The sequence below is a fragment of the Saimiri boliviensis genome, chromosome 18 (genome assembly GCF_048565385.1).
Source record: "Saimiri boliviensis isolate mSaiBol1 chromosome 18, mSaiBol1.pri, whole genome shotgun sequence".
NCBI lineage: Eukaryota > Metazoa > Chordata > Mammalia > Primates > Cebidae > Saimiri > Saimiri boliviensis.
Window position 1 is genome coordinate 1,611,522 of NC_133466.1, and position 71,166 is coordinate 1,682,687.

Genomic DNA, 71,166 nt, shown 5'->3' on the forward strand with positions numbered 1-71,166 from the left:
TTTTAGAAAGTTGATACAGAAAACCACTGAGTTTTCCAATAAAATTAAATCTTTCTGAGCTTTTTGGTTTCAAATTAAGCTTAATAATTTTGCTTAACTTTTTTATAGGCTGGTAAATGTGTAACTTCATCTATTACTCTCCAAAGTTACCTCCTACCTAGTTAAATTATATTATTTGGTCACAGAGCTAATCATAGCATTCAAGGGAATAAAACCCAGTTCTTAAGTAAAACAGCAAAGAAGTTTTGATAATAAATAACGAGTAGGCTTTGCATGTACCCATGTGTAAGAATATCCACTGTAGCAACATTTGTTATATGTGAAAGCATACACAACTGCGTACATACTTTGACTCCTGCTGGGACAATACATAATTGGGTGCAGCCTTGCAGGGAACCAAGTGGCCTGGGATGTAGTGGAATGAGGCTTTCCTTTCTGTAGGTACTGTGTGCATGCTTATTTTTTAAAATCTATCAGTAAAAATGTATTGTTTTATGTCAGAAGCATTTCTGAACTCTACCTATCTTGCTCAGTACTGTATCTCCTAGGGCCTAAAACAGAGAAGGCCTACCACATAACAGGCCATAGACGAGCACTTGTCAAATGAATCGAGTTTGTTTTATGCATTCACTGGACAAAGAGAAGTTAAAAAAATTATTACTCCAAAAATCTGAAAGAATTCAAATGCTTTACAATACATAAATTTACGAAGAAGTGAAATTAGCCTCTGCGCCAATATGTTTTTTGTGGATGATGTTATCACTTCATAGCTGATCCTTCCCCCATGGCCTCCCAGTAATGACTGCATGAGTGCATCACACCAAAGACACATGTATCATCAGTTTCTCAGAGCTGTACCAATTCTCTCTAAGCCACTGCCCTGGCAGGAGGGCCTCCTTTTTACCTTCCCAACTATAGCTTCCAATTTGATGTAGATGTAGCGGGATATACCCAGTCTTAGGAACGCTCAGACTATCTAACAGGGCATCACCTACAGACAATGCATTCCTTTCAAATCCTGTGTGAGTTCACTCCTCTCCACCACAGGCAAGATCAAGCACCCAGCTCAGCCTGTCTCATCAAATATTTATCCAGCCCCTGTTGCGGTTGCCCATGCATAGGGCTCTGCTCTCTGGAGGCACCACGCAATCAGAGACAGTTATTTCTCTTACCCAAGAAGGAACTGTCTTGTGTCAGCCAACCTTCTAACCTTTTTTCCATCTCCATTTCCCTCTGGGAAACCCTCAGCAAGCAAAAAAGATACAGTAGGCTCAACCACAAGTAAAAGATGGTCATCAAAGGACAATTAGCTTTTCTACCTTCTAGGAACAACTGCTCTTAAAACAACCTAGTGTTTTGGAAAATGCAACTCTGAGTGGCACCTTTCGAAGCAATAAAACACACAGCTACATTTAAGAGCGAACAAAGAGGATTAAATACATATTTGTGTTCTCAATTTAAAAACTACGGTTCTATCATCTTAATTACGCCACGAAACGTAAAGGCACAAGTTTGCTATCATGCCACTTTTCGTTATACTTTGAGAATGGAATGCACTAATCGTTGGTCTAAGAAAGAAATAAAATGCCTGTATCAGAAGTAACGGCCCAAACCTGCTGACTAAAAATACCGACTGCGAACTCAAGCCCACAGTGCAGATGTCCGACAGGGAAATCCGGACGGGAGCACATTTCAGGTCAGGTTCTCCAGCGTGGCAGTCGGGACTCCAACACGTCTCAGCGTCCGCAGCCCAGTGTGACAGCTTCCCTCGCGCCCGTCCACCGCGCAGTAATTTTCCTTCTCCCCGCGTGAACACATCGAAAGTCACCTCGGGCCCCCCACTGCCCCAGATCGCTCCCGACCGCTGCAGACGCCCCGCACCCGCAGGAACTTCCCCGCCGGGCCGCCCGCGGCGCAGAGCATCCCGCGCGGACGCGGCGCCCTCGGCCGGAGACGCAGGACCGTCCAGGGCGCAGCCTCGTCCCGGCGCGGTCTCCGCTCCCGGAGCAGAGCGCGCCCTCCCCGCAGGGCAGCAGCCTCCCCGGCCCGGCCCCGGCCTCGTCTCGGGCGCAGCCTGCTGTCCCCCAGCGCGGCGTCCGCCCAGGGACAGAGCCCCCCGGCCCCGGGCGCAGCCTCGTTCCCCGGGCGCAGCCTCCGGTCCCCGGGCGCAGCCTCGGATCTCCGGGGCACCGCATCCTCCCCGGGTCGCGGGGCGCAGCCTTGCCCCGGCGCACCTGCCCGCCCCGCCGCGCGCTGCATCCCACGCGGACTCGGCGCCGCGGGAGGGGACGCGGGGCCGCCCGGGACGCAGCCTCCTCCCGGGGCCGAGCGCCCGAGCAGATGGGCGCCCCGGGAGGGGGGATGCCAGGCGGCGCCGGGGCAGCCTCGCCTCCCCGCGGGCGCCCTCCGCTCCCGGGACGGCCCGCGGCCCGGGCCCCGCCGCCAGCCCCTGCCCGGCGCTTACATAAACGCCGCCGCCGCGGGGTCCGGAGCCTCCGCGCCCGCCCGAGCCGCCGCGGCCCCGAGCCGCCCTCACCTCAGCCGCAGCCGCGCCGCGCCCGGTCCTCTGCACGCGCGCCCCAGGCTCCGGCCGCAGTCCTGGGCTGGGCGGCGCTCCGCCTCGGAGGCTGTGAGCTGCGGCGCGGCGTGGCTCTGGCCTCGCGCGGCCCGGAGCCCCGGCCGCCGACCCGGCCGCTCGGCAGCCGCCGCCGCTGCCGCCGCCGCCGCCGCCAGGGCCGCCTCAGCGCCTCAGCCCGGCCGCCGGCGGCTCCGCCCCCTCCCCGCCCCCGCCCGCCGGGCGCGCGCGCGCAGAGGGGCGGGGCCGACGCCGCGACGCCGGACGTGCGTGCGCGCGCTCCTGCTCGTGGCGGCCAGTCGGGGCTGTGGCGTCTCGCTCACGAGCGGCTGCGGCGGTCGAGCGTGGGGCCGGGACCCTGCCCGCCTGCGCGTCCTCCTCCGGGTGCGCGGCTGCCGCGTTTCGGGGACGGGGTCTCACTGCCGCCCGGGCTGGAGCGCGCCGGCCGGATCTCGGCTCCCTGCAGCCTCGACCTCCCGAGCTCACGCGATCCGGCCGCCTCAGCCTCTCCGGTAGCTGGGGCCGCAGGCGCCGCGCGCGGGCTCCTGGCGTTTGCGGTCTGCGGGGGCGGCGTCTCGGTGCGGCCCGGGCTCCCGGCTCCGCGGCCCACGCGCTCCTCCCCGCGGCCGGCGCCGCCCCGGCCTCCCCAGCTCCCGGAGCTGTCTGGGGCGCGCGGGGCGCGCGGGGCCCGCCCCGCCCTGGGTCAGAGCCGGGGCCGGCGGGGGTCGCGGCCGCCCCTGTCCCCGCCCTGGTCCTCGCCGTAGACTCGGGGAGAACCGGGTCGCTGGCCGGGACCCCGAGACGGTCCCCACCGGCTCCCACTTACCGGCGTCTGGCTGTTGGTGGTTTTGTTTGGTTGATTTTTTTTTTTAGGTTGATAGTAAAAGCATTTTAAAGTTTTGTGTTTTTTTTTTTTAAACAGCATATGCAGTAGACTCGCTGCTTGATTTATCTATATTTACCGACTTGCACAGTTATACCAAGAAATGTTTACGCAGATGATGATAAGCATATGTAGAAATGCAGCGTTTTCACAGACGGGGAATAACCAGCTCCAGGCTGCAGTTCTCTGCACGAAGATGAAGTCTGATGGGGAAACTCCGCAGCGACCTGAGCCTGGAGGAGCAGCTGGGGACGGTGGGCAGAGCCAGGTGTGGGGTCCTGCACCTGGGCTGGGGGAGCGGCAGGCTCCGGGGTCGAGTTGAGGCTGTGCTAGTCCTGGCCTCCAGGCCTCGGGTGGCCCACTCTGCCCTCTGCCTGTTTCCTCCCTTGTAAAGTGGGGAGTAAGGGACCATCACAAGCCAGGGGTTGGTGGCACATGCTGTGGTCTCAGCCGCTCAGGAAGCTGGGCCCGGAGGGTCACTTGTGTCCCAGAGCTGAAGCTGTGTGTGGTGTGTGAGCCCGGTGCCTGTGAATAGCCACTGCGCTCCAGCCTGGGCAACGCTGAGACCCTGGCTCAGAAAACCCACAAAACTTAAAAGATGAACACAGATAAACGATGGGAGCCTGGTATGTGGTCAGCACTCTGCAGATGGCAGCCTGGAACCCAGGACAGGTCTCAAAAGGCTGCCAGCTTCAGTCACTGCCTGGTGGAAAACAAGCCTGTCTTTGGGGCCAGCCAGCTAAGTGAGCCTTTCACCCCATCTGAAGGCAAAGTACCCAAATGGGCAACCGTGGACGGCTAAGTAAAAATGAAGACTCCTGGGACGCCTTCTCAGGACACATTCTTAATAAACAGATACGTGCATGAGGACATCGCATGCATTTCTATGCAACAGGCCACCCCAAACCTCAGTGAGCAAAAACCTCTCTTCACTGCTCATGACCCTGTGGGCCTGCAGCGTGAGCTGGTTCAGCTGAGACTGCTTCCCTCAGCCCCACGAGGTGACCACTGGGCCTACTTATCAGCAGGGGCCCCCAGCAGATAGGGGCCACGTGTCTCCAGTCCCCGCAGGCAGGCTGGCGGGGCCTCCCTCCCAGTGGATCTCCATCGGCAGCGAGAGAAAGCAAATCCTTGTGGTGCTTCCATCCCTCTCCCCAGGAGAAGCAGGTGAGATGGCCTGGGCCTGAGTGGACGTGAGGGACTGCACGGGGGACAGGCGGAGGGAAGCATGGCTCATTGGGGCAGTCACTGTGGCAGTCTTCCACAGGCCTTCACTTAGGTACAACTTGGTATGAGGAACACAAGGTAATCCCCGGAAGGGAGGCTGCTTATGCAAGTTTCAACTTGTCCTCTTTCTCCCTCCAGAGCAGCAGAAAGCGGATGGTGGCCAAGGCCGGGACCCTCTGCTGTTCCCACAGGCCTCTCCAGAGGCTCTGCAGGACCAGCCGGCAGCCTCTAATGGTCCCATCCTGTTCTACGCCCTCAGATGCCATCCTCTCCACAGAGATGGTTCCTGCCTTGGCGCTCTCCCTAACTTGGAAGAATGGCACTCTTGATGCTGATGTCAGGGAGGAAAGCAGTTTCCAGTCGCCCAGGCCCAGGACAGGGCATGCCCAGCTGTCGTGAAGCATGGAGCTCCAGGATGCCCACTTGGGTGCCTGTGAGATTAGGTGCTTTGAGAATGAATCTGCAGTCTCCTGAGGAGGTCCAAAGAAATTTCAAGGATATCTCAGCCATCCGTTCCTTGTGCACTGTGGAAGTCGAACACTCGGGCTCCTGGAGGGGCCCTGGGTCTCCACAGAAGCGCTGGCAGCCACCATCTACTTCCTGGACTTCCGTGCCTGCCCCACCTCTGTTCTGTTGTTTACTGTCTCCTTTGTGGGAATTACGGAATAAACAATCACTTTGGTGTCCCGGAAAATAAACCTGATGCTCGAGGGCTTGAGTTCAGGAATCTAGCGAGGCTCCCTCTTTATGCCCAGGATACAGAGTTAGGCTTTGCAGAAGCATGTGAGACGTCAGCCATGGTCTACACAGCACCAAAAACCCATTTGGCCGTGTTTTCCCGGCAGTAGAGTTAAATGGCATGACCCTGTGACTATCCCCCAGAAGGAGATTTACAAATTATGCTGGCACTGCCAGCCTACAGGATACAATGGCACAAAGTGATTTCCGCCAGCTTAGGATATAGACCCAGGCAGACTCGAGAGATTAAGTGGATTTCAAACTGTGGTCTCGAGCCTTCGGGAACTGCCTGAAAGGGAGGGAGGGTGCCAGCCTGGGAGTGGCCCAGCTGCCCAGCCTATTTGTACACTGGGCTTTCACTTGAAAAGTGTTCAAAGCTTACAGGTGTAAATGCCACTGATCTGTGAACTCCCTTCCTGTCATGCCCAGAGGCTGGCAGAGTGTGGCTAGAAGGGTGGGACTAGACTTCTGGGTCACGTGACCTGCGCACGGGGTTGGGGTGGGGGCCAGCACTGCCGCTCTTTCCCTTTCCAGCCTCACAGGTCAATTGCATGCTTGGATTTCTGTCTCCCGAATTACAGAGTGTGTTGCCAACCTGCTGTGCTGAGACAGTGGCCCTGTCTTGGTCCGGGTGTCCTAGGACTGATTGAAGAAGTCTATTCGACTATAGTCCCTGTGTACAACCAGAGATGTAGCTTTAAACAATCTTGGCTTGTTTTATTTAATTCTGCCCAATCTATTTGAGGAAGGACACTCACAGGTACTTTTTAGATTATAGCCTAAAGTGGATTATTGATTTCCTTGTTTCTAAACCATCAGGAGGAGCATAAAACTGCTAATAAGAGGTGACCAATATTCCAATGATATCGTGATTTGAGACATGACATTTTTTGCACTATATTTTAAAAATAAAAAGACATGAGACTGGAGTAGCAAAAACCAGATGGTGCCAAACCATTCAATCAACAGCTGCCATGGTGGTGGATACCTTGTGTGAGGCCCACCCAGCTCACAGTGTGACACCGTCCCCGGGACAACTCCCAACTCCCACAGTGATGGAGCAGGAGCAGTCTGTCTGTGCTCTGTGACAGGCGGGATTCTGACTCCCAGGATGGCCCTGGGTGCTTAGAGCTGGCATTGAGACAATTGTAAGTCTCTCTTCATGCCTAGGCCTAAAAGATTTAAGTCCAGCGCAAGTAGGATGGTCTCTATCACTTGCGAGACAAAAATGGGGTAGACATACAGGGGCAGGCGAGAGAGGACATTCCAATGACCTTTCAGTGCTGTGGGCAGTGTGCTGTGTGTGGGTGAACATGTGGCCAGGAAGATGTCTTTGCTTCAGGGCGTTCATGTTCTAGTGGGGAGATGGCATTAGGGAGCAGTGCAGTGTGATAACTGGGACACCATCCAGGGCAGGAGCAGAGGCGTGAGGGTCAGTGCGGACCAGGCTGTGCCATGCAGCCCAGCTGAGTTGTTTGGCCTCTGAGCCTGTTCTGCATCTGTAAGGAGTCAAATAATGAAAAGGCTCAGGTGGTGACGTAGAAACGCAGTTTCCTAATGGAGAGCATGTGAACAGTTGCAGGAGCCAAGGGCACTGCAGCTGCCCCACTCAGGAGCATCAGAGCAAGCTACAGGAAGCTGCGCTGAGCCTTGGAGGATGAGAAGACATTGATGGCAGGAGCACCCACAGCAGAGGAAAGAGCACTTCTGTGGCACGTAAAGTCAGAGAAGAAAGGAGGCTTATGCCACCATTGGTCAGAAGAGTCCTCCTGATCGGGCCACTTAGACTAGCAATCTCTAGAGACCAGGGAAAGGGAACGTGATGTGTGATTAAATCAGAGGTGGGCAAGCTGAGCCTTGGCCTGACGCAGTGCAGTCCGAAGCAAAGAATGAACATTAAACATGTAAAGTGTTGGGTTGGGTGGGGGTTCTGAAGAAGATACACAGTGGGCTTATGTGGCCAGCAGAGCTATAAATCTTTGCCATCTGGCCCTTCACAGAGAAAGGCAATCCCTGGTTTAGCCAAGTAGGGTCTACTTCTGGAGCTGGGAGTTAGAGCAGCTGCCATCGAAGCACACAGACCAAGGGTGGCAGGGCAGAAACACCCAAATCAGCACCATGGGCGAGGGGACGGGATCTCTGAGGCACCCAGTGGTGTCTGCCTGGAGCTCAGGCATGCGTGCAGCTTCCATGCAGAACACTTGTATCAGGTGTCGAGAGTGAAAGTAGAAAGAGGTAAGAGGCTTTTGGAATTAGACTCAACAGGACTTAGTGAAAGATTCACGGGAGGGGCATGGGAAGGGAAGCATCAGGGCTCACCCAGGATCCTGGCTTGCACTATTGGTGGATGATGGCTCTCTGGGATGACGTGGGGGATGGGGGAAGAAACCCGGCATTCCTTTCGGGTGCATTAAGTTTGCGATGCCTATGGGATGCCTGAGTGGCTGTGTTAGGACAATAGCTATGTGCAAAACACTGATGTCCGGAGAGGAGAGCCGTGCTGGGGACAGACACCTGAAACCCTTGAAAATGGAACTCGTCACCCATCACCTAAAGAGAAGGTGGAGAAAGGAAAGAAGGGAACCCGGGAACCTGGCACCAGATCCAAAGAACCTCAGCCTGATCCCAGAGGTGAGCACAGAAGAAGTGCTGGGTGTGGGAGGTGGCAAGACCCAGCCAGGCGCGAGAGAAAGGATGGAAGTGTTTCTCTGGAGGTGGAAGCAGGGGACTGCTTGAGACCAGGAGTTGGAGGCTGCAGTGAGCTATACCTCACACAGCATGTACTCCCTCGTGTCTTGATTCTTTCACTCGATCCTGTATAAAGAGTAGAAGGAAGAAATAAATATGGTTACATAGGCATATAATTTTAAATCTACTACCAAAGTCTTAGATCTAATTAAAATTCAGCAAGATGACTGAATGTAAAAGTGACACACATGCGCACACCCCCAAAATGATTTCTATGTGTCTCAACAAGCAACATGTAATTTGGAAGATGACACTGCTTACAACAGTAACAAAAGCATGAACTAAAAATAAATCAAAAAAGAAATACATGATCCTTAAACAAGAGCTTATTTTTAAAAATTATTAAAAGAGCAAGTGAATATAGAGACACACCGTACACCTCAAATTCTTTGTAGGATGACTATAAATATATAAATAAAACAAAATTAGCAGCTTCACCAGCTTCTTTTGAATGACACTAGATTTTAAAAATAAATCAGATGCAAAACCAGGATGATTCCTGATAACTTACGGCTCTAAAATAATGGACTAAAGCCAGGAAAAGGAGACTTTTTTTTCTATTTTGCTGAGTTATGTCTTAATTATTATGTTAACAGTCTTTCCTGAGAAGCTAAAAGGTAATTAGCAACTGAAGCCAGGAGAGGAGGGGAGGCGGGAGGGCGTGGGCAGCCTGGGCTCTCTGCTGGATCTCCAGGAGCTGTTCTGGAGGGGCTGGAGGCTGGAGGCTGAGTCTAATCACAGTTGGGTTAGTGACAAATTAGATGGCTCATGTGGTTATTTAAAGCCTTCTCTCTAGGGAACTTTCAATTACCATATATTCAAGATCTTGCAGTTTATAGTTTTAAACTGGATTCTCAGGGACTCGGACTAACTGTTACCTATACGAGTCACTCCAGGGATACAGCAGTTGTGAACGGTGGTGTAAAAAGTGGCCATCATCGGCTGGGCTTGGTGGCTTATGCCTGTAATCCCAGCACTTTGGGTGGCCGAGGTGGGTGGACACAAGTTAAGGAGTTTGAGACCAGCCTGGCCAACATGATGAAACCCCATCTCTACTAAAAATACAAAAATTAACTAGGCGTGGTGGTGGGCACCTGTAGTCCCAGCTATTCGGGAGGCTGAGGCAGGAGAATCGCTTGAATCCAGGAGGCAGAAGTTGTAGTGAGCCAAGATCATCGTGCCATTGTACTCCAGCCTGGGCACAGAGCAAGACTCTACCTCAAAAAAAAAAAAAAAAAAAAAAAAAAAAAGGTGGCCATTATCGTGTATTTTCAAACATTTTTGTTGAGGTATAGTACATACACCAACAGTATCCATCTCACATATGTACATCTCAGCATGTTAGCCCCAAGTGAACACAGCTGTGAAAACTCCACCCAGGCGAGCAGTGGAATGTGACCAACTTGGAAGGTCCTGCGTGCCCCTCTCCAGCCACAGCTGCCTCTGGGCCTTAAAGGTAACCTCTGCCCCCACTCCTACCTCTGCGGATCGGTTATACCTGTTTTTGCTTCACATAAGGACATCAGACAGCGTGCATTCTTTTGCGTCTTGATTCTCACTTGATGCTGCGTTCATGAGCTCCATCACCCTGTGTGGAAGCAGCAGTAATTCACCATTTTCATTGTCATGTCCAGGGTAAGACCATTCCGCAGCGTATTTATTCATTCTACTATCAACAGAGATTTCTGTTGCTTCCTAATCTTTGTGATTATGAGTAATGCCTCTATGAACGTCCTTATATGTCTCTCTTAGTACACGTGTGTATGTTTCTGTTGAGTGTGTACCAGGTTGCAGGAGACACATAGGTCCCACTCTAGAGAGCACACTGATTTTCCAAAGTGTTGAGCCACTTTATACTCCTACCAGCAGGTGAGGAGCTTTCTGGCTGCTTCTTGTCCACCTGGACAGCTGGTGTTGATACTTTAGCCACTCCAGAGGGTGGTGGTGGTTCCTCACGGGGGCTTTAATCTGTAGTTCACTAATGATCAGTGAGACTGAGCATCTTTACATATTCTTATATTCCACATGCACATCCTTTCTGGTGAAGAAGCCACAAGTTTTCTTTATTACTTACTTGTAGAAGTTATTTGCATATTCCAGACACAAACTCTTGGCAGCTATATGTATTGCAAATACCTTCTCTCACCCTGTGTGTTGCATTTCCATTATCATAGTGGAGTCTTTTGTAATACAAGAGTTCTTAATTTCAATGTGTTCCAATCTAGCTACCCTTTTTCTATGGTTAGGGTTTTTTTGTGTGTCCTGTTTAGAAAACCTCAACTACTCCATGGTCATGATAGTGTGCTTCTGTTATCTTCTGGAAGGTTTGTTGTTTCAACTTTCAGATTTAGAGAATAATTCACCAGGAATTGTTTTTCTGTACAGTTTGAGGTAGGGGTTCAGAGTCAGTCCATCAGTGTTGTGTGTGTTTGGTGTCCAGTTGACCTAGAACCATTTACTGACATGATTTCCTTTCTCCCTGCTGCTCTGCTGCAGTAGCTTTGTCATGAATTAAGCATCTACATATGCGTGGGTTGTGGTTTTATTCTGAACCATTTTGTTCATGAAAAACATCAGAAAAACGATTTTGTTCAGAACTTCTACTTCCTGTCCTAATTACTGAAGCTTTCTCATGAGTCTTCTTTAGACACCATAGATCCATCTTCCACTTTTTTATACTTCAAAATTTTCTTGGTTATATTTGGTATTTTGCATTTCCTTTAAATCTTTGAATTTGCTTATCAATTTCCCTAAAACATTCTGCCAGAATTTTTATTCGAATTGCATTGAAGCTATAGATCGATTTGGTGAGAACTGATATTCTCACAATATTGAGTGCTCCAGTTCAAGTTTATTCCTACATTAATTTAAATATTCTTCAGTTGCTCTCATTGTTTTCTAGTCTTCTGTGTAGATATTACACACATAGTCCGTTAGATTTAGTCCCAGACATTCAGTGCATTAGATGATGATTTAAATTATTTCCTGGCCGGGCGCGGTGGCTCAAGCCTGTAATCCCAGCACTTTGGGAGGCCGAGGCGGGTGGATCACGAGGTCAAGAGATCGAGACCATCCTGGTCAATATGGTGAAACCCCGTCTCTACTAAAAATACAAAAAATTAGCTGGGCATGGTGGCACATGCCTGTAATCCGAGCTACTCAGGAGGCTGAGGCAGGAGAATTGCCTGAACCCAGGAGGCGGAGGTTGCGGTGAGCCGAGATCGCGCCATTGCACTCCAGCCTGGGTAAGAAGAGCGAAACTGCGTCTCAGAAAAAAAAAAAAAAAAAAAAAATTATTTCCTATTTTTATTTTGTAACCACAGGTTTCTGGTGTATGTAGAAGGCAATTGATCTTTGTGTATTGACCTTGTACCAGCAATCTTTCCAGATTCATTAATAATTTCAATAGTTACCTGCAGATTCTTTTGAGTTTCCTACATATGTAGAATTTTGTTCGTGAATAATGACTTTTTAATTTCTTCCTATCCAATCATTTCATCCTTTGTGGCTTTCTTCTAGGCCAGGCGTCCCCAAACTACAGCCCACGGGCTGCATGCGGCCCCCTGAGGCCATTTATCCAGCCCCCCGCCGCACTTCAGGAAGGGGCACCTCTTTCATTGGTGGTCAGTGAGAGGAGCACAGTATGTGGCGGCCCTTCAACGGTCTGAGGGACAGTGAACTGGCCCCCTGTGTAAAAAGTTTGGGGACACCTGTTCTAGGCTTACCTCACTGGCTGCTGCTGAAAAGAAGTGTTAGTGGTGAGCCTCCTCATTCTATTCCTGACCTCAGGGGGGACACTTTCAGTATTTCACCAGTAAGTGTGAGATCTGTGGTAGGATTTTTAATTATAGATTCCCCCCAGTGAGATCAAGGACACTCCCTTCTAGCTCCACTTAGCTAAGAGTTTCTTTCCTAAATGCATGCTCAATTGTATCATTCTTTCTTCTGCACTTATTGAGATGATAGTATGATTTTCTGCTTCCTTACATTAACATGGTGAATTAAGTTGATTAAGGTTTAAATGTTACACCAACCTTGCATTTCTGGAAGAAGCCCAACTTGGAACAAGCCCGGGAGATATCACAGGATCCTTCTAGTAAATCCCACTCTCTGCTTGCCTGCCCACCCCTCTTACTTCAAGAACAAGCTGTGGAAGAAACAAGGAATATGGTGAAGAAGCCCAGGCCTCAGGGCTCCAACTGGCCCTGCTGTGGCCTAAGGTGTTGGTGGCGGGGGGGACTTTTGTGGCCTGGCTTGGTGGTGGTGGGGGCTGCTGTTGCCTGGCTGGTGGGAAGTCTGTGGCCTGGGTGTGGGGGATTGCTGATGGCTGTGGCCTGGGCACCCCTACTATGTCCTGGCCGTGGGGGGCTGCTGTGGCCTGGCCCTGCCTGGCAGATGAGAGGTTCTGGGCCTCGTTTTCTATTGAGTGCATGGAGATAGCTCTGGCTGATGTGAGACCAGGTCAGTTACTGGACATGGGTCCCTTCCTTGGGCTTCAGTCACCTCATCAGCGAGCCTATCTGTAAAGTCATGAGTCAACAAAGTATGCCTCAAGCAAACTGTGTAAAAAGAAAATATAAACTAAACATCAAATACTCCATCAGCCACACAAATGTGAGCCACTGTTCCAGCCTGCACTGAGGTTTGAGGCTCGCCCCTCTCCAGCATCCCCCAACGGTGGGGTGCAGCACTCGGTGTTTGCCCGAAACCTCTGGATTCAAGGGGAAAAGTCTCTCTGCCTGTCCTATGCTGGCCACCATGGGGACCTGTGATGGAGTACTCATCAGTTGTTTGGCCAGGCTCTTTTCAGGGGGAAGGGTCTCATGTTGGTCACCAACGCCTCAGGGGATGGAGAGGAGGGAGGGGACATCTAGGGGGCTGCCAACCCACATGGCCCTTCAAGACCCAGAAGGGGCCCGGGTGGCCGAAGGAGGGCAGGCCGAGGAACAGGTCCCAAGGCCCCTCTTGTCCTGGCTCCTTCCCAGACCTCCTGGGAACACAGCACGCATTCCAGAGAGATGAGAGCAGTCATAGTCTACCCGGCTTTGCTTGAATGGCATACAAGTATAAGCCCACCTATTTTTGCTTTCTAGAATTCCACTTCTATTTTTGGTGGAATACGAAAGCTTTGACTATTTCCCAAAGTGGAAAAACACAGATTTTTCCTTGACTGTCTGGTAATATCTTCGCTGCTCATTAAATAAGTGCATTCTATCTGCATGGGCACTCGGTAAACTCCCTTCCCTACCTCCTGAGCATGAGCTGGCTGTGTGCACCACACACACAGCCTTTGCAAGCCCTCCTGTGTTTTGTTTATTAAAGCTTCAGCACTTCACACGTATCCCAGTGGGCAGATCTGAATAAGGGCATCAGATGTGCCCACCACTCTGCAGCTAAGGACTCCAGGGAAGCTTCTCCATGAGGATTCCAGGGCTCAGGTCCCAGGCCCCACCCCTCATGTATCTGTAAAACAGAAGAGGAGGAGGGGGAAGGAAAGGAAGAAGAGGGGCAGGAGGGTAGGATGAAGGGGAGCGGTACTTACACTCTCCTCCCACTGCCTGAAGGATGTCTGCGGTGGCTACTGGGGTTACTACGGAAGAAACATGCCCACCCGAGCTCACTCCCACTAGCAAATTAGCCTCCATTACAACAACTAATTCTTTTGGTATTTTGTGACAGGGTGTCACTCCGTTGCCTAGGCTGGAGTGCAGTGGCAGAACCATGGCTCACTGGAGCCTCCACCTTCTGGCTCAAGCAATCCTCCCACCGCAGCCTCTGTCGTAGCTGGGACCATAGGTGCACACCACCACACCCAGCTAATTTTTTTATGTTTAGTTTTTGTAGAAACAGGGTCTCCCTATGTTCCCCAGGCTGGTATCAAACTCCTGGGCTTAAGTGATCCTCCCACCTTGGCCTCCCAAGGCGTTGGGATTACAGATGTGAGCCACTGCATCCAGACTTAGTGGGTCTATTTCTTGACTCTTTATTCTGTTCCACTGATCTGTTTGTTCAGCTTTCCACAGACACCACATTGTCTTGAACCCTGTAGCTTAAGGAAAAGCCGGTGTGGTTCCTGCAGCCTCTGTGCGGGTCGCTTGCCCGTTCTCAGTTCTCTGCATTCCCATTCAACTTTTAGGATCAGCTGGTCAATTTTATGACAAAGCCTGCTGGCGTTTTTATTAGACTAATATTGATCAGTCATTCTGCTGCCCAGGCTGGAGTGCAATGGCAGAACCATGGCTCACTGGAGCCTCCACCCCTTCCGTTGCCTTAAGCATGTCTTCCTGTTTTCAGGAAGGAGGGACAGTTTTTAATACTGAGTCTTCCAATACGTGATCATGTCTCAGTCCGTTCAGGCACCTAGAGCAAAGTATGATTGACCGGATGGCTTATCAACAACAGGCGTACATTTCTTGCAGTTCTGGAGGTTGGAAAGTCCAAGATCAAGGTATCTGGTGAAGGTCCAGGCTCCCTAGCCTCTGGCTCCAGGACTTGTACCCTTCGCCTGGTGTTCTCAGGCCTTTGGCCTTGGACTGAGTGTTTTACCACCGGCTTCCCTGGTTCTGGAGCTTTTGGTCTTGGACTGAGCTACACTGCCAGCATCCCCGGCTCTCCAGCTTGCGAACGGCTTGTAGTGGGACTTCTCAGGCTCCACAGCTGATGGTGCCTTCTTGCTATGGCCTCACATAACGGAAGAGGCTGGATAGCTGTCTGCAATGTGTCTTATAAGGAAACTAATCCCATGATGAGGACTCCACCCTTGTGACCAAATCACCTGTAAAACCATCACCTTGGGGGGTCAGAATTTCAACACGTGAGTTTTAGAGGGACAGAAGTACTTAGACCATAACACTCTCAATTTGTTCAGGTTGTCTTTAATTTCTCCTGGCTGTATTTTGCAGTTTTCAGGGTAAAGGTCCTGCACATCTGTGTTAGTCGGGTTTCTCTAGAGAAACAAAACCAATAGATGGGTGGATAGATGGAGAGAGAAAGAGGGAGAGAGAGAGAGAGAGAGAGAGAGAGAGAGAGCGAGAGAGAGGCAGACAGGTAGATAGATAGATGAGAGGGGATTTATTAGGGGAACTGATTCACATGATTGTGAAGCCTGAGAAGTCCCACTGCCGGCCATCTGCAAGCTAGAGACCCTAGGGTGCTGGCAGTGTGGCTTGGTCCAAGTCCAAATCCCCAGAACCAGGGAAGCCAATGGTAGAAGTCTCAGTTCAAGGTGAAAGGCCTAGGAACCCAGAAACAGGGTGAAACGCAGGCTGTATGGAGCACTGTATGAACCATGTCTCTTTTGTCTGACTACCGAGAGGGCTCAGTGACTAACAGCGGGTAGTGTAGACAGCATGAAGATGTTGAACAACAGACAATTCATATATTGTGCCGGACAGAGCAGGGCGGTGCCAGATTTCATTGTGCTCCTCAGAGAGTGTGCAAATTAAAGCATATGGAATTTTTCTGGAATTTTCCAGTTTATAATTTTAAAATGCAATTGACTGTGGGTAACTGAAATCACAGTCAGTGAAACTGAGGATGGTGGAGGCTGCTGTACAAGGTTGTGGGGTCCTGCCGACTTCTCTAGTTTCATTAAAGAGCAAACTCTGGCAGGATATATCATATTTGTATAACACTCGAGAGCTGCTCTGGCTCTATAATTTGCAGGGTGCACTGAAAATGAAAATGAGGCTGCTTATTCATGAAACATGAAAAAGTTCCTTTTTTCCAACGTGTCTGTGTGTGCCCCTCCCTCCGTCGCCCTCCCCTGCCCTCTCAGTCTGTCACAGTGATTTTTACTTGCCACTACTGCTGTGGTCCCTCGAGCAACGGACCACCTGTGAGGCAAGGAGGGACCTTCACAGGCAGAGCGTCAGGGTCAGAGCGGTGGAGTGGCCCTAAGTGAGTCGAGGCTTCAAACCCCATAGGGCTTCTCTTTCAAAGCACACATTCAATAATAACATTGTAAAAATATCAAGGTAACAACTGCAGAGCACTCGAAATGCAAACACCGTCCTCCTGAGCATAGAACCCACCTGACAACAAGGTCCTGAGCACTGAGCCCTCCTGAGCCCCAGGCCCTCCTGAACACAGGATCCTCCTGAGCACCAAGCCCTGCTGAGCACAGAGCCCCCCCGAGCACCGAGCCCTCCTGAATACAGGGTCCTCCTGAGCACCAAGTCCTATTGAGCAACAAGCCCTCCTAAGCACTGAGCCCCCTGAGCACCGAGATCTCCTCAGCACCAAGCCCTCTGAGCACCAAGTTCCCCTGAGCACCGAGTCCCCCTGAGTGAGCACTGAGTCCCCCTGAGTACTCAGCCCACCTGAGTACAGAGCCCACCTGAGCACAGAGCCCTCCTGAGCACTGAACCCTCCTGAGCACCGAACCCTCCTGAGCTCCAAGCCCCCTGAGCAATGAGCCCTCCTGAGCACCGAGTCCTCCTCAGCACCAAGCCCTCTTGAGCATGGAGCCCTCCTGAGCACCGAGTCCCCCTGGGGGTCTCCTAAGTGGCTCACAGTCATGCACCTGCCTCACACACACCAATGTCAGGAGCCTGTGTGTCCGGTGCTCTGAGGTGTCTGGGGCCCGCCTGCTATCTCGCACTCACAGCCTCACATTCACTTACAAGGGGCCAGGCGATTAGCAGGTGAGACTGTGGCTTTGAGAGCTCTGGGAGCTTCTTTCACAGCAGCAACTGCTCCACAAGGCGTGGATTCCGCCGTCTGTAAGATGGCAGCGGGGACTGTAAATTCTCTAACAATGGTGGGGCAGTGAGCAGCCTCTGCTTTACTAATAGACACATGTATTCTGTATCCACTTTCATGGCCAGATGTTTTCTTAAGCTGATTTAGAATGGTAAGGTATGGGTCACACCCTAGGGAGAGATGGTGGGCCTGGTAGCTGGGACAGCAGCTGGGACAAGCCTTTCAGTCATCCAGGCTGGCAGATTCATCAAAGATGTGTGAGGTGCTGTGGTCAGGCAGGGCTTCTGCTTGGTCAGGTCAGGAAGGACGTCCTGAAGGAGGCGACGTTCTTACAGGACAGGTAGTCATTCCCCAGGTCCAGAAGAGGCCTGGGGGAGAGCCTATACCCACGGGGGAGGAAAGTGACATGTACCCCAACCAGGAGAGCCAGGGAGCCAGCACCTCTCACTCAGGGGCCCTGCAGGGCTTCCTGGATGGGAGGGCCTGGCATGGCAGGGGCCAGGGCCCAGTGAGGGCAGGGGAGGGACTGGAGAGGAGAGCAGAGGAAGACAGGTGTGGCTGGATGGGAGGGTCCTGAATGCCACTTCTGATCCCACCACCCTCCCATCACTTGCCAACCTGCAAAATCCTCTGTGTTCTTGTCTTTATTTTTTTTTGAGACAGGATCTCTCTCCGTTGCCCAGGCTGGTATACAGTGGCGCCATTGCGGCTCACTGCAGCCTCCGCCTCCCAGGTTCAGGTGACTCTCCCACCTCAGCTTCCAAGTAGCTGGGACTGCAGGTTCACACCACCACGCCCAGCTCATTTTTGGATTTTGTTGTTGTTGTTGTTAGACACAGGGTTTCACCGTGTTGGCCAGGCTGGTCTCAAACTCCTGATCTCAAGTGATCCGCCCACTTTGGCTTCCCAAAGTGCTGAGATTACAAATGTGAGCCATGGCACCCCGCCAATCTTCTGTGTTCTAATCAACCCTGATTAAAAGCCCACACCCCTGCCGCCATCCCTGCCAGCCGCCACTGCCCAGCACCTCCTCCCCTCCCTGCCCTCTACTTCCCCCACGCCTCTCCCTTCCTGCTCTTCGGCCCCACACCATCCCTCCCACTCCCTCCCCCCACTCCCACTCCTCTACACCCCTTCCCTCTCCCTGCCCCCCTCCACACTCCTCCTCCTCCCTGCTCCCCACTCTCCCCCACTACTCTCCTCCCCATCCCTGCCCCTCATGGCCATCTTCCCGAAGGGTAGCACCCTCTAGACTCTGGAACTTTCTTTGTCCACCTGTCTGTGTGTCCAGAAACTTCTCAGACCAGTGGACACCCCCAGCTCATCCAGCTCCCTCCTGTAGGTGGACACTCAGACTGTCGCCAGTGTTCTGCAATTACAAACATCGCTGCCAAGGAAGGACATCAGGCACAAGTGCCTTTGATTTGGACTGGAGACGTCTTCCCGGGGTCAAAGGTAAGTGTGCGAGTTGTTTCCTAGGGTGTGGCCAACGCCACTCTGGGAGGGCTGTAGCCCGGGGTGTCCCCACCAGGGACTGGGACCTGCTTGCCTTGTGGATGAGAGGCAGCCCCTGGCGTTCTCTAAGGATGAGTGAGCGAGCAGGTTTCCTGTGTTTCAGGCTCATTTTCATCTTTCTGGGGAACTGTTTCTTTGCGTCCTTTTCCTGATGTCCATCTGATTTCTGGTCCTTTGTCCTCAGTTTGTAAGAGCTCTTCATTTATTAGGGATGTTGGGGCTGGGGACGGTGGCTCACGCCTGGAATCCCAGCTCTCTGGGGAGGCCAAGGTGGGTGGATTGCTTGAGGTCAGGAGTTTGAGACCAGCCTGACCAACATGGTGAAACTCCGTCTCTACTAAAAGTACAAAAATTAGCTGCCAGGAGTGGTGGCGCACACCTGTAATTCCAGCTACTTGGGAGGCTGAGGCAGGAGAATGGCTTGAACCCAGAAGGTGGAGGTTGCGGTGAGCTACGATTGCACCATTGCATTCCAGCCTTTGTGATGGAGCAAGACACCGTCTCAAAAAATAAAAAATAAAAAAGGACATTAGTCCCTCATCTGTGGCTTCTGTTGCAAATATTTTCTCCTCGTTTTTCAGTTGTCTTCATTTATGGTGTGTTTTTTTTGGCTATGCAAAAATATTTTTCCTTTTTTATATTCATATTTACCGATCTTTTCTTTACTTTGAGTCACAGTTAGAGGGTCTATCTCTGCACCCAGGTGAGAGAAGAAGACACCCATGTCCTCTTCCAGGACTTGTCTGAGCTCACGTTTCTCGTGTGGGTTTCCGAGCGGCTGGAAGGATATTTTTGTGCGTAGTGTAGGGGGGACCACTCATCTCTTCTCCAAGCTGATCTGGTGCGCCCCTTGCATCTTCCCCCCTTATTTGGTGTCCACTTGTGCTCCAGAGGTTTGAGGCTCCCCCTTCACCTCATGCTGTCCTCCCGGGTGCACAGGCCTAGTTCTGGGCTTCTCGTCCACCCTCTGTCTGTCTGTCCGGCACCACCCGCCAGAGGACACTGAGCTGTCAGCAGGGCTGGGTTGTCTGGGGAAGGGGTGCAGGCAGGGGGACTGGGCTCTCTTTTTCAGGGGTTCCTGCCTGTCTTTGAGGGATAAGCATTTCCTGGGATAGGATTCATTTATGTGAAGTTTAGCAGTCCTTCAGTTTCACTCCTTTTTTCCATTTCTTTTCCTTCTGTTAAATTCAAGGATAATCTTTAACTTCCCTGTCGACTCAACCATGAGCTGTGTGTTCTGTCCATGGCTTGCGCGGGGCCTGGCCTCACCCGACGTGAATGAGGGGGTTCTGGGCGAAGGGCTTGGCAGTGACATTTTTAGTTTATTGTTGCTTTCTCTTGTGTAACTTTGGGTATTGTTCGGCTCTTGACAATATGCATGCATTCTTCCTGTGAGGAAACCAAGTCATTATTCCGGAGTGGAATTTTTCCAGGAAGGAGCCAAGCACTCAGATGGCTCCCGGTGGGGGAGGGGACTAAGTAAATCTTGGTCTGCAAATTGGAGCTCAGCGCATTAATATTTCCTAAAAATACCTCTCATTTGCATCTCTTACAAGCAAATGTTTTGCGGAAAAACCGTCCTTATTCTGGGATCTCTGGAGTGGCCTCCATCTCCCTCTGTTCCAGCTCATTCTCGCCTTCCATGAATACAAGATGCTGGAAGGTGCAGGGAGAGAGATGAACAGTGACGAAGGGAGCAGTCTCTGTCCCACACGGCAGCTTTGGCGTTCCGTCTTCCTTTTCATCATAAAGAGATGTTTCTGTGTGTTTCTTTCTCATGGCTAATTTGAGATTCTGGTTATTTAAGGAGCCCAGAGATGGAAGCCAGATGACTCAACTCCGGATTGGGGAGGGATTTCCTTAAAAGACCTCTCAGTTTGTGGGAGCGCAGACCAACATGAGTGTGTGCAATGCATGCTCGTCATGCCTGGCTACACTGATGTAGTCAGACTTCGAGCTGCTCGGCAGAAAGTGGAGACTGAAAAACTCATCTTCCTTCCCACCGTGGCTCTTGTTCAGTAAAACCAGCAGAAGCCACAGGTCGACGGCATCCGGTCAAGGGAGGAAGGGATCTGAGCAGCTGTGGCTGATGTCCACTGCAACTGTAGCATGGTTTGCTGGCCACGCCTGCTGAGCGTGGCAGTGTCTGGCCCCATCCTTGCGCTTGTAACCTGAAGTCAGGCCTTGCTGCTGCCGGGACTCTTCTTAAGATGGGCTCTTCAACTCTGTGGCAGCTGCCTTTTCTGGCGCTGTGGGTCCCCCACTGGCGGGTCCCTCCACACCAGGCCTCCTCCTGGATCTTTGAGAGGCTGGGGATGCCCATGACAGTCACCTGCTGTGGTTGGGAGGGGCATTCTCGGGGGCAGTCCTGAGGGTGGGCCTGAAGATGTGGGGGCTCAGAGCTGTGAGTTCCTTGCCGGCATGGTCCCTCCATGTGTTCCCTGGTGCCAGCGGACTCCTCCTCACCTTGAATTTTTCAGTACACAGCACATTCACGTGGGTAGAACCAGCAAGACGTGATGCTAGACTGGCGTGGGGGCATGGGAGAAAGGCGTCGGGGCGTGGGAGAAAGGCCCGGGGATGGTCCAGGGACCCACCTGTGTGATGGCCGGCAGGTCTGTCCTGTGCTCAGATGAGCTCGGGAGGAAGGGCAGACACCTGTTTCCGACTGCACTGGGTGCCTGTTCACTAGAAAGGTGGAGGAGCCCTGTAGGTGGCTGGGTGTTGTGATGGTTAATTTCATGTGTCAACTGGACAGGGCCACAGGGTGCCCAGATATTTGGTTAAATATCACTTTGGGTATTTCTGTGAGGATATTTTTGGAAGAGATTAGCATTCAAATTGGCAGACGGAGGAAAGCAAGATGGCCCCTCCTAGTGTGATGGGCCACATCCAGTTGAGCACCTGAATTCAACGAAGGGTCCCCTGAGTTAGAGAGACCCTGATGCAAGTGGAACTCACTCCCACCCGCTCTGTGTGAGTGGGGCTTACGTTTATTTTTAAGAGACAGGGTCTCACTCTGTCACCCCGTCTGGAATGCCATGGTGCCGTCACAGTTCACTGCAGCCTCCAGGTCCTGGGCTCAAGCAATCCTCCCACTTCAGCCTCCTGAGTAGCTAGGACTACAGGCACATGCTATCATGCCTGGCTATTTTTTTTTTTTTTTTTTTTTTTTTTTGTAGATGGGGTCTTCCTATGTAGCCCAGGCTGGAGTCAGACTCCCAGGCTCAAATGATCCTCCTGCCTCAGCCTCCCAAAGTGCTGGGATTACAGACGTAAGCCAGTGTGCCTGATACAACCTAATGACTTTTAAAGATGCCTGTGCTTACCTCGGCCGAGAGCCATGTTGTGTGGGAGTTTCTGGACACAGCCCTATCTGGTTACATGGCAGCTGCTAAAGGCTTCGGTCTGATCTTGTGCTGGCTGGAGGGCCAAGCTGACGTCTGGAGGACATTTCTGCATTTAATGAGCAGTCTCTGGAGGGTCCAATTTTCCTTCTAGGTTTCCCTTTCTCAGGGCACCATCCTTGGCAACCATTTCCTACCATGGCTGGTGGCAGCCAAGTCCTCAGGGCCTCTCTGAACGCCTAGCTCCTACACCATTCACAGTCCGCAATGCAGGCCTCGCCTGGGGTAGTGGCTTCTCAGAACGTGAACCCCAGTTATACTCCCAGGTGCCAGCTGTGTCTAGTGTGGCCTGTGTGGGTCCCATGACTTGGAAAATTTTAATCTTATAAACTATTAATCTGTGATTGTAGGTAATGAAACAACCAGAGGGCTTCATAATATTAAGATCAAATTCTACTACAGAAGCGTTTGAGGTGGGCTCGCTGCATGCCAGGCACTGCTGTAAGTACTCTACCTGCGTCTTCTTGTTTGATCCTCAGCAACCCTGGGAGGCTGGCACAGTCACAGCTGCACTCACAGGCGCGCAGGTCTGTGTGCAAAGAGGAGGTGCCTCTCCCTCAGCCACGAAGTGGGGGGCCACGCCAGCTCTAGCCTACCCCTGCCACACCTGCAGGCACACTCAAGCCACAGGCCCGCTGCCTGTTGCATGCAGAGGGTGGCTGGTCTTCCCGAAGTCAGCTCTTGTGCTCCCTCTGGCCCCACCACGGGGCATCATCTCACACAGCACCCGGAGTAAGGGCCCAGTGTTTAAAGAGATGAGTGTGAAAAGCACGTCCACAGTCAGTCCCATGTACTCTCACGTCATTCCCAAGGCTACAAAGAGAAAAACCAAGAGCAGCAGAACAGTAACAACCAGCAAGCTGCAAACCAGAGGCATGTGCAGCACACAAAGGGTTAACATCCTGCCTGGTTTAAGAGCCAGAGATTAACATCACGAATAAAACTGCAAATTAAAAAGATAACAAGGTGCCCTGTGTCATTATCGGGGACTAGCAAATACTGAAAAGAAAGCTATGCCCGGAAAGGGGGATGCTGGAGGACACGGGGCCGGTCACTGGTTCCTGCAGGATGCTCTAACGATGCCCATCAGAAATCCTAAAAATGTGTGCCACGTCTTACAGTGTATCCTGCGGAGATAACAGATTCACAGCCTTTTTATAATAGCTAAGATCTAGACAACCTAAATGGCCAGCCCTACAGCGTCACTCAATGGCGTGCTCATCAAACCACGGCATTCTATGCAAGTATTGCAATGACCCAGCTCTCCATTTATTGACCTTAAGAAGTGCTAATGGTATAATCATTACATGAAAAGACGTGTACAGGGCCTTGCGGGTCACAAGGTCACAGCACAAAGTGCATGCATAGGTTCGTTCATCCACACCTGTGGGATGGGGTTACAAGTGGCTTTTTCTTCTTTTCGCTTATTTTTCTTGTTTATATTTTTCTATGATGAATACGAGTAACATATAGCAAAGTGTAAAACAGGGTCCCACAGCGTGAGCAGAGCCTCTGTGCCGTTTCCCAGACCTCCGCCCACTGGGCGCTCAGTAGACAGCCGGCTCCTGCCCTGTCCCCCGCCCGAGCTCTGTGAAGAGCGAAGCAAAATGTCCCCGAGGAAGGGGCCTCACCAGCTCCTGCACTGGAGGAGGCTCTGAGCGCAATGGACCGGAGTCTGACTGAGCTGGTCACACAAGCCCCTGCTGACCACCTGCCATGGGCTGGGACATCTTGGGGACGGAATGTTCTGGAACCACAGCAGTAGGTCAGACGGGAACTCTGGCACAGACGCCCCCTCTCTGAATTCTTGTCCAGATCCCAATATGGATACAAAACATGGCAAGTATGAGCTGAGGCTTAGCAAAGCCGCATAAATCCATCGCTGCTGCGAAAACAACTCAAATGACATGGTGTTGGGAACAAAAACCATACAAGAATTCCGCGTCCGGGAATGACATTTCTAAAGTAGTTCTGGTTACAGAACAGAGGCGAGTATCCTGAGGTGAACAGAAAAGGCTGAAATTTCAGGATACAGGAATGAAAGGAAGTCCTGTAACTTAGTGACAGTGTCAGGGAGGCCACGGCTACAAGACAGACATGCACGTATGTCAAGGCCCAAGCGTAAGAGAGGCGTGTTTGTTATTGGTGAGAGCAGGACAAACAGGGCCTGGGTGGAGCGGGGCTTGGGGACGTGGGAGGTTTGGGTGGGGGAGCCTCTCCCTAGGTGGTACTCAGGGGCCCAGCTGAGGAAGGCTTCCCCATTTTCCTTCACAGGTGACTTCGAGGTCCCTGGAGCTGCTTCCCTGGCCAAGCTGGGGAGAGGCTGTGAGCCCCTCTGGAAGCCAGGGGGCATTTCTCCTGCTCACGGTCCACTGCTGCAGCCCAGCCCAAGCCCACCCAGCTGCAGGGGAGCCCGGATGGGTCCAGGTGTGCCCAGGAACAAGAGAAGGGACAAGAGTTCAAAGCAGACAGCAGCATCCACCTGCATTCATAGTTAGCAGTTGACTATTTTGACACTTGGGAATGTTTTCTAGAATAAAAAGGAATAAGAAAAGGTTGAATTTGGCAAAGACATAAGGCAAAAATTCATGAGAGGTGTTCTCCTACGGACACAGCAGGTCACTTCCACTGCCTTAGAAATCTGGAAATGAGGAAATTTCAAGACCTACAAATCTGGCATTTACCAACGATTTTTTCTTTCAGTGACAAATGTAGAGGTCTAATTATTTTGTGAGCATACAGAGAAACATAACAATTTTAGACTCACAAATTACTGAAAAGTATTGATCTACGTGGTTCTTTTCAACCAAAATTAATGTAAATAACATGAAAAATGTTGAATTAAAGATTTATTTTCCAAAAAGAACTTTTGTAGCAGACATTGTGTACCTTTGGTGACTTTTAATTTTTTAAACAAAATTTCCTTTTTCTTCCAATGTGTTTTTTCCGTTTAAAAAATTTTTTGATCCTCATACAACTTGCTCTGACCACACTTATTTCTCTAAATTCTTTTGTAATCAAATGCTGTGTTTTCATTTTGTACCCAAACAATGTGAGCATTACCTTGACCAAGAAGCCTGTAGACAAATGTCCACCAGATGGGCTGGTGTCTGGCACTCCCTGCAGAACGCGTCCAAATCCTGTCCAGTTGGTCATGAAACTTCCTAGAAACGGACTGGGTGGGGGCGAGGTAGGGGAACCATCTGCCTCATGGTCCTTAGCATCTAGAAAAGGAGAGGATTCAAAGGAAGAAGAAAGCATCCTTCTTATCAGAGTTGCTTTCAAGTTGAAGGACATTAGATAGGAAATCCTAATCAGAAGAAGGTAAATTTAGCTTGCAAGCATAATCATTACTTTATTAGTTGATAATGCTTTTCACTCAATAAATCTATAGCATGGAAAACCCAAAATCAGTTTTTAAACTGCAGCTATTGAATATGGAATTTCCCTTGCAAATGACTTCTCACCAAATGAATGTATCATCTAGAGATGGGACTCTATTTTAGGGGATTACTTTCTTTAGATAGTGGAATGCCTGGAGACCACAACCAGATCTGAGAACATCGTATCTTGGTTTTAGTGGAGCAGACAGCCAATTTCTCAGACTTAGGGCTTAAAAAATGTTGAAATGTATTCCACAGAAAAATCTCAAAAGTTAACCATTCAACCTCACATTGGCCTAAGAAACATTTTTAGACATAGAAGCGACTCTAAAATTCTACTTTACTGAGCTCTTCTGAGAATATGATTATGCAATCACTAAGTGGAAGTGGCTTTTTGCTATGGTTTCTGGCTACCCCGTCTCAGCACTGTAGCTTTTGGATACAAAATGAAAAAGGCCAGCCTGGAAGGGATGATGTCTATACTGGCAATATTTCTTACTGTCATCACGTTTTGTGTAAAACAAATACCTACTATTTTGAGAACAATTTTGGATATGTTTATTTTGGTTATAAAATTTAAACAATCGTTTTCTGAGTCTGATGCTGTTTTATTCTCCTATTTATGGAGCCCCACCGTGAGTGGGGCTGGGGGAGTGGTACGGGACCCAGCCTTTGCTGATCCTCAGTCATCCTCACCTTTCTTAGTTCTTGCCTTTCCCTGTGAAGTCTGCTTGAATCTGTCACCTGCTTCATCAGTTTTAAATATCATATCTTAGCCCTGGCTGTAAAGATGAGGAAGTCAGCACACTTTTCCTGCTCCCCACCTTCCTTCCTTCCTTTCCTTTCTTCCCTCCCCCTCCCCCCTTCCCCTCCCCTTCCCCCTTCCCCTTCCCTTCCTCCCCCTCCCCCTTTCCCCTCCCTCCCTCCCTTCCTTCCTTTCTCTCTCTCAATCTCTTTCTTTTTCTTTTTTTTGGGACAGAGTTTCACTTTGTCACCCAGGCTGGAGTGCAGTGGCATGGTCTTGGCTCACTCCAACCTCTGCTTCCCGGATTCAAGCAATTCTCCCTGCCTCAGCCTCTTGAGTAGCTGGGATTACAGGTGCCCACCACCATGCCCGGCTACTGTTTGTATTTTTTAGTAGAGCTGGGGTTTTACCATGTTGGCCAGGCCGGTCTTGAACTCCTGACCTCTGGTGATCCTCCCACCTCGGCCTCCCACAGTGCTGGGATTACAGGTGTGAATCATTGTGCCCAGCCTCTCCCCACCTACTTTCTGCCTTTCTCTCCAAACCATGGTTAGCATTATGATTTCTCCATTCTCAGAAATTTATCACTTTACATTCTTATAAATTTCTTCCAGACATATTTATTCTAGCCTTAGTCCTATAGTTAGATTCAAAACTTACTGCTAGTGCTTCTGTTAATGTTTTAAAATTCATTTCTTAGTTGGCTGCAGTTTATCCCATAGGAATAATGTTGCCGAGTTTTGTATGTCTGAAATGTTTGTCAGCTGCCTTCCATGTCTGTGACAGTTTAGCTGGTTATAATACTGGTGTTGACACTGTCTTTCCCTAAGGATCTCCTGGGATGTGCCACAGCCCTCTGGTACCATTGTGATTGTAAAGAAATCTGAGCCAGACTGGCTTTTCTCTTTACAACTGACATGATATTCATTCATGCACATGTTTCATCTCTTTTGATGGTCTTCCCTTTTGAGGATTTTCTCTTCAATTGCTTTTGTGAAGAAAGGTTTTTATTAGGAAAGATATCAAAATATATGAGTGCACAGAAATTCGCATGACACTTGCATGTATCCACCACCCAGCCACAATGCTTAGTCACATTCTTCTACTCTTGCATCTCTTGCATAATCTTTTTTTTTTTTTGAGACAGAGTCACACTCTGTTGCCCAGGCTGAGTGCAGTGGTGGGTTCTTGTCTTACCACAACCTCCACCTCCCAGGTTCAAGCAATTCTCCTGCCTCAGCCTCCCAAGTAGCTGGGATTACAAGCGAGTGTCACCATACCTGGGTATTTTTGTATTTTTACTAGAGATGGGGTTTTACCATGTTTCCCAGGCTGGTCTTGAACTCCTGACCTCAGGTAATCTGCCCGCCTCAGACTCCCAAAGTGCTGGGATTACAGGTGTGAGCCACCACCCTCGGACTCTTGCATAATCTATGCCTCCACCTACTCCTCACCCCTCATTCATTACTACTTTAGTCTTCTATGCCAATTTACATACATTGACATGCACAAATCTTAGCCATACAATTTTGAAAATAGACTTCACTTTTTAAAGCAGTTTTAGTTTTGCAGCAAAATTGAGCAGAAGGCACAGAGTTCCCATGCATTCACTGACACACGTAGCTTTCCCCACTATCAACACCCCCTGCAGAGGGGGACATTTGTTGCAATTGGTGAACCTATATTGATATGTCACCACCACCCAGAGGGCACAGTTTACATTAGGGTTCACTCTTAGTGTTGCATTTTCCATGCATTTTGACATATGTACAGTGGCATGGACCCACAATTATAGTAGCACACAGAGTTCCACAACCCTAAAGACCTCTGTGCTCTACCTGTTCATCCCTCTCTCCACTCAGCCCCTGGAAATCACTGATCTTTCTATTCTTTCCACCATTTTTCCTTTTTCAGAATGTCATAGAGTTGGAATCACACAGTATGTAGCCTTTTCTGATTTGCTTCTTTTACTTAGTAATATGCATTTCAGGTTTTCCTACATCCTTTCATGGTGCTAGGGACTGAAAGTTTGTGTCCCCCCAAAATTCATATGCTGAAATCCTGCCCCCTAAGGTGGTAGTACTGGAAGACATCGTCTTTGGAGAGGTGATGAGATCATGAGGACTAAGCCCTCACACACGAGGGCAGTGTGCTCACAGAAGCAACCCCAAAGAGGTACCTTGCTGCTCCACTACATCAGGACGCAGCAAGAAGGTGCCATCCGCCAACCAGAAGATGGTCCCTTGACAGACACTGAATCTGCCAGCACCTTGGTCTTGGACTTCCCAGCCTCTGGAACTCTGAGAAATAAAGTTTGGTTGTTTATAAGCTATCCAGTTTATTTTGTTTTGTTACAGCAGCCTGAATGGAATCAGACACATGACTTGAGAACTCATTTTTTTCTTTTAGTGCTGCATAATGTTCCACAGTCTGGATGTGCCCCGGTTTACCCAGTCACCTCCTGAAGAACATCTTGCTTGCTTCCAAGTTTTGGCAACTATGAATAAAGCTGCTATAAATGTTAGTGTGGACAAAAGTATTCAGCTCATTTGGGTAAATGCCAAGGAGTGTGATTGCTGGATCCTATGGTAAGGGAGGGTTTTATTTCCTAAGAAGCTGCCAGACTGTCTTGCAAAGTGGCTGCGTCATTTGCACTCCCACCAGCAATGATGCGCGTTCCTGTTGCTCCATACCCTGGCCAGCATTTGATGGTGTTGCGTCTGGGTTTTGACCGTTCTAATAAGTGTGTAGTGGTATCTACTGTTTTTTAATTTGCATTTCCCTAATGATATATAATGGTGAGCATCTTTTTGCTTATTTGCCATCTGTGTATCTTCTTTGGTAAGGCATCTTTCAGGTCTTTTGCCCATTTCTGTAATTGGGTTGTTCATTTTCTTATTGCAGGGTTTTAAGGGTTCTTTATGTATTTGGGATAATGGTCCTTTAACAGATATCGCTTTTGCAGTTACTTGCTCAAAGTCTGTGGCTTGTCTTCTCATTCTCTCCAGTGTCTTCAGAGAGCAGAAGTTTTTAACTTTAATGTTCTGCTGACCTATGATTTCTTTCATGGGGTTGTATTTTTAGAAATCATTACCAAATTCTGGGTGATCTTGATTTTTTCCTGTGTTACCTTATAGGAGTTTTACAGTTTTGCGTTTTACATGTAGGTCTGTGATCCATTTGGGGTGAATTTTTGTGACGGTGCAGGAGGTGTGTCTGCACGCACCTCCTGCCTGTGGATGTCCAGGCATTCCAGCCCCCTCGGTCTTCGTCCCATATTTTGTTACCTTTGCTCCTTTGGCAAACATCAGTTTGGCTGCTTCTGGGCTCTCCATTCTGTTCCATTCACCTGTTTGTCTCTGCTTCCTCCAGCACCACACTGTCTCTATTACTGTAGCTTTACAGGCAGTCTTGAAGTCAGGGAGCCTCAATCTTGAAGTCAGGGAGTGTCAATCTTCAAGTTCATTCTTCTCAATTAGCTGTGCCGTCTTCACAAATGGACACATTCTATAACTCGCAAACCTTTCATGACACAGGACATTTTTATTTCCCTAGAAAGGTCCCTCATGTCACTCCCAGTCAATCCCATGCCCAGAAGAAACCACCGTTCTGAACACTTCACCTTAGATGAACATTCCCTGTTTGAGACGTCATACAGAGGAACTCACCGCAGACACGCTCTGGTGTGCTCAGAGTGTCTGTGGGTGGCGTCCACACCATTGCTTGTCAGGGTCACTCCAGGTTTCACTGCATGCACACTTGGCCCCAGGGTCTACGCAGAGCCAATATCTTGCCTCTTTTGGAGAACATGAGATCTCGGCGTGGCGATTCACCCCTCTGCTTACTGCGCTGTACGTGCTGTGTCGACACATGTAAACAGCACTTCAGGGCCATGTTCTTTTTATTTTAAAAGGCTTGGGAAGAGGAGGAAAATTGTCTCTTACACTAAGCCCCCTGGGTGTTTTCACTGCTCTTCCATCCGCCCTCCCAGAAAGCCCATCTTCTACACGGCATCTTTCCCCTTCAGCCTGCATTTCCCTAGCACTTTGTGTCCTGAAGCTCTGCTGTGAACACATTCTCTCAACTTTCTTTGATCTGAAAATAGCCTTATTCCTGAAAGGATGGGCATAGCATTATGGGATGGCAGGTTGTTTTTCCCCTTGCAGCCTCTTCCAGATGTTTCCCACCATCTCTGGGGTTCCGTTCCTTGTAGCTAGTTATTTGGGGATGGCCCAGGGCACCCCGTTCCTCTGGCGGCCATCCTGGCTTCTGCTCATCTTCAATTTCTGAGTGTTGATGGATGTGCTTGGGTGTGGGGTTTGGGTATTGATGCTGCCAGGGGCTACTGGACTTTGCTGAAGTCCATGGTGCCCCCACGGTTGGAGACCCACCTCCCAGACTCCTCGCCACTCCAAAGTGCTCTGTTGGAGGAAACAGAGGTGCCCAGGCCCCAGTCAGGAAACGCAGCTAGCTGGCTGGGTGCGGTGGCTCACGTCCGTAATCCCAGCACTTTGGGAGGCCGAGGTGGGTGATCACAAGGTCAGGAGTTCAAGACCAGCCTGGCCAACATGGTGAAACCCCGTCTCTACTAAAGATACAAAATTAGCTGGGCATGGTGGCGGGTGCCTGTAATCCCAGCTACTCAGGAGGCTGAGGCAGAGAATTGCTTGAACCCAAGAGGCAGAGGCTGCAGTGAGCTGAGATTGTGCCACTGTACTCCAGCCTGGGCAACAGAGCGAGACTCCGTATAAAAAAAAAAAAAAAAAAAAAGCGCAGCTGAGATGAGAAGCCATGGAGCTGCCCCCCCCCCACCCCCACCCCGGTCTCAGAGGGAGAGAGGATACCCTGCCCACCCTGCACTCATCTGGCGCTGGAGGAAGGGGGCGTCTTCACCCCAAAAAATTCACAGGTATTTTTTGGTTGGGAATGGAAACTTTTTAAAATTTAAGGTATTAGAATCATATAAATAAAAATATAACTTCATTTATGGATTTTAAAAAGTATATTTTCTACTTTGAAAAATTTCAAACTCACAGGACAGTTGAGCGAACAGCTGTATGCCTCATACCCAGATTCACCCATTTTAAACACCTTTGCATATTTTACCCTCTGTCTACAAACACAAACACACACACACACACACACACACCACACCACACACCACATACACCACACCACACACACACCACACACATGCACATACACACTTTCACATGCACACAAACACCACACATTACATACAGAAACACAAATGCCACAGACAACACACATACCACACACACACCACACATATGCACTCTTACATGCACACATACCACATACACAAACACACACATTACATACACAGAAACACATGTGCCACAAACATGCCACATGCACAAACACATACAAACATTCCAGTTAACACACACCCCACATATACACACGTATATAAAGCACACGCATCACACACTCGTACTATACAGCCCCATAGCATACATACACATCCACCATGTACACACTCATATGACACACACATGAAAACACATGCCCACAGACACACGTGCACACTACACATACACACAACATACCGCATAAGCACACACAAGCACACCACACACTACACATATGCACACAGACACAGACACTGTACTCCCACCTACTGACCCACCAGGGCCTGAATTGGGCTTAGGTGAGTATGACAGTTCCCTCAGGTAGAAAAGGCAAGAAAAAAATTCAGGAATCAAGATAAATAAATCGTATTTTATGCAACATTTTGCAGAATCAAAGTGAATGCAAAACGTCAGTTGAATGAAACAGCAGAATGGTGGGGGCAAAGGCAGGATCAACCCTCCAGGCCTCCTCTGGCCTCAGGCCCCTCCACACAGGCACCGCAGGGACCCCAGAGGACCCAGTGTGCTGAGAGTCCCTCCGGGCTGGGGCAGGGACAGGGGCCAGCCAGGCACCATGCACCTTCCGGTCTCGGCAGGGCTGGGAGCCTGAATTGCAGCGGCTCCTGTCTTCTGTCTTCTGAGTGTTTGGGAAGGGAGTGTCATTCCCTCTGTGCCCCCACCGCATCCATCCTGGGTTGTGTAACCCTCCAGAAAGGGCACGGCACACACACCACAGAACTTCCCGCACAGGCAGCTCCAGACGCTGGTGAGCTTCTGCCCGCGCCACAGCCAAGTGATTTCCCAATCATGTGTAATTCTGTCGTTTTTTCTTTTTCTTCCCAGAAACCCTGGGGGGTCGCTGGGGGCGGGGGACTCAGAGAAGACCAGAAAATGAAAATTTTCAACATTTGTGTCTCGGCTGTTTTTGATTTCTCTGTGAGCAAAATAACAAAGCCCTTAGAGACTTTCAAGCGGCCAGCGCAGAGATCACTGTCTTACGTGAATTTAAAAATGAATGAAAGCAATTCGGTGAAAATGCAAAATGCAAAATGCGAACTTACAGCAAACCTCAGGCTGCAAATGAGCCTGTGTAGTGCCTGAAAAGAGCGGCACCTGCCTAGGGGATGTTTCCACCTTCTGACCACCAGACACCCAGGAGGATCGAGGCCCCATGCTGGGGAGGGACCAGCCTCAAGTACACTTTCTAGGCGCCCCAGGAAGCCGAAGCAGGGTACTCGCCAGTGCCCAGGCCAGGCCACTGGTACCCAGGGTGGCTCAGCTGGCCCTCAGCCTGCCTGCACACCCAATAGCTCAGGCGGCTCCTGGAAGTGCCAGCCTCCCAATTCCAGGCCAGCTCTCCGCCCCCGGCTTCAGCGTGTTCATGCTTTTTACATTTAGCCACAGAAACCCTTTTTCCTCAAACAAAATCTTGCCCCAACACATAAATCTGGTAAAAGTGGAACTGCTGGGGCGGATCCCCCAAGCCAGCCTCCCCCACCACCTTGAAGGGCCCCTGAAGGGCCTATCCCCAGCAGCACATGGGCCATGGGCGCCTTCTGGGCAGGATGGAGGGCTCCCGGGAGATGGTGGCCCTGAAGGGTCCTGATGCTGCGGGAGCGGAGGGAAGGAGTCCCTGGGCCCCAGCCTATCAGGCATCTTACAGAGGCACCGGGTACACAGCATGGGCCTAGGACGGACTGCGGCAGGTGGGGGGGGGGGCGGGGGGGAGGGGAACTGCACACAGAGAGGGACAGTGCCCAAGGACAGAGGGCTGTGGCCCGAGAGGTCGACAGGTGACCTGCCTGGCAAACAGACCGTGGGCTGAACGGCAGGACGTGCATTGCCTGGAGGGGACTGACTGCCTGACTGCTAACCCTGGTGGCCTAACCTCACAGCAGCAGCGGCATACTTGGCACTTGAGGGTCCACAGAGGACAGTCTCTCCCCCACCCCCGCCATCCTTGCTCCTGCTTGTGGCCATTGCCCCATGCCTGTGCCTGATCCCGGCCTGGGGGGCCCTCAGGGGTACCCCAGGAACTTCCAGTGGGAGCAACCTCCAGATGCCCCCAGGAGCCTCCCTGGGAGACCCTCCTCAAGAGAACCGCCCCAGAGTGTCCTCCCATCGTCCCCAAGAGCATCCCCCACTAGTGGCCTTCCCTGTGCAGAGTGCAGTATCACCCAGGGTGCCCCAGCCCCACAAGACACTGTCCCCACCACCCCTGGGGCTGCAGGGCTCCTGCAGGAGGTGGGCCATCCTGGGGCATGGAAGGTCTCTTCCCAGTCACCAAGGTCCCATGACCCCTCCAGGGGCACAGGCATCCCTTGAGGGCTTCCCCCAGCCCTTGACAAAAACAGACCTTCTGCCCGCCCACCAGCCCTAGGGATGCCCCAAAGCTTGCCAGGTGCCCCCAGCTGGCTGTGGTGCAGGGTGCAAGTCGTGTTGCTGGTAAGAGGCTCCCTGTGAGGCCCACAGATGGGCCTGGGCTCACTTTTTAATTTTACCCTTGTTTAAATTGAAAAAAAAAAAAATCCCTGTGATTTTAAACAGTAACAATAATTTAAAAATAAGCAAGTATCCATTTTCTTTGCTTTTTCTTTTTGATAAATTGTAAAGGCTTTTCCCCCTACTTTGTCCTCTCCACCATGAATGATAAAATGGTGGCGTTTTTACGCCACTCCCTCCTCCTTCCCCTCCTCCATCTCAGGAAATTTTTAATGTTAGCCCTTATTTTCACTTCCTCTATTAACCAAAAATATATTTCAGATACCATTCTCTTTCCTTCCATCCTTCCTTCCTTCCTTCCTTCCCTCCCTCCCTCCTTTCTTTCTTTTCTTTTTCTTTTCTTTCTTTTTTTTTTTTTGACAAGGTCTTGCTTTGTTGTCCAGGCTGGGGTGTGGTAGTGTAATCACAGCTCATGGCAGCCTCAACCTCCCGATTCAGGAGAGCCTCCCATCTCATCCTCCCCAAGAGCTGTTATTGCAGGCGTGAGCCACTGCGCCCAGCCCCCAACACTATTCCTTAAGTCTCTCTTCTCCAATGCATCCACTTCATTTAGTTCTACCCCATTTACTTGTTAAAATCACAAACATAAGAGCCAAAATGAGATTGCAAAGAATTATACAAGTAATAATAAACACTCAAACTATAAAAATAAAAGTACCTAAAATGAAAGCAGTCCCCGTCCTGGGTCCTATCCACCTCAGCTCCACTTTGCTCAGGACTGCCTTTAAATGAGAGCTTTAGACCTCTATTTCTTTTTAAGAAATGAATTTTAAAGTAGATAATACCTTTACACAGGTTCACAAATGAAAAGCTTAGAGGTCCCCCTACCCCCGCCAGCACCTGCATGCTGCAGGCTGTCATCGTTTCAGGGTTGTGTCTGTCTTCCCAGCGGACCTGGGTGCACGCATCTCTTCCCTCTTTTCCTTCGCGCTGGCCCTGGGCGTTCGGTGGTTTCCAGCCAGCCTCACAGGCACATCTGGTGGGCTCTGCAGCGAAGACCCTGAGAAGGGCACACCCGAGGTGGTCCACGGGTCTGTGTCGGGGGACGTCTCCCGTGGGGCAGATGTGTTCCTGTCATCGCCTTTCTCCCTCTTCCTGTGGGTCACTTTTCCTTCCTGAGTTCCAGGAGCTCTTTCTACATTAGAGGAGCCAGGCCCTTGCCTGTGAGATGAGGTGCATACCTCAGTTTGTCTCCTGAATAGAGCTCCAACAGAGCTGATCCTCCCGCCTCAGCCTCCCAAAGTGTTTTTTTGCAGAAACTGTTTTATTTTTCTGCAGTCAAATTTATTAGCTGCTCAGAGCTTCTGAGTTTCACATCATTGTTTGAAAAGGCTCTCTGGCCAGGCAAAGTAGCTCACATCTATAAGCTCAGCACTTTGGGAGACAGAGGTGGGAGGATCACTTGAGCCCAGGAGCTCAAGACCAGCCTGGGCAAGATGGTGAGACCTACCCCATCTCTAATTTTAAATTTAAAAAAATTAAAAAATAAAAAGACTTTTTCCCATTCTAAAGTTTTAAAGGACACTCCCATTCTTAGAAAACGCCTTTAAGATGTTATCTTTTAACTATTACCTACATGAAGCACTGGAGTCCACTCTGCTGTGCAGTGATGGATAAACTCAACGGGTAGTTTTCTCTAGCACCCAGCCTGCCACTCATTTCCCCTGGAGCATGGATGAGCTCCCATGGGGATCTGGGGCAGCGTCTGCACCATCTACTCTGTTGCCCCGACTACTGTCTCTTCATCCAGCCTCCCGAGCTGCTTTGATATGGAGGCTTCATAACATGTTTCAAATGCACTTCCTTAAAAAACGATCCAGGCCACTCCTGTGTGTCTATTTCCCCTCTGACCTTTCTTTCCTGACTCAGAGCCATGGCAACTGCATGTGGGTCCTTGTTTGCAGCCTCCCCACCCTTCCCCCTCAATGGCTCCACCCTGTGAGACCCCCCCTCAGTCTCCCCCTCCTGCCTTCCTCCCCACCACCTGCAGGGCTGGGCAATTCCCAGTTTCTCGGTTTCTGGATAAGGGAGTCTGTGCATTTGTTTCTCCTTCATGCTGCTGCCCGGTGCTTTCCAGAAAGACAAAAGGGCAGTGCTGACACGACTAGTCCTGGTCCATCTGTAACTACATCCAAGCCAATTTCCAAATTCCAGTCTGGGAAACAGAGCAAGACCCTGTCTTAAAGAAAAAAACAAAAGCAAAACCAAGAAGCTCATGTTCTGAGTTCTTGCACATCTGACTCTGTTTCAACTTCACTGTCAGTTTTAATGGACTGTCTAGCTGGGTATAGAATTCTCAGTTCTAAATCATTATTTTTCAGAAGCTTATAGGTCCCTTCCAGCCCCTTCTGTAAACATCTAACATCAGCGACACCAATGAGAAGCCAAATGCCAATGTGATTCTCATGCCTCTGCAGTAGCTTGTTCTTTCTCTTGTTGGGCTTTTAGGATTTTCTCTTTGTGCCTGATCGTCTGAAATTTTAGCAGGTATGCCAGATGTGGCACCCTGACCTTCATCCTGTTTAGGACACTGAGGGTCTTTCAGAATGACTGCAATTCTTCAACCCTGGGAAATTTTCTTCTATTCTTTTTTTTTTTTTTGCCACCCAGGCTGGAGTGCAGTGGTGCAATCACAGCTCACTGCAACCTCAAACTCCTGGGCTCAAGCAATCCTCCCACCTTGGACTCCCAAAGTAGTGGGACTACAGGCATGAGCCACTGTGGATGGCCTTCTACTAATTATTTTAGTACTTCCTCACTCAAGTTTTCTATTTTATCATCCTAGAACTTCTATTAGGTGGTGTGTGGAGTGCCTGGATTAAGCCTCTGTACTTCTTATGTTTCCTTTCGTATGCCGATGTAATTGTCATTTTTTCTCTGCATTTTAGGAAATTTCTTCCTCTTTATCTTCAGAGGGTCCCATTGAATTCCATGCTTCCACTGAATTTGAAAACCTCATTTCAAATCTCAAACTCTTTCTAACTCTCCAGTTGCTCCTTTTCTTTGGAAAACCCCATTCTTGTGACACAGATCTGATATCTCCATGGACCTCTTCAAAATTCAGTAACTATAATTTTTGGAAATTCTTCCAGCTCTAAAGCATTAACTATCTAGGAAAACCTAGTCCCTATTCCCAACAGTGCCTGAGAGGCAATTTGGAATCATTTAGTAGAAAAATCATGGTTTAAGTTCTGACTCTGCCACTAAATAGCCTCAAACGAGTCACTTCCCTCCCCCGATCTCAGTTTCGTTCCGTAAACTTCCAAGGGGCTACACTCATTTTTAAAAATTCAACTGCACGAGCATGTACCAAAGGTGTCTCATACACCTGCCTCCGGGGTGGGGGGTGGTTGCTGGGACAGGAAGACACTGAACTCACAGAGGCGGGGGCCCGGGGCCGAGGATGTCGGCCAAAGGGGTAGATGCGTGACTGGTGCAAGGCAGGGTCGGGGGGGTGTAGGACCCACATGTCACAGATACGATGTTTTGAGAACATGCAAAATGTGCCTGGGCCAACGGGCTCAGGAGGCCTCCCAGAGAAGAGCTGCCCTGGATAATACCCAGTGGAATGACCAGGGTGTGGCCCATGGACCTCACAAGAAGTCCCTGCAGGCCACAGGACACAGGTGAATTCTCCTTCCCACAGCAAGGGCAGTTGCTTGGGGAGGCTTTTCACCCCAAAATCCAGAAAGATGTCCCAAGTCCCCTGTCTCCACGCTTCCCTCCCAGCGCGGATGCCCATGTATGCCCCTGCAGCCCAGGCTTGCCCTTGAACTTCAGATGCATGCTCAGCACCCAGGGCTCTTCCATGGACAGCAAGCCCCTCCAGGTCACCTGCCTGTGGGGGGCAGGCTAGAGCTGCCCCCACAATGATGGGCATGACCGGAGGGCCCCTGAGGACCCAGTGGTCGAGTTGACCCTTCCACGCTCTCTTCCCCTCTCCCAAAGCTCTGCTCTCTGGATGTGGTCCTGGGGTTTCCGGTGGCCGGGACGTCAGGGCAGAGGAGGCAAGGCCCTGAGGCAAGAAGAGCAGGGCTGCTGGCAGCCTGGAGCATTCACTCAGACGCCCACCTCCTCAGAGCCACTGTGTTGCTGTTGGACTGTTAGAGGCACCCTGAGCCCCCTGACCCATATGTCAAGGCCATCTCCCATGGGCTCAGGACCCAGCTGATGCCACCCTGCCCTCCTGCAGCTCAGGCCAGAGTCTGGAGCCTTTCCTGACCCCTGTCTTTATCTTGCACCCCCTCTAATTCCCAGCAAGCCCTCCCACCTCCACCGTCCGTGCACCCCGGAATGCACATCCTCCTCACTGCCTGCCCCCCAGCCACCCAGGGCCGGCTGGGCACACACCAGCACCCCTGCAGAGCTCAGGCCCCCAGCGAGACCGTGGCTCCTGCCGTGGCAGGTCAGAGCAGCACAGCTTGCCTCCTCCAGCGTGGAGCTGTCACCTTTGCTTTGAGACAAGAATGCTCCAGGACTGGCCTGGGGTCAAGCGCTATAGTCCTCATCGAAAGTTGGCCCCTCTTAACAACCCAAATACTATCAAGCGTCACATTCCTGAAGCTAAAAATAAGTGTGCAACCCAACATTTCCTAAGACACAAGCCTCTTAGCCAAGAACTTTCGCTGCTGCAAATCCCACTGTGAAGCACTGCTCAGACAGGAAAACAGAGCCTGCTCCCTAACGGGGCTGTGCACGCCGGGCTGTCAGATGCCCATCACTGCAGCTAAACTCTTCTCTGCCCTCACCGAGCCCTGCACACGCAGGGCAGTGAGTCCTCAGAGGCTCGTGGCGTCAGCAGAACAAGCACGGTGGGCATGACCCCATGTCCCCACCATGCCAGTCCAGGTGCCCATCGCACCCCCCGGGAACACGGACGTCCCTCGCAGTGGCTGTGGGCCTTTTGAGGAGAAGGTGATAAATCTTCCTGGGACTCAAAATGGAAAAATGTAAGGTGGTGAATACGGGAGGCCAAGAGGCCTGGAAGCCAGGGCCTGTCAGCGGGGCCATAGCAGGCCACGTGGGAGAGGATGGACGGGGAAGAAGGAGGGTCCAAACGAGAAGCAGGGGAGCTTGTCTCTAAGTGAGAGAGTGTCTCAAGGCACCAGATCAAAGGGGCTTCTGAGAGCAGAAAAGTTGATAATGAGAGAGAGAGAGAGAGACAGAGGGAGAGACAGAGATTTTTACTTTAAAGGATTTAAAATAACGAATAAACCCTAGGAGCACGGAATGGGCGCCAGGAGCTTTATCTGCGAAGAACAAAGGCCAGCTGTGCGGGCAGACAGGGCTGGCAGACTCCAGAGACGCCTGCAGGGATCTGAGGGGCGACCCAGGGCTCCCGCCCGGAACTCACCATTGGCCTCAGTGCAAACCAGAATAAGTCACCCGAGAGGGGGATGGGCAGGCTGGCCCCTCCATGCAAGCCCCGAGGGTCCATGGCCAGGTCGGAGGGAGGAAACCCGTGTCAGCTCTGCCACTGACAGTCCCCCGTCCGATGCTGAGAATCCCCCGTCCAATGCTGACAGTCCCCCGTCCAACGCTGAGAGCCCCCTATCTGACGCTGACAGTCCCCTGTCCGATGCTGACAATCCCCCGTCCGACACTGACAGTCCCTCGTCTGATGCTGAGAGTCCCCGTCCGACGCTGACAGTCCCCCGTCCGATGCTGACGTTCACCTGCGATTATTCAACCTTCTGCCCTGGAGAAATTCTAAGCTCCTATAAATTCAGGCCCCACTTCCTTTGGAACCACTGGCCTTGGTGGTACATGGTCCTGAGAGCTCTTGGGGCCCGGCGTGAGGGGCTGAAGTGTGTTGGGTGCAGCCCTCCAGGAGGCTGGGGCATCCCATCCCGAAGGCCACCCCTGGCTCTGAGCAGGTCTGGGAGGTGTGGCTGCATCACCACCGGCCCCTGGGGCTGCCCCGCACACTCAGGGGCATGAGGACTCAAAGAGGAGTGGGTGTGGGTGCCTTAGGGAGAACTAAGCACCCCAGACGATGACTGAAGACCAGGCGGGGGTGGGCCCCACACATGAGATTGGTGCCCAGAGCCACCCCCAGTCTCACCAGGGGCCATGTCTGGGCATGGGAGAGATACTGGCCAGCTGGAGCCAGGCACCCTCTCTGTTCTCTGTCAGCAGCTGGCTCAGAACCCAGGGTGGGGAGGAGCTGAAACCTCATGTGCCAGGTCCCAGGCTCCAGGACACATGGGGCCCATGTGCCACCCGTGCCTGTCACCCTGGGTGCAGGTGCCCTCCTGCACTGCCTTGATTTGCTAGGACTCAGCGTGTGGAGGGACACACGGTGACTGAGGCTGGTGCTCCACCCAGCACACGTGGCGGGACCCTCTCGGCCTGGCCCCACGTGTTCCAAAGGTGAGGTCCACAGCAGACATCATGCCGGGCCAGGAGCCCTGTCCTCCCCACCCGGCCCCGCCCCTGCCTGCCGGGCCAGTTTCCCTGCAGTTTTGCTTGTCTCCTTTCAGGCCGGTGCCCTCTTCGCCAGGACCAGCAGCAAGGGAGGCTCCAGGTGTGATGGGACAGTGCCACCAGGCACCTCGAGGTTCTCCAGAGCAATTTCCCGGCATTAGTGCAAGGTTGTGGATTTCACAGCCTTTCCATTCTTGTTATGAGGCATTCGTGTGCAAGAAGCTCTTTCACACCCACCTCCGACCTGTTGCCAGGGTTTTAGCACCAGTGTCTCCATTTTTCTTCTGATAACTCTCACTGGGGAGAAAGTCAGCCCCGTCTGTCATTGCAGGGGCCTGGGGCAAGGACAGGCAGTGAGGCGACATTCCCCCAGAGCTGTGTGCACAGCGGCCGGGTCGCTCAGCTCCTGGCTGGAGGGAGCCTGTCCTTGGACCATCTCTCTTCTGCTATAAATACGTTTTTGAGTCAGAAAATAAAACGCTTCCAGCCGGGCGGCTGGCCCTTCCTGAGCTCAGAGCGGCTGCGTAGGGGTCCAGGCCCCTCCCGGTCCCCACAGCTTGGCCGTGGCCTACTTTCCAAGCCAAAACAAAGTTCTGATGGAAAATGATTAACAAAGGAAGGATTTCTGCTTCTCTGCTCTGGCTCCTGCTGGGTGGGACAGTAATTGTGTGCCCTGTAAACTGTGGGGGAGCTCTGGGGAGGGGCTGATGAGCCCTGGCACTGGCTGGAGCCGAAGGCACAGGTGGGTCACAGGGCTGGAGCCTCGCCTGCAGGGAAGGGTGCAGGGGCCTCTCTCCCTCCCTCTCTCCATTCCTTCAGAGACTCCGACCACAGAGACCCTGACCCCTGGCCCCCGGCCTCCAACCCCATCCTCTGAGGCTGTTCAGCCTGAGGTGGGAGAAACATGCTCTCAGGCACCACGACCTTCAGGGGCTCAGGCACCAGGAGTCCCAGATTCTTGAGTTCTTGCTCCTGGTGCTCAAGTGAGCGCCTTGCAAACTTTAGAGAGTACCGAGGAGCCTACATGTTGGGAGCCTGGGGCCCAGGGGTTTAGGGAAAAGCTATTTTCCTGTCTGTGGGGAGCCTGTGTGTCGGGGGCCCAGTCCCAGGGGTTTAGGGGAACGGCTATTTTCCTGTCTGTGAGAAGTCTGGGGTCAGCCCCCTCTTCACTTGGGTACGCCCAACCTCCATCTGGGATCGCAGATATGTCTGCCTTACAGACAATTTCAAATAAGTTGTCCAATTTTAAATGAATGAGTGTTGGTGGCTTCGTTTTGTGTCTTGATGGATTTCCCGTGTTCTCTGCAGTGAGCCTGGACTGTACTAACGGAGACAGTGGTTTTCTGGCCCTGCCAGGTCGCCTCCCCCGGGACCTCCTTGCAGGCCAGGCTGCCCCGGTGAGGTCTAGAGGTCCCCGGGGAATGGCTCAGCACCCCAAGACCCTCGAGGCTGCCCCTGGTCTGCAGACACCGCACCCCCCTCAGGACTCCCTCCTCCTCTCTGTAAACTGTAAGGAATAGGAGGGACTTCCAGGACAGGAGGGACTTCCAAGGTCGGAGAGCTCATCCCTGAGCCTGCTGTGTCTGCACCAGCACCCCTGCTAGATGCTCAGAGACACAGGTTCCCCTCCCCCCAGCCAGAATCTGATTCTGCACCTTCTCAGGACTCAGTGACTCACACACGCGCTGGCACAGGAGAAGCAGCGCTCTGAAAAGTTTCAGCAATTCACACATCAAAACTCTAGAGACGTAACTGTTGCTGGAAGTGGGAAAAGAACATTTTGGGAGAGGCCGAGATTTCAGCAACACCCCTTGGGAACTGCCCTTTGTAATTCTAAAATGGCTTTGCTAGCTTCCGAACGTCAACTTGAATCCAGTGAGCTCTGAGCCACTCACAACATTACCATGCTTTATGTACTAAATGAAAGTGCGATTTGTTTGTACACTGATTACAATTTTACCCACTGAGTTGGCTCTTAGCTCATTAAGCTGCTTCAAATGGAGCAGCAGCTGCCAAACCCGCAGAAATCCACCACTGATTAGCTATTGCCAATTTATGAGGAAGGAAGACAGAGACCCAAGAAGCTGACGTGCCGTGAAGGAGGTACGGTGTGAAGCCAGGCTGGGGTTCTGCGGCCCCTGGGAGCCGGGACTTCAGACACCAGCCTCAGCTCCTGCGGCCTCTGGTTTTCTCAGTCAAAAGGGCACCTGGTGGGGGTAAGGTGACCCGATGCAGGGGGTGGGGCAGGCAAGGAGGCACCTGCTAAACCCAGGTTGGGAGGGGCCTCTGCCCAGTGAAGCTGGGGCTTCAGGACCCTTAGCTGGGACAGGTTGGGGAACCATCTGTGGTCAGAGGGGCCTGTGGAGAAGTGGGGGGCCGAGGCCGAGAGGTCGCCCTCAATACCACCTTTGTCCAGAAACAAGGTCTCGTTAGTTCCATCTTCTGATCTGTCCCGCATGGCACTTTCCGCCTTCCCCAGCGTCTCATTAGCCCTGAACAAAACCCGGTGGTGGCGGGCTCAGCGGAGGCCAGGAGGCTGGGAGGCCATGGACCCCTCTGCTCTGCTGTCTCAGGAGAGGTGGAGAGGCCTCGAGGCAGGGTCATGCTTGGTGATAAGGGCTCCCTGCAGGCTTGTTCTTGAAGGATGGTAACTGCATCCTCTGACGGGGACCAGACCCAGCCCGGCCGAACCTGGAGGGCAGCAGGCAGAGGCGCCAGGACCTGTGTGATCGGCTGTGGACGCTGGCTTAGGTCACGGACACTGGGAATCAGAGCAGCCTTGGAGCACAGCTGAGCAGAGCTGCTGAAGAGCAGGGAGGCTCTTGAGAGAGGCCAGGGCCTTCCTCCCTCCACATCCCGGGCCTGGCCACCCTGTCGCCAGCCGAAGGGGACCAAGGGTCTCTGGGGTCCATGGTCAGAGTCCCCAAGCATGGCCAGCTCTGGTGGGAGGTGCGAGATGAGGCACCTACGAGGCCACTGAGCCCACTGAGGGAGCTCCAGGCTCGTTGAACTTCAGCTGGGCTTGGGGAGGGGGCCAAGTCCAGCCCTGAGTGAAGCCCCTGTGGCCTCCGGCACCACAGGACTGTCTCCACCCTGCCCAGGCCACAGCCCCACAGAGGATCCCCCTCAATAGACCCCTCCGGAGTGGGTTGGTGACCCCTCAAGATGCCCAAGTCGTAACCTGGAACCTGTGAATGTGGCTTATCTGGAAATAGGATCTTTACAGCTGTAATTATGTTAAGGATTTTTTTTTTTTTTTTTTTTTTTTTTTTGAGACGGAGTCTCACTCTGTCACCCAGGCTGGAGTGCAATGGCTCAATCTTGGCTCACTGCAACCTCTGTCTCCCAGGTTCAAGTGATTCTCCTGCCTCAGCCTCCCAAGTAGCTGGGACTACAGGCATGCACCACCATGCCCGACTACCTTTTGTATTTTTAGTAGAGACAGGGTTTCATCATGTTGGTCAGGCTGGTCTCGAACTCCTGACCCCAGGTGATCCACCTGCCTCAGCCTCCCAAAGTCCTGGGATTACAGGCATGAGCCACCACACTGGCCTGTTATGGATCTTGGGATGAGGGTGCCCTAGATCCAATGACAAGAGCCTTATGAGAGCCTTATGAGCCTTATGAGAGACCAAGAGGCAGGAATGCGATCACGTGGCCACAGCTGAGGAGCTGCAGACACCTCCAGAAACCAGAAGAGGCAGATGGCCCCGTGGCTCCCAGGCCTCTGGCTCTTCCGGCCACCCAGCACGTGGCACGCTGTTGCAGCAGCCACAGGAAACGCGCACTCACGTCAGCCCAAACCTGGAGCCTGCACAGCCCCAGCACAGGGGCTTCCAGAGCCTTTGGGGAGCAGAGCCTTGCTTGGGGGTCACATTCTTCACAGAGGGGATGCAGCCAGCTGCCCAGAGAGACAGGGTCAGGACCCAGCCCTGAGCATAGGCTGGGGGGCACCCAGGAGTACCGGGGGCTCTGACCCACCTGGCACAACTCTTTTTCTCTTCTTGGGGGGCAAGGACATTCCACAAAGATGAGGTGAGGTGTTGACACAGTATTGGGGGTACATGTCTTAATGGACAAGGACCCCAGGTAGGTTCCTAGAATGGAGATTTTTTAATCTACAAGCGAATCTTAAACCCTGGGATTTCAGCAAAGGCCCTACATGAGCCCCTCTCCTCATCCACACACCCTGCTGGGGGTGGGGGACCCGTTATTGGCGGTGCCCAGGGGATTCTGGTGTACATGCCTGGGGAGGCCCCAAGTCCCGAAAGCCAGGGCCACACTGCCCAGGGATCTCGTGGCCCCTGAGGACTCAGGACCCACGTGTCAGGGAGGGGGCACTCACCCCACCTGCTCCATCGCAGGAGCTGATCCCTTGGCCCGGGACCCTGCCTGGGTGGGCCCAGCTCAGTCCTCCTGTCCCTGTGTCCGTCTGACCCTCGGTCTGTCCCGAGACATCTGATCGGTTTGACTTGACCTGAATGCCCAGCCACCCGGCTGTGTCCTCGGCCCCTTCCAGAAGGACCTGCTCTCTCTTGGCAGCCAGCCGGGAGCAACCCCTCGCCGCCTGGTCCCCACGTTGTGACGGGAAGAGTGTTCTTTACCTCTCCTCCAGCTGCAGGACGGACATTAAACCCAGTGGCGTGAGGGGTCTGGTGGATGGAACCTCACGTTTCCTCCGAGAGCCACCTGTTTATTATGCAGGCCCCATCCTCAGCAAAGCATCCTCCGGCCACTCCCTCCTTACGAATGACCTTGAGGAGAACCGTCCCGGCTCCACCACTACGGAGGCCCTGCCTGGGCTGGACCTGCATGGGGTCAGAGGATTCTTGTACAGAAACTCAAAGAAAGCCAAGGCCCCAGTGTGGCCGCCAGATGGCCACCCCCTCCCGCTCCCTCTGGAAGATGCTGCCTGCCCTTTCCATCTCTCTGAGACTGTCTGACAGGTGTTCAGGAAATACGGGTGCCTCTCATGGGTACGGCTCACGCGGTCCTCTCCCCTGTGGGAGTGACCATGTCCACTCCTGAGGCCCTAACAACCTGCTGGCTGTCACCCAGCCACAGCACAGGCTGGACTCCAGTGCCACGTCCCCTACATGGCATCTGTTTCTCTCTGCAGCAAGTGTAGCCCTCACATCCTCATGGCTTAAATGCAGAGCCAGTGCCTCGGTGCGGCCCAGCAGTCCCTGTGCCCAGCAGGGAAAACCTTGCAGTCACACGAAGCCCCTAACGGGAAGTATGTGACCTCAACTCCTTGCAAGACCTTGAGCTTGACCCTCCCGAAGGTGGCTGCCTGGACCGAGTGGGGCTGTGCAGCTGGTGTCCAGGCTGTGATGGCACCTTCGGGGCTTTGGGGCTGCACAGTCAGGTTTCTCCTGAGTCCTTGAGCTAAAAATATGCCTGCTGAAATGTAATAATAACAAAATCCAACTGATCTCTGCACATTTTCTAAAAGCCTTCCCTGCCAACACGCAGCTCGGCGAGGCAAAAGCACTGCTCCGTTGTCTCTCCCAGTGACGTGGGGCACAAGATCGCACGGTGGCCTCATCCCGGCCAGCGCGCGTGCAACGCTCACGCTGCTCCAGGCCCCATCAGGGACCAAGGCTTCCCCAGCCCCCTTACCTTGCCTCTGAGGGCTGTGGCCTGCGCAGGCTGTGGACGGAGGCGGATGATGGCGGCCCAGCACAGCTCCCTCAGGGAGGGAGGACCTCAGGTCTGGGCTTGGCCGCCAGTCTGCCCCCTGCCTGGGCATTCTCCTCAGTTCTGAGTGTTTGTCCCCAGGCTAATGGTCCCCAGTCCCCTCCTTCATTTGTTAAGGACTTGTGGCCATCCAGAATCAATGAATTCTAATTCTGAAAATGCAATTATACTCTGGCTAGTGGGATGGAAGTGGAAGTGGTCAGCAGGCTTGTCCAGTAATGTCCTAACAGGGAGAAGGCATATTTCCTTTTCATTTACCTGTCTATAGTTGGCTGGAAGACAGGCATGATGGCTGGCACATGGGCAGCCATCCTAGACTAGGAGTTATCAACCACATATTGAGGATGGCTGCACAGCAGGATAAAGAGGGTGGAGCCCCCGATCCCAGCCCTGATGTGTCGACATTTGCAGGAGGAAATGGACATTCTATCTTTTTAAGCCCTTTTCATTTATTTTTCTTGTCTTTCCTGTGACCCTTTCCTAGGCCTTGTAGAATGTGGACTAGAATGACGGGGGGCACCCGGCCTTGCTCCTGACCTTAAGGGGAATGCGTCCAATGGGGGAAAGAGTCCCTATTTAACAAATGGTGCTGGGAGAACTGGCTAGCCATACACTAAAAATTGAAACTGGATCCCTTCCTTACATCATATACAAAAATTAACTCAAAATGGATTAAAGACTTACATGTAAAACCCAAAACCATATGAACCCTAGAAGAAAATCTAGGCAATGCCGTTCAGGACAGGCATGGGCAAAGATTTCATGATGAAAATGCCAAAAGCAATTGCAACAAAAGAAAAAGTCGACAAATGGGAACTGACTAAAGAGCTTCTGCACAGCAAAAGAAACTATCATTAGAGTGAAAACCCACCCTACAGAATGGGATAAAAGTTTTGCAATCTATCCATCTGACAAGTGTCTAATATCCAAGTCTGAAAGGAACTTACACAAATTTACAAAAAAAAAAAAAAAAAAAAAAAATAACATTAAACAGTGGGCAAAGGACATGAACAGACACTTCTCAAAAAAAGACATACATGTGGGCAAGAAACATATAAAAAAAAAGCTCAACATCACTGATCATTAGAGAAATGCAAATCAAAACCACGATGAGATACCATCTCACGTCAGTCAGAATGGCTGTTACTAAAGGTCAAAAAAAAAAAAAAAAACAGATGCTGGTGAGGTTGTAGAGAAAAAGGAATGCTTTTACACGGTTGATGCGATGTAAATTCATTCAACCATTATGGAAGACAGTGGGGCAATTCCTTGAAGACCCAGAGACAGAAATACCAATTGACCCAGCACTATTCACAATAGCAAAGAATAAACTTAAATGCCCACCAATAATAGACTGGATAAGGAAAATGTCATCCATAGACACCATGGAATACCATACAGCCATAAGAAAGAATAAGATCATGTCCTTTGCAGGGACATAGATGGAGCTGGAAGCCATTATCCTCAGCAAGCTAGTGCAGGAACAGAAAACCAAACACCACATGTTCTCACTTCTATGTGGGAGCTGAATGATGAGAACACATGGACACATCGGGGGAACAACACACACGGGGGGCTGTTGATGGTGGGATGATAGCACCAGAAGAACAACTAATGCATGCCGGGCTTAACACCTAGGTGATGGGTTGATGGGTGCAGCAGACCACCATGACGCACATTTACCTATGTAATAAACCTGCATGTTCTGCACATGTACCCCAGAACTTCAAATAAAAGTTGAAGGGAAAAAAAGAAAAGAAATCAAATGAGAATAAAAAGGGGGGAACGACTCCAAGAATTCACCACTAAGATATGACACGTGACATAGATTTTATTTTGTTTATTTATTTTTTTGAAATGGAGTCTCACTCTGTTGCTCAGGCTCGAGTGCAGTGGTGCAATCTCGGCTCACTGCAACCTCCACCTCCTGGGTTTAAACAATTCTCCTGCCTCAACCTCCCAGGTAGCTGGGACTACAGGCATGTGCCACCATGCCCAGATAATTTTTTAATAGAGACAGGGTTTCACCATGTTAGTCAGGCTGGTCCCTGACCTCAAATGATCCGTCTACGTCAGCTTCCCAAAGTGCTGGGATTACAGGCATGAGCCACTGCACCCGGCCTGACATAGGTTTTAAATGTACATATCCTTTTTACATACTTCAAAATAATTTTTTTAGATTAAAATTATTGCTTCTTGCACGTTGATAAAATTTGCCAGTGAAACAATCTAGGCCTGGTTTTCTTTGAAAGATTTTTATCCTCAAATCCAATTTAATTAATGGTTATAGAACTATTTAAATTATTTCTTTTCATTTTACTTTTGTGAAGTTTTATTTTTCTAGAATTTTGTCCACTTCATCCAAGCCTGTAAACACATTAGCATAAATTGTTAATATAGTCTTCGTAATTGCTGGAGCGTCTGTGGTTGGCTTCTGTTCTCATTCTTTGTATTATTTATTTGTACCGTTCTCTTTGTCTTCAATGAGATTACCAGAAATTTGTCAATTTTATCAGACATTTTCAAATAACCAACGTTTGGAACTGTTGCTTCCTCTACGATATGTCTGTTTTATACCGTGTATTCATCTCACCTTCCGTCTTCCTTTTTCAGTCCCCTTTCCTGCTTTCTTTGAATAAATCACATCGCCCTCATTCCTTCCCCTAAGTGACTGAGAAGGTTGCTCCTCCTGCCCTCCTGCCGGCTTGGCCATTTCGCTGCCTACTCATCCTTCCAGTGTACAGTCAGCCGCCTCAGCTCCCCGTGCTCTTGCGCTGTTTTATCTTTGTAGTCTTAGCCCCGCGAGACAGTTTCTGTGCTGTTTTATATCGCCTGCTTTATACAGCTCAACTATGCATATTTGCCATTTTATTTTCTAGGAAACATGTGCTCTTCACAGTGTCTGTGTTTTTGTTTCTGTGCGTTGTATTAGAGACAATTTCTTCAGATTAATCTTCCATTTCACTACTTCTTTCTTTAATTATATCTAACGGCAGCTAAATCTATCCATTAAGTGTTTTTCAAAGTGTTGCTATTACTGAATTTTTTTTTTCAATTTCATTTGTCTACTTTTAATCCATTTAGTTTTCATTTATTTTTATTTATTTACTTTGAGACAGGGTCTCACTCTCTCGCCTAGGCTGGAGTGCACTGGCGCTGTCTCAGCTCACTGCAACCTCAACCTCTTGGGCTCACACAATCCTCCCACCCCAGCCTCCTGAATAGCTGGGATGACAAGAACATACCACCAGGACCAGCTCATTTTTGTACATTTTGTACAGACGGGCTTTCACCACGTTGGCCAGGCTGGTCTCAAACTCCTGGCCTCAAGTGCTCCTCCTGCCTCAATCTTCCAAAGGGCTGGGATTACAATTGAGCCCCTGTGCCTGGCCTGCTTAGTTTTCATTTCTAGAAATTCTATTTGGCCTTTTTCAATTGGGCTTTGTTACCTTTTTACATTCGCATGCTCTATATTCATTATTTTAAATCCCCTTTTGACTTACTTAAGCACATCTAAGCTGTTTCCTCTGCCCTGGAAATCCCACGGCTGCAGGATCTGTGAGCCACGCTCAGCCACCTGTGTGCCTCCAGCTCTCGGGTGTGCCTTCGTCCTGGTGTGCTTTGTGAGTTTCTGCTACGGCTGCGTGTGTCTGCAGCAATGCCTTGAGGTCGGGTCGACCTGGTTTCTCCAACGGAGGACTTGTGTTTGCTGAGTCCTGACCAGTCTGAAACCAACTCACGCTAAATCCTGGGCCTTGGACCCCGAGGTAGTGTGACTTTTGGGGGCTGACCTTGTGAATGCCAGCTTGTGGTCACAGATCTTTAGAGAGAGGGTTTCTCCTCCACTCAGTGCCCAAATCAGAGAGCATGCCCCAGTGGCGCGGACCAGAGAATGTTGTTCCAGCCCAGTCTCATGGGGTCCTTTACGTGGGCAGGGTCTCCCACCAGACTGCCCTTCTTCAGTTGGCCCTGAGCTGCACCCTCTTCCACCCGGGCCTCCAGGCCAAGGTCAGGTTCACGTTTGTAATCCAGTAAATGCCCTCTCAGGCCCAGCCAGCCCAGAGCTCCCCTCCGCCCTCCAGGTTCCCACCCATGCCCCAGCTGCAGCTTCTGAGCTTCATTTCTCATCTGCCAGCTCACTCGTGTGTCTGAGAAAATGCTGTGCGTGTTTTACTCAGCACTGTCTACTTCCAGTGGGAGTGATGGGAAGGGAACCAAGTTCCATGACCTGTGAGAAATAGAAGTCCCCTGTGTGTGTGCAAGATCCCTGGTGCTGCGAGGGCTCCCCACTGGGGCCTGGGGGTGGGGGAGGCGGGGAAAGGCCTCTGGCTGCTTACACATGGCCGCCTGCCCCCTTTCATGGGGTGCGGGGCAGGGTGGGGGGCTCAGGTGAAATGAACTATGCCCCCTCCCGAGGCCCTGGGAGAAACACCCTGCATGACGGCTACCTGACGAAAACAACAATGCATCCTGTTGTGTTCTGTCACATGGTGGGTACACAGGACAAAGCCAGCTTTGTTTTTAACGTGTGTGGACCGCCGTTGTCTCTTATTAAGTGCTGTGCTGGCACTTCTGCCATTGTTCCCGCCTCACAGCATTTGGGTGGCCTGGCCCCAGGTCTCCGACAGGTTCCACTGTGGCTGCAGGGGTCCTACTGGGCAGGGATGGACGCTCGCCTGGCCTTGGCCTCCCTGTTTCCGCGGAGACCCAGTGCTGAGGAATCACCACCTTGTGTCATCAGCCAAGACAACTAGACCAAAGGGCTGATCACGTGCACCCTGCTGGGGGCACGGTCTGCTGGCGGGGACTGCAGTGAGCAAGGGGTCTCTTGCACACCTGCCCTGCCCACGGTTTAGTGATCCGGGCAGGGCCGCCCTACCTGAGAGATGGGAAAGGCACAGTCTCAGTGTGCAGTCAGATGATCAGCACAGCAGGACATGCGATGATAAAAATCAAATTATTTCTGCGCACTCAGTGCAAACTGTTTATGGAGAGCTTTTGCACACATTAGCACCCTTACCACCATCCCCGTTCCGTGGGAGAAGACTCTCTTCCTTGTCCTGCTCACTTTACAGGTCCCCTGCAGGCCTCACTTGCGGCCCAGCCAGCCCCAGGGCTGTGGCCCCACCGCCTGGAAGTCCCAGTGGAGAAAGGGCCTCTGGTCTCTTGCTCACCCTGAAGTCCCAGGGAGAAGGATCAGACCCAAAGAGCAGCGTGTCTGGGCTGTCCTGGGCCCAGCTGGCCACTCGCCCGTCCAGTCCATGTTCTCAGTGCACTGTGTGTCCGAGGTCACCAGACGTCAGCTGGTGCAGGGTGTTGGCTGTGGCTTTGTGTGTTTTGCACCTGCCTGCTACTCCCAGGGGCAGGTGGCCAGGCTCACAGGGGCCTGGGCGACTCCTGGGCTGGCTGGCCTGGGGAGGAGCTCTGAGGTACAGGGGTGCGGGTTCCTGCTGGCCCTGGCCTCCCGATGTTCCTTCGGCCTGACCCTCTTCCCTGCTGCTGATAGATCCATCCCTGGCCCAGCTCTGTGCCAGCCCTCAGTGCTCCAGGGCACCAGCTGGGCTCCCAGGGAACTAGGCAGAAATATCCTCCCCTCGCTGAGGTCCCTCCTCCCCCTACACAGCCTGGCCTTGGCTGAGGGGTCCCAGACAGCAGGAGGCCTCCTCTGGCCCCAGAGCCTCCTCCTCCTGCCTGTAGCCTCGGCCTCCTGAGGGCACGGGAGGCAGCTCAGGGGTGAGTCATATATGAGCCCCGCCAGCACTGGGCTCTGCCCCTCTAACCTCCTGTCCCTCAGGGTCCTTGTCTGGGGAGTGGGAGTAACAGTGGCCCACCCTGGCTCCACACCCCTCCTGTGAGTCCCAACACCCTGATTTCTCACTCAGGTAGATCCCACCTCCTCCACTCAAGGGAGGGGTGTTACCCCAGCCTGGCCAATCAGCATGTCCACACCCAGCTCCACCACTGTGAGTGACTCCATCCCTGCCAATGAGCATCTTCCCTGGGACTTCAGGTGGAGACAAGGGGCTCTCTCTTCACTAGGACTGCCCAGCTAGTGGGAGCAGGTACCTGGTGGCGGGCGGGGTGGGGGGGGCGCTGGGCAAGGCCACCAGGCCAAGACTGTGGAGAGGGGAGAAATTATCCCCCTGGGCTGAAGACATGGCTGTCCTTGGAGAGCAGACCTCCAGCTTGTCCTGGCTGCTAAGTAGCAGCAGTGATCCTCCGATCGGAGGGCCCCCATGACAACTGACCCTGCATGTGCAGCTGGTAGCAGATGCCTCCACTGGGGAGCAAGGTGCAGGCCTGTCCGGAGTGGTCAGGTTGTGCCCATGGTTCTGCAGAGGCGGGCATCATGGCAGGGCCGTGGCTTCTGTAGTCTCATGACCTCAGTTTTGCCGGTGTGGGGAACCTGTGTGGCCGGGCAGGTGGCTGTGCTGCTCACTTTGGGGGAAAACAGTTCTACTTTCCTGTCTTCCAGGCTGTGAGGGGGCCACGTGGCTCCCTTTGTCCCAGCGCCTTTCCCTGGGACCACACACTCTTGGTCACTGCTAAGTCCTCGTGGGCTCGTGAGGGCAGAGGGTTGGCCCCGTGGCTTCTGTGCGCTCCTCCCGGGCCCGGGTCCTGTCCTTGTGGTTTGTGTCACGCGACTGTGGCAGCAGAGGCAGTGATACTTGTGTGTTGACGGGAGAATCTAACACGCACTTCCACAGACACAGGGCCAGGCCATCCTCCGAGCGCTGGGCAGACGCCTCTGGAGAAGGTGCTATCCAGCGGTCTCCCAGATAAGGAAACTAAGTCTGGATCCCGCCGCCGTGCCCAGCTGGAAATAGCGCCGGCCCTCACGTGGTGAGTCCTGACACCGGGGTGCATGCCACAGGGACACACAGTGCTGGTCTTGGCTGGGCCATGACTGTGAATGGGAGGGTTGTCAGGTCTTCAGCCAGAGACACCCTTGGCCCAACGCTTTAATCCTGAGGTCAGGGTGTGTCCCTCGGCCTGTCCACCCCCTGCAGCCCACATACCACAGCTGACACAGGCCACTGACCATGCCACCGCCTCAGGACCGAGCAGCCGGCAGTGACGTGGCAGGAACGGTGGCATCTTTCCCGGTTCCACCTGCCGGGGCACCTGGGCCCCTCCAAGCCGCCCCCTCCAGGGCCCCCCTGGTCTGTGGGTGCAGCCCACGCTCAGGCCCCAGGCCCCTGGCTCAGTGTGGGAACTGAGCCCCTGGGTGCGCTGCCTACAAAAACACAGCGTGACGAATGGCATCGCCCGCGCCCAGCGGGACCGGCCCGGCGTGTGGGAGCCGACACCCGGCCTCTTCCCAGCGCCGCCAGGGACGGCTTCCCAGGACGCCGGGAGCCCGGGGCCCAAAGAATGTCTGGGAACGCGCGACAGCGGCCGGGGGCGGCGGGCCCGGGGCAGCCGCGCAGACGACCAGCGGGCGGGAGTCCCGCTCAGGCCTGGGACAGACGCGCCCCCGGGGGCGCCTGCAGGGAGCGTGCGCCGCCGCCAGGACCCCCGCACGGGAGGACTCGGCCCCTCCCCGCCCCCTACCCCACACCCTGCGCGGGCCGGGCTCGTTGCCCCGGAGCGTAAGGGCAGGGTCCAGTCCGGGGCTGCGGGGGACCCTCGGCGGGGCCCTGCGGGTGGGGCCGGCACGGTTTGGCTTTTCCTTTCACGGGCGTGATTTGTGCCAAAGCAGTGTTTGCACCCAGGGCGAGAATCACCGGGCACCAAGGTAAACCCAGGGCTTCCCGCGCCGCCGGGCCCCGACCTCTCCCCACCCGCCCCCGCGACCCCCGCCCCTACCTGTCCCGGTCCCCGTCCCCCCAGCCCCGTCCAGGTCCCTGGACCCCCACCCCCGCCCCATCCCCGCCCCATCCCCGCCCCCTACCAGTCCGGGTCTCCGTATCCCAGCCCCCACCCCGGCCCCGCCCCCGTCCAGGTCCCTGGACCCCGCCCCGCCTCCATCCATCTCCGCGACATCGCCGCCTCGCCGGGTCCGCGCGTGGACCGTGGGTCTCAGCTCCACGGCCGCCGCCTCTCAGGGCCGCGCTCGGGCTCAGGTGCGGCTGCCACGAAAAGCCCCTCGGAGAGGGCCGGGCGAGCGGGTGGGCTTCCTTCGCAGCCACACCCCTCCCAGGAGGAAGAAGCGCGTGTCCCGGGTTTCCTGCGGCCGCTCTGGCTCCAGGCCGCCCAGTCCCGCACCTGCGGCCCCGGCCCACCCTTGGGTGGGGGCTTCCTCCGCGGCGTCCTGGGGTCTCATTGCCGCCGTCCTGGCGCGTCCTGGGGCTGCTGGGGGTCCCGCCCTGGCCAGGTGCGCCCCCGGCTGAGGGCGGGGGTGGCTTCTTGGCTGCGCCTTCCAAGCAAGGCCCAGGCCCCGGCAGCTGGGTCCGAATTCCCGAATTCCCGTCCTGGTCCTTCGGAGGGGTCCTGGGGACACACCTCGCTCACCCTTCATCCCCGGAGGCTCCGCTGCTTCCGAGGTGAGGAGTGCAAAGGGCGCGGCTGTGAAGACGGGTGCAGAGCTCTCCAGGCCCGCAGTTCTTCCGGGGATGGACCCAGGCCGGGGTGATGCTCCCTAGGCTAATTCCATTTTTAATTTTTTGAGGAACCGCCATGCTGGCTTCCATCGCGGCTGCACCATTTTACATTCGCCGGCAGCGCCTGAGGGTTTCAGCTTCTCGACGTCCTCACCCACGCCGTGATTGTCGTTTTTTATTTGTTTGTTTGTTTGTTTGTTTGTTTTGAGACGGAGTTTCGCTCTTGTAACCCAGGCTGGAGTGCAATGGCGCGATCTCGGCTCACCGCAACCTCCGCCTCCTGGGTTCAGGCAATTCTCCTGCCTCAGCCTCCTGAGTAGCTGGGATTACAGGCACGCGCCACCATGCCCAGCTAATTTTTGTATTTTTAGTAGAGACAAGGTTTCACCATGTTGACCAGGATGGTCTCGATCTCTTGACCTCGTGATCCATCCGCCTTGGCCTCCCAAAGTGCTAGGATTACAGGCTTGAGCCACCGTGCCCGGCCTTGTTTGTTGTTTTTTAATAGTAACCATCTTTTTTTTTTTTTTTTTGAGACAGAGTTTCGCTCTTGTTACCCAGGCTGGAGTGCAATGGCGCGATCTCGGCTCACCGCAACCTCCGCCTCCTGAGTTCAGGCAATTCTCCTGCCTCAGCCTCCCGAGTAGCTGAATAGTAACCATCTTAATGGGCGTAACTCATCTCTGTGCTTTCGTGTGCTCCCCTGGTGATGAGCCGCGCTCAGTGTCTTTCCAGGGCCGGCTGCGTCTCCACGTGTCCACTCAGGTCCTGTCGACGCAAGTCTCTTAGCGCCCTGCTGCTTTTCAGCGTGGCTCTCCCCAACGGTGACCCCCTCCGGGACCAGCAAGCTCCTGTAACAGAGGATGCCTCCTTCCCTGGTCTTAGCAGAAGCCCTGGGAGGGCTCCGATGGGCTCAGCTCAGGCCAGGCAACCATCCCAACCCCATCTCTGTGACCAGGAGGGTGGGAGGCTCGGACTAGCCCAGCCTGACTCACCCATTCCTGGAGCTGGAGTGGGACCAGCCCCAAACAAGCCACAGGGTCTAAGAGGTGGTGGACGGGTCCCCAGGTAGATATGAGGCAGGTGAAAGACCTAAGTTCATTGCTGTGTTATTCACAACAGCGAAAATCTGGAAGTAACCGAACGTCTGCAGAGTGGGCTGGGCTATGCAGAGCCATGTGTGCGTGCAGGGAGCGTGGAGTGTCCGGCCACAGGGATGGTGCACAGTGACGGGCATGAACAGCGTGGCCCATGTCCGGACGAACTGTCACACAGAGGAATAAACACCAACAGTCACTTTATCTGAGAGGCTGGAATACTGTCGACTTGCCTTGTCCTCCTTTTGCCAATCTGTGTCTTCTCAAGTTTCCGAAAGGAACACATTCCTTTTGTAACAAGAAGGAAGTGATACCGTGGATAGACACATGGGAGGTGACCTCGTCAGGAGGCCCCCCTGGCTGCGGTGGACAGCTTGGCACTGCTCCAGGCCTAGCTGGGCATCCTCCTGGCAAGGGACGAGGGCCGGGACCTGCGGGCCACCCCTGGGTCGTCCCGTCTCTGCTCGTCCAGCCCCGGCCTCACACTGGGGTCACGATTCCCCCAGACCCAGACCCTCCCTTGTTGAAGACTTCCACGGCTGCCCTTGGCTCCCTGACTCTCTGACAGGGCCCATCTGTTCCTCCTGAGCCTGACGAAGCTTCCCCGTTATTGCCCTGACGTCTCAGCAGGGCCTGGCGTGTGCGACAGTGACAGCTCCCACAGTGAGCCATGCTTGATTGCCACTGTCACCAGGAGACACCCAGCTGCACACACTGCCTCCACCCAGGCCCCACAACTCAAGGGGTGCAGTCACCCCAAAACCTAGCTGGTGCAGGTGCCTGCTCAATGCCCCTTCCGAGGTCTCAGAGCTCCTGGCTGCTCTTCCCTGCTGGCATTTAGTGATCCCTTCAGAAAAGCAGACCTCAGAAGCCAAGTATCGATCTCACGGGATGCTTTGTTTCCTAATGAGCCATTCACTTTAAAGCAGGCTCACCGCTTACGTTTAAATTTTGGATTCCTCTGGTCAAACATCCATCAGGTAAATGGATAGAATGTTTAATTTGATGGAGGTTGTGCTGGCATGAGCAGCCTGGCTGCAGCTGCCTCTGTCCAGCCTGCCACTGCCTTTCTTTGAACCAAGGGGACGCTTGAGGCAGGGGCTTTTCCAGCGGGAGCCACCAGGGCCTGAGCTGGGTTGGGCTGGCCCTCGGAGGGCTGCAGCCATGTCCGCCCGGCAGTTCCCTGAACAGCTGGCCTCTTGTCACTGTGGAGGGAATGTCTGGCTATATGCTGACTTCTGGAAGACAGCTGAGTTTATGCAGACTACCAATAAAAGGGCAAACAGCAAAAACGTGTTTTGCCTTAGAGCTTTCAAACCAATGAGTCACCCGCTGTGCTGCAGGGCACAGCCCCCCAGAGTTGCAGAGCTCTCAGAGGGATGCGGTGTTCTGCTGCCAGTCGTTCCTGCAATTGGGGCTCCCAGCCCAGCCTCACAAAGCGCAGGTGGATCCCCAGTCAGTGCTCACAAACCAAGGCAGATCTAGAGACAGGTCCTTGGCCCCGGGCCCTGTGGGTGCAGCACTGACCTTGGTCTCCACGGATGTCCCTGCCTGTGTGAGTCCCATACAGATGGTCACACCACATGTGTGCTGCTTCCTCAGAAACTTCTAGGTGGTGACCATGGTAAGGACCGCCTCACCCTGGCCTCACGGCCATTCACACTAGACGGATTCAGAATCCTTCCCCAGTGTCTCAGTCGAGTTCAGAGTTACTTGGCAAGGGCAAGTGGTCCCACAAACAGGATCCTGAGTCTGGAGGCCCTGGCAGGGGCCATCGGGGTTCATTCGGTGACTGTGAGGGGCTCCCCAAGCTTTGGGGATCTGCAGGGATGGGGGCTGTGGGGGTGATGAGGTGCTGGATTCTGCTTCTGATGCTCTCCCAGCCCCTCCACGGGCTCTTCTCGCCTCCGCTTCCCTCCGCCCCTCCCCTCCCCCTTTCCCTCCACCTCTCCCCTCCCCCTCCCCTCCCCTCCCCTGCTTTTCTTTTCCTCCTTCCCCCCCTTCTCCTCCCTGCTTTTCTTTTTTTTTTTTTTTTTTTTGAGACGGAGTTTCGCTTTTGTTACCCAGGCTGGAGTGCAATGGCGCGATCTCGGCTCACCGCAACCTCCGCCTCCTGGGTTCAGGCAATTCTCCTGCCTCAGCCTCCTGAGTAGCTGGGATTACAGGCACGTGCCACCATGCCCAGCTAATGTTTTGTATTTTTAGTAGAGACGGGGTTTCACCATGTTGACCAGGATGGTCTCGATCTCTCGACCTCGTGATCCACCCGCCTCGGCCTCCCAAAGTGCTGGGATTACAGGCTTGAGCCACCGCGCCCGGCCCCTGCTTTTCTTTTCCTCCTGCGTCACGCCCCATCCTGGTTCTAAAGCCCTCCTGCTGCCTTCTGGATGCTCCGGATGCAACCAACAGGAGCCTCTTCTCACACTGCCCACCTCCCAGGACCTTTACTGGCTCCCAGAACGGGGCAGCTCAGGGCGCGGGGGCTTCAGGCATGGCTGATCCAGGGCTATGGGATGGTTGAGGTGGGGGCCATTTCCACCCCTCTGCCCACACTGCCCTTCCCATCTTGGGGTGGCCGTGGCCACAGTAGGTTTTGTGCTGATCAGACCACCCTGAGCCAATCCCCAAAGCCAGGGGGCTCCCACCGTGACCGACTTAGATCGCCACTCGCTTTTTTGAGGGGCTTTGGAAGAATTGACAAAGAGGAGATGAGGAAAAGGAGGTCCAGCGCTCTCCATTCAGTGCAGGAGGGGCTTCCAGAGCCCCTTGGGGGCTGCCAGTGGGAGTCCCAACCTGGGGCAGCTGCCTGCCTCTGGCCTCATCCTTGCCGGAAGTTTAAGTAAGAATAGTTAATAAATGCAAAGTCCTTACAAGGCGGTGCTGTGGGCGCCGCGCCGCTACCCTAGGGCCTGTCTGCCTCCTTGCTTGAACCTTCCTGGGCCTCTTGCACTCAGAGTTCAACTCCCGCCCCTCTCAAGGCCCAGGGGCCTGGCACGCTGTTTCCTGGCTCCCGGCCCCTCACTGCACCTCCCTCAGCTGCCCTGGCCCGGGCCGAACCTGCCAGCTTCGCACCTGCTGACCCTTCTGTCCGGAACAGTCTCCCAGGCCCTGCTGGGGGTCACCCCTCCTATCTCTCTCCCCTCTGCCACTTCACTTCTCTCTGCTGCCTGCAGTGTGTGTGTCTTGGCTTCCTGCTGTCTGCCTTGTGGGAACAGGAGTTCAGATCCCCTGAGACAGGAATCATCCAGGGCGGCCACAGGAGCCTAGCAGATTCCAGGCAGCAGCTTCCCATGACCAGCAAAAGGGAACTGTTGAAACAGATTTCAGGTGGTAAGACCCTGAAAACCAGGGTGCGGGCCAAGCTGGCTAAGACCAACTGGATCCACCCTGGTGCTAGATTTGACCTGGGTCTCACCTAGGACCTCACGATTCACTCTTTAACATCCTAAATCCTGGGCTGGGCACAGTGGCTCACGCCTGTAATCCCAGCACCTTGGGAGGCTGCGGTGGGCGGATCACCTGAAGTCAGAAGTTCAAGACCAGCCTAGCCAGTGTGGTGAAATCTCGTCTCTACAAAAATTAGCTGGGTACGGTGGCACATGCTGGTAATCCCAGCTACTCAGGAGGGAAAGGCAGGAGAATTGTTTGAACCCCTGGGAGATACAGGTTGAAGTGAGCTGAGATTGACAGAGCGAGACTCTGTCTCAAAAAAAAAAAAAAAAAAAAAGTCAAATCCCACACCCACCGGCACCAGGACAGTTCTGGGAATACCCATGTTTGGAGTAAAAACTGGCGTACCACAGTTTTGAGAGCTCTCCGCCTTTCTCCAGGAATCTTCTTGAATTCTGCCCCTTGGTTAAAAATCCCATAAAGGTAGCAGTCCCAGACCTCGCTGCGCAACTCTCCCTTGTGAGTCCATGCAAACTCCCGTCTTGAGTGTAGACTGTGCTTTGCAATAAATCTCCGTGCTTTCACTATTTTCGAACTCGTCCTTGAATTCTTCCTTGCGATGATGTCAAGAGCCCTGGCACTGGCTGGAGTGGAGGCCCCCTCAGTGCTCGGAGCCCTCACAGAGCCCCCCAGGTGACACCCTCAGATGAGCCAGGCTGTACAGGTCCCGGGTCTGCTTGGTGCCGGGGAACCAAGCGGACCTGGGACCTGGGCTGTGAAACCTGGGGGACCCCCAGCGATGCCGGCCGCCGAGGTAGGGCCTGCTTGCCTACGGCTCCCCCAGGAGTGAGCTCACCCTGCAGCAGGCTGCCCTGGTGGTGCTGCAGAGCCCGGGGTGAGCTTGAGTCTGTCCCCTACAGGGCCAGGTGGCCCTCCCTGGCTGTTTGCACAGCTCCCAGGGTGTGGGGCAGCCTTGGTCCTCAGCAGGGGCCTCCCTCTCCCTTCAGGGGAGGGTCCCCAGAGTCTCCAGCCTGGCTGCTGTTTCTGCAGTGCCCCCACCATCAAGGCCCCTCTGACCCTGCCTCCACCTCCCCAGGGCAGGGCCTCCACCTGCTTTCGCCCTCCTGGGCTCCCAGGCTCAGCCCTCTGAGAGCTGCTGCGGCTTTTTCTTTCTTCTCCTTGCACTAGAGATGCATCCCCATCAGTTCCAGGTGTGGGTCGGGGGCAGAGACAGGGGCGTCCTGAAGAAGTCCACATGGGAAAGGGGTAACTCACGGGAACGGACTTGGGTCAGCCGAGGACACACCCACACAGACAGCTCAGCTTCCCAAACCCACCTGCCTGCTCCCTTCGGGCTCAGGTATCACTTCCTCTCTGCGGCCTCCTGCCAGGACCTCTGTGCTGGACCTTCCTTTGCTCAGCCCTGAGCCCTGCCCGCCCGGCACAGACACCCGATTTCCGTCCATCTGTTCCTTGCCTCTGAAATGTCACCCTTGAGTGTTGAAGGGTCTGGAGGTGACCCTGGTAGGCGAGATGGAGACACTCCTCAGCCCTTGCTCTATTCTGCCCCAAGAGGAGCTGAAGAACAGTTTTTTCTCTGCCCGGATTCTGAGGCTGCATCCTGCGCTTTCGCCGTGTAGTGGGCTGAGTAACAGCCTGGAATGTCCCCAGTCCCCGGAACATGTGAAAGTGACCTCACCTGGCAAGAATCTTTGCAGGGGGATTCAGTGGGAGGCTTGAGATGGGAGATTATCCCGGATCATGCTGGGGGCCTGGTGTCCTTAGCAGGGAGGTCTGCCCCAGAAGACGACGTGCTTTGCTGCTGGCAGTGAGAGGGAGGCGGAGGGGACAGCACCACCGGGGCTGGGACGGCAGGAGCTACGGGAGCGCAGACCCGAGGACGCCTTGGTTGTGCTCAGTGAAACCACTTTGGATCTGGCCTCCAGAGCTGAGCGTCCGTTTCTGATGCTGCAACTGCTGGCTCTGTGGCACTTTGTTGAAGCTGAAGCTCGTGCAGCGTGCCGGTGGTGTGACGTGTGTGGCCCCCATTCGTGCTGGAGCCCTGGCATTGAGCGGAGGTGCTGGAGGCTCCTCCAGGTGTGTAGACTTTTGGTGTCAAGAGCCCTGACACCGGCTGGGGTTGAGGGCCCACCAGCGTGCGTGCGGTCCCGTCTACACTGCTCTGCTGTGAGGACCACTGTCTCCACCTCCTCCTGCAGCAGCTGGGGTTGGGTGGGGTGTGGGGGGTCCTTGATCACAACAAGCCAGAACCCAGGTGTGGGCTGGAAGCTCCTGCAGAGCCGCTCTGTGCGTGTGCTCTTCCCAAATCTTTATCTGGTCAGAAGTGGTGCGGTCCTGTAGGGACACTTGGCAGACTGGGCAGAGCCTGACGGGCTCACACGGTTTGACTGGAAATTCCTTGTTTAGAAATCACCTCTAAGGAAGTGCCGTGCGTGGAGATTCAGACACTTGCAGTGGAAGGGGCTTGATGCTGCTGCTCCTCAAATTTTCGTGGATTCAGTGGGAGGCGCCGCCCTAACCACGCCTTCTGGTGTGTTCCCTGAGGGCCACTGTCCATACAGATGACCTGGCCCCAGGGTCCCAGGCAGGGTCCCCGCTCCCAGACTGGTGCTGGAGAGGCTGGAAGGAGGGGTAGGCGGAGCTGCTTCTCAGCCTTGGCCCTGCAGCTCCGGGTCTCACATGGCTTCAGCCACAGTGGCCCCACATAGGTCTGTGCCTGCTGGCCTTGCCGTGCCAGGCACCCCTCTGCTGGGTGGGTCTCAGCAGGGCTGGAGGAAATTGTGCTGTTGAGAACACTGAACACGTTAGCTGTCAATGAGACTGTAAGTGATTCCTTCCTTTCTTTTCATGTATCTTTGTCTTTCTAGATTTCCTACAATAAACATGGATTAAATGACTATTCTAGTGAAAGAAATAAAATAGTAGACTTCCACCACTTCCACTTCTAGACTTGATGGAGTGACAGGGACTGAATGTACTTGGCTGCCCAAAAGAAGTAAATAAGAGACAAGATAATTGAAACCAGAATCCTCAAGGCACTGGGCATCAGACAAAAACAGGCCGTGACCTAGGAAACAGGACACAGACGTGATGAACCCTCCGAGGGCCCAATCAACCACTCAGAGACAGTGTCCAGGTCACAGTGCTGGGAGGTGACGCAAGTGGGCCAGGGGATCTCCCGAGTTGAGGACGCTGAGAATCGGGGAGACAAAGGCAGCCACAGTTTGCAGGGCAGAGGATGGGCAAGGAGAGCCGTACTCAGCGAGAAGCCGGGAGAGGTGCAGAGGGCCCCTGAGAGGCGCAGAGGGCTGACTAGCAAATTGAATCTGTAGTTAAAAACCTTCCCCTCTCACATGCAAAATACCTCCCCGGCTTAGGCAGCCTCACAGGGGAGATCTAGCCAACATTTAAGAAGCAGTTAATAGCAATTCTACATAAGCTCTTCCCGAAAGTTGAAAGGCAGGGATTTTTCTCAAGTCCTTCCAGGAGGCTAGCATTATCCTGATACGAAAACCAAAGACATTACAGGAGAAGAAAATAGGAACAAGCAGCCCTCGCAGACACAGATGCAAAATTCCAACAAAAGCTGACTATAAGTCAACCCAACAACATGTGAAAAAGATAATACAGGTAACCAAGTGGGATTCCCCAATATGTCAGATTGTCTTAAGGACTGAACACTTAAAAATAATTTAAGTCACCATATTAACAGACTGAAAGGAAAATAATGTGATTCTCTCAATAAACACAGAAAAAGCATCTGACAAATGCCAACATCCATTCTGAAAACACTCTTGGCAAACGGGAGTCGAGGGAACTTCGTCAACCTGATAAAAGGCGTCTCTGAACACCCCACAGCTGCCATCATACCTACGGGTGAAAGACTGGGTGCTTCCCCTGAGGCCAGGATCCAGTCAGGGATGCCACTGTCAATGGTCCCATTCAGCATTGCACGGGAGGTCCTAGCCAGGGTAATTAGGAAGGAAAACAGAAAATGAAAGGCGTCGTTATTGGAAAGAAAGGAATAATGCTGTCTTTGTTTGCAGAAGACAAGTTCATCTATGCAAAAAATCTAATGGAATTCACAAAACAAAAAGCTGCTAGAGCTGAGGAGTGAGGTCGCAAGGTCAAGATCAATGCAAACAGCCCCGGCGTTTCCACAGCCCAGCCAAGAACAGCCAGAAATTAAAACAGAAAGAACACCACCACTTATCATCACATCAAAAATATGAAATAGGGATAAATCTGATAGAAGGTGTCAAAGACTTGTATACATAAAACAAGAAAATATTGCTGAGAAAAACTAAAGAAATGAAAACTTACGCCATCTTCATGGGTTGAGACTCTGGGTACGTAAGATGGAGATTATCCCCAAATTACTCTGTCCATTCAGCAAAATCCCAACTGAAGTCTCAAAAGACTTTTCTTGTTTGGAAGAGGGATTTGATAGACCCATTCTAAAATTCATATAGAAAGGCAAAGGCCCTATAATAACCAGAACATCTTTGGAAGATAAGAACAAAGTTGGAGGATTTACATTAGCTGATCTTAAGACTTTATAAAGCTATAGTAACCAAGATAGTGTGTTTGTTTATATAATGCCCAGAAATAGAGCCATAAATACATGGGCAATTGGTTTTTGACAAAAGAGTCTCAGTGAAGAAAAGAGGTGCTGGAACAACTGAATAGCCCCATGGCAGAATGAACATTGTTCTTTACCCTGGGGCCACATAAGAGATGAGCTCGCAATGGACTAGCGATCTAAATGTAAGACCTAAAACTATACAACTTCCACAAGAAAACATATGAGAACATCTTTGTAGGTTAGACAGAAATTTCTTAAATTCAACACCAAAAGAAAGGAAAAAATAAAATTCATCAAAATTTAAAACTTCTGCTCTGCAAAAGACATGTTTAAGAGAATGAAGAGATTGGCAACAAACTGGGAGAAAATATTTGTAAACAATGAATCTGATAAGCATGTATTAAAGAACTCTCAAAATTCAATAATAAGAAAACTAATAACACCATAAAAAATGGGCAAAAGATTTGAACAGAAAATCCCTAAAAGAAGACATAGGAGTTCACATCAAAACACAAAAAGATGATCATCATTAGTTACTAGGGAAATTAAAACCACCATGAAATGACACTGTCCACCCATTAAAATGGCTAAAATGAAAAAGACTGACAGTATCAAGTGTTGGTGAGGATGTGGTGTGTTACGGGCTGAATGTCTGTGTCCCTCTGAAATTCGTATACTGAAGCCTTAGCCACCAGTGGGGCTGTACTGGAGACCGGCCTCTAAAAAACCAGTTAAGGTAAAATGAGGTCCTAGGGGTGGGGCCCTGATCCAGTAGGATGAGTGTCCTTATGAGAAGAGACACCAGAGAGCTTGCTCTTTCTTCTCTGCATGCGTGCACTCAGGAAGGCTCTGTGAGGACACAGGAAGAAGGTGGCTGTCAACGAGCCAGGACAGAGCCCTCACCAGGAATCAAATCTAGCAGGACCTTGGTCAGGGACTTGCAGCCTCTAGAAGGGTAGGCAAACTAATTTTTGTGGTTGCACCTCCCACTCTGTGGTATTTTGTTAGAGCAGCCTGAGCAGACTAAGATATCAAACAACCGAGGATGTGGAGAAGCTGGCATTGCTGGTGGGGTGGAAAATGGAACAGCCACTTTTAAGAGCAGTTTGACAGTTTCTTAAAAAAAGTTCATGATAGGATCCAGCCCTTTGACCCTAGGTTTTTCCCCAGGGGAAATGAAAGCATACACCCTTGTCTACAAATATTCACAAATGTTTACAGCAGTTTTACTTGTAGTAGCCACCAACTAGAAACAACCCAAATATCCAGCAACAGGGGAACCGGTAAACAAACTGTGGTCCCTCCCTGCAATGGAATTCTAATAGGAATGTGACGTTGATCCGCACAACAGTACAGACAGATCTCAGAATAATCACGCTGAGTGACAGAAGCCAGACAACCCCCCTGCCAAAAAAAACCCATACTGGATGATTCCACTTATATAAGTTTCTAGAAAATGCCAAATAATCTATGGTGGCAGAAGCAGATCAGTGGTTGCCTGGGGATGGGATTGTGGGAGGGGCAGGAGGGAACGTTGGGGCTGTTATATAGGCTCGTTATCTTGATTGTGGTGATGCTTTCCTGAGTGTACATGTGCCAAAACTTATCAAATTGCACACTTTAAATGTATGTTTATTGCACGTCAATTTTACCTGTTTTTAAAATCACAGATGATGACAACTGCAAAATGGCAGAATAAGCACATCCAAAAAGCCTCACTGATAAAAGCAGTGAGAACAAGGGCAAAAATGATCAGCATCGGCTTTTTCAGACATCTGGAAATTAGCCAAAGATTTGCGTTGAGGAATGAAATTCCAGTGGAAAGCAATAGCCTGGCAGCCACTGGGGTGGAGAACAGAAGTGGAGCTCCCCCAGAGCCTCTTCCCAGAGAACTGTCATTATCTGAGCTGCCTCGCTGCTCCCTGGAAGACTCTTCCTGCAAGGCTATCTTCGCTTGATTGACTCAGAGCTTAATCAGTAGGAACAGCCATTTCCCCAAGGGCATTTGTTAAAAAGAAGAAGAAGAACACCAGGTAATTATTTATTTAACATTGCAGGTGCCTGATGTGGTGGATAACAGTTGGGGGGAAAATAGACTAACAAACATGTTTAAAAGGAAAATGTGGGGGAATGAGATATCCGCTGGGAGATCTGAAAGGCTCCTGCATATTCCTGGGAACCTGGAAGACCACGCACTGGCCCAGGGCTGCTCACATGCTCAGCACAGGCTTGAGAAGACTGTGTGCTCAGTGCTCGCTCATCTTCAGGCAGGCAGCAAAGGCGGAGGCAGAGTGGACAGCTGCCTGGCTGAGTGCTGACGTCATGCCCCATCACTGCACGGAGCTCCTCAGCAAAGACAGACTCTTCAGTTCCAGACACTTAAGGAAATTTCTGCCCAGTTAGTCAATGGCCAGTAAGCTATGTGAGCAGAGACTTCAGTGGGCACACATGACAAAGAATATAGACTTGACAGATTCAGAAAATCTCTAAACAAACAACAACAATACCAAGTAGAAACAACAACAAACTCTGGGAAGGGAAGATAATTTGATTTCTAGAATTACAACATTATTTTATTTTAAATGTCCGATTTTCAAAAAAGAGTTTTAGAGATATACAAAGAAATGTTTAAAAGTCTCAAACATGGGGAAAAATGCAAACAAGAGAATCTGTCCCTGAGAAAGCTCAGAGATTAGAGTTACTGGACAAAGACTTTAAGTCAGTTGCTTTAAATATGTTTAAAGAACTAAAGCAAACTATGTATACAGAGCTAAAAGAAAGTATGAGAACAGCTTATCACCAAATAGAAAATGTAACAAAGAGATGTAAATTATTTCTTTAAAAAAATCTGGAGTTGAGAAGCACAATAACTCAAATAAACATTCATTGTAGGGAGCACCAGAAATCTGAGCAGGCAGAAGAATCAACAAATGAGAAAATAGGTCAACCTGTCCAGTTTGAGAAACAGAACAACAAAATGAATAATGAAAAATGAACAGAACCTTCAGAGACCTCTGGGATACCATCGGCCATACAAAAACACACCTCATGAAGTCACACAAGGAGAAGAGAGAGAGGAAATGGAAGAAAGAATATTTGCAAAAATAACAGCCAACTCAACTTTGATGAAAACATCAATCTACACATCCTAGATGCTCAACGAACTCCAAGTAGGATAAACTCAGAGAGATCAACACCCAGACACATCATAATCAAGCTGTGATAAGTGAAAAGCAGAGAGAATTCTAAAAATATCAAGAGAAGGGACTCATCTTATGCAAGGAAGCCTAAATAAGATCAACAGATGACTTCTTATCAGAAATCATGAGGCCAGAAAGCAGTGGGATGACATATTCAAAGGGCTGAAAGGAAAAGACTGCCAACCAAGAATTGTGTAATAGTATAGCTACCCTTCAGAAATGAAGGAGAAATTAATACAAATAAATAAAACAAACAACAAAATAAAATAATAAAATATAAAATTATATAAATGCAATGTATTATATGTTTGTATATATTAAAAATTCTAAATATCAATATGATTATATATGTGTGTATGTATATACTATGTATCAATTTTTTTAACAGTTTTTAAACAAAATCTGAGATAATTAATCACTAGCAGAGCAGATACTTCTGGGAAGCCTACAGGCTGAAATGTAAAGACACTAGACAGCAACTCACATCAACATGAAGAAATAAAAAACACTAGTAAAGGAAACTATAAAGGTCAATACATAAGACAGTATGAATGTGTTTTTTAATCTTAATCTTGTGTGCTTAGACATAGAGTTACCATATGAGTTAAGCTGTTTTTATGGTTCTATAAGCACCTGAGCCTGGGTAATTTATAAGAAAAGAGGTTTCACTGGCTCACTGTTCTTCAGGCTCTGCAGGAAGCATAAGGGCTTCTGCCTCTGGGGAAGCCTCAGGACACTCTTACTCAGGGTGGAGGGTGAGTGGGGAGCAGGCGTGTCACGTGGTGAAAGCAGGAGAGGGGAGTGGTGGGTGAGGGGAAATGGTCGGTGGGGAGCTGCAGGGTGGGAGAGGTGCCACACACATACCAGATCTCACAGGAACTCAAGAGTGAGAGCTCACTCTGCACCAAGGGGATGGCTCAAGCCATTCATGAGGAAGCCACCCTCATGATCTAGACATCACCCACCAGCCCCACCTCCAACACGGGGGATCGCAATTCAACGTGAGATGTGGCGAGGGCATGCGTTTAAACTATGTCACCACAGAACCTGGAAAGTCTACTCCCAGGTTGATACCCAAGACAACTGAAACCAGGTCCACACAAAACTACATGTAAATAAATGTTGATCATGGTGTTATTCATCATAGCCAAAAGATAAAATCAGCCCAAATGTCCGTCAGCTGGTGGGCGGGTTAAAAATGTGGCCCCTCTGTGTCCTGGGATGTTGCCCAGGCTTGCGAGGTGTGAGGTACCGGCAGGTGCAGTGACACGGAGGCACCTCCGAAACACCCATTGTGCTGCTGCCCGAAAGAAGGCTGCCACTCTACGACCTCATCCGTCGGAAACGCAGAGGCGAGGGCTGCCAGGGGCTGGGAGGGGGGCACAGGAGAGCCTGCTGTGGGGATGGTGTTTCTCCCACAGTCGGTGGGCTGGGCAACCCTGGCGTGGTACGACTGTGGGAGTGGACCCAATGTCACTGAACTGTCTGTACTTTCAAGGGGTAAATTCCAAGTATGTGAATTACATCTTAATTTTTAAAAATTCTGTGAGAGATTTTTTTTTAAGATGTCATCTATGCTTAAAAGGATGTGCCAATGCCAGGCCATACCACTGTGCTCTGCAGGCTCTGGGTGGTATGGCACCCAGGGAGCGGTCTCGCTGTGAGCCCAGGCCAACGGGGCCAGCAGGGGCGTGGAGGGACCCACAGATGCCTTGGCCCGGCCTGAGATGGGCCACCCCTGTGCTGGGGCTCCCAGGCACCCTCCTCCCATGGCACCTCCTGGCTCCAGTCGGCTCCCGGCCCCTCTGACTCTGCAGGCTGAGTCTGCCTGCTTCTGCCATTGATTTCTAATTCCAAGGATGTTGTGTGTACAGTGTAGTGAGATGGGTTTGTGTTTCTGCAGGAGATTCTAGAAGCCAGACCTCAGAGTGGGGGAGGTGCCAGGCCTCCCTCCCACCTGGGTAACTTGACTCTGAGCCTGGAGATGCTGTCTCGGCACCCCCAGCCCTGACGTCTCCTGGCCCAGCAGGCTCTGGGCACAGCCAGGATCCCCAGGACCTCGGTCTAGCCCTTCATTTTCCAAGGAGGCAGCTGAAGCTCAGCCAGGCTTTCGAGGCGGGGAAGAGCCAGCCGAGAACGCGGGTCCCCAACTCCCAGTCATGGGACACTGTACAAGAGAATTCTGGCAGCCGCCCCTGACGTCTTTCAGAAATGATCCTTCTGACCCTTAGCTACCGGGCGGCACAGTTCCTCGGCTGTCTGTCTCTGTGCTGTGCTACGCCTGGCTTTGTCTGTGACTGTCAGTCCTATATTTTGTCCACTAGGAACGTTGCCAAGTCAGCGTCTCTGACCCCTCGTGCTGGCCGGTTTTCCCTGACCCTTCCCTCTCGGCCTCTGGCTTTGCTGTAGTCGTGCCCGTGGATACCTCCTGCCCACCCTGGCGGGCACCACAGCACACACACAGTGCTAGGAGAGTTGGGGACATCAAACTGGGAACCGAGGGTCTGAGCGCTGCCGTCTTTGAGCCTTGGTTTTCCTTGTGTGCAGACGAGGGTTCCGCCAGGTCCTCTCCAAAGTCTTGACCCTCTGCCTGCTGCAACCCTTGCCTGACAAACCTGGCCCCGCCAAGTGCTCTCACTCCTTTGAGCCTCATTTTGTTAATAGGGCTGTTCTCACAGGGAGTCCCACACTCATTGTGTTAGCCAGCGGGGTGGGAGGGCAGGGATCTTCTGCCCACTTGGGGGATGAGGAGACAGCAGGGGTGGTCACCCAGGGCGGGTGTTCTGTTCACTGGGGTGCTCACCCAGGGCGGGTGTTCTGTTCACTGGGGTGCTCACCCAGGGCGGGTGTTCTGTTCACTGGGGTGCTCGCCCACGGCGGGTGTTCTGTTCACTCGGGTGCTCGCCCACGGCGGGTGTTCTGTTCACTGGGGTGCTCGCCCACGGCGGGTGTTCTGTTCACTGGGGTGCTCGCCCAGGGCGGGTGTTCTGTTCACTGGGGTGCTCGCCCACGGCGGGTGTTCTGTTCACTGGGGTGCTCGCCCACGGCGGGTGTTCTGTTCACTGGGGTGCTCACCCAGGGCGGGTGTTCTGTTCACTCGGGTGCTCACCCACAGCGGGTGTTCTGTTCACTGGGGTGCTCGCCCACGGCGGGTGTTCTGTTCACTCAGGTGCTCACCCAGGGCGGGTGTTCTGTTCACTCGGGTGCTCGCCCACAGCGGGTGTTCTGTTCACTGGGGTGCTCGCCCACGGCGGGTGTTCTGTTCACTCGGGTGCTCGCCCACGGCGGGTGTTCTGTTCACTGGGGTGCTCGCCCATGGCGGGTGTTCTGTTCACTCGGGTGCTCGCCCAGGGCGGGTGTTCTGTTCACTGGGGTGCTCGCCCACGGCAGGTGTTCTGTTCACTGGGGTGCTCACCCAGGGCGGGTGTTCTGTTCACTGGGGTGCTCGCCCACGGCGGGTGTTCTGTTCACTGGGGTGCTCACCCAGGGCGGGTGTTCTGTTCACTGGGGTGCTCGCCCATGGCGGGTGTTCTGTTCACTGGGGTGCTCACCCAGGGCGGGTGTTCTGTTCACTGGCGTGCTCGCCCAGGGCGGGTGTTCTGTTCACTGGGGTGCTCGCCCACGGCGGGTGTTCTGTTCACTCAGGTGCTCACCCAGGGCGGGTGTTCTGTTCACTCGGGTGCTCGCCCAGGGCGGGTGTTCTGTTCACTGGGGTGTACGCCCAGGGCAGGTTTCTGTTGAGCCCTGGCTCCTCTGGCTGGAAGGTCTGCCCAGACAGAGGGGTGGCCAGGCTGGAGGTGCTCTGAGCCTGGACGAGGAAGTGCAGGCAGCCTCAGCAGCACAGTTTCCAGAACGCTCCTCCTTGGCACGCAGAGGCGGCTTGCTGGGAAAACGGAGGCTTCGCAGCACCCACCTGGTGATCTGCCTGGTGGGGGCGGGGCCACAGAGCCCAGCAGAGGGGCGGCTGTGGTGGCTGCCCTGGCTTTCCTTGGACAGCAGGACACCTGCACAGTTTCATGGCCACAGCTGTCGCCCCACTGCCGTCCTTGGTTCCAGGGAACCAGGTGGCAGTAGGAGAAGCCCAGGCCACAGCACAGAAGCGGCGGGGGGGGTCCTCCTCACTCCTCCCCAGCCTCACTGCCTGGTCATCCCACTGGGATCGCCTGAGCGAGGAGTTCCAGGTGAGGACGGTGGCACCTCTCATTGGCCTCAGGCCCTTAATGCACATGGCTTCCAGGTGAGGCTCGGAGACCCTGACTTGCAGACGTGGGTCAGGCATTCCAGGCCGGCAAGGCTGGTGTGGGCATGGCCGGGAGGCGCTGGGGAAGGGACACAGCACAGAAGGCGGCTCTGCCTGGTCAGTTCTGTTGTTCCCTGACGATAGAAGGAAACACAAATGGTGTCAG

The 71,166-nt window shown here is 52.4% G+C and overlaps 1 long non-coding RNA gene across 1 annotated transcript; it reads left to right on the plus strand.

Annotated features, from left to right (window-relative positions):
• Window positions 1–17,950: 17,950 nt before the first annotated feature.
• LOC141581994 (uncharacterized) lies at window positions 17,951–25,699 on the plus strand. Its single transcript, XR_012514838.1, has 3 exons — window positions 17,951–18,329; window positions 22,147–22,237; window positions 24,071–25,699. It is a non-coding gene; the product is annotated as an uncharacterized LOC141581994 (long non-coding RNA).
• The last annotated feature ends 45,467 nt before the right edge of the window (window positions 25,700–71,166 follow it).